General features: G+C 44.0%; 1 protein-coding gene and 1 long non-coding RNA gene across 2 annotated transcripts; one reads left to right on the top strand and one right to left on the bottom strand.

Moving 5' to 3' along the window:
- Nucleotides 1-34460: 34460 nt before the first annotated feature.
- On the bottom strand, nt 34461-52885 carry LOC115577336 (uncharacterized). The gene is made up of 2 exons (XR_003983087.1): nt 52241-52885; nt 34461-39130 (listed from the first exon to the last, which is right to left on the bottom strand). It is a non-coding gene; the product is annotated as an uncharacterized LOC115577336 (long non-coding RNA).
- Nucleotides 52886-55254: 2369 nt separating this feature from the next.
- On the top strand, nt 55255-61448 carry pou3f3b (POU class 3 homeobox 3b). The gene is made up of 2 exons (XM_030410367.1): nt 55255-57336; nt 57782-61448. Exons 1-2 carry the CDS (start codon nt 56125-56127, stop codon nt 57878-57880), a joined length of 1311 nt encoding a protein of 436 aa, XP_030266227.1. The 5' UTR covers nt 55255-56124; the 3' UTR covers nt 57881-61448.
- The last annotated feature ends 10641 nt before the right edge of the window (nt 61449-72089 follow it).

Here is a 72089-nt window from a genome sequence, read left to right as displayed (position 1 = left end):
CAGCATTTTTCAAATTTAGCCAGTTTAGTGTTTATGAAGTAAAAGGTCGTGACTCAAATGAAAGAAAAAGTCTTGACTGTTAGTCAGAGAATATCCACACATACACACACACACTATTTTCGACTCCACTTTTATTTGCAAATGCTGCCTTTGAGGAGAGAAGATGATCTGAAATCCTGACCTGACAGAAACAAATCCACACTTGAAAATACATTAAAACACTCCCAAATGTACAAATAGCATCCACATTTGCCCTTAAGCACTCACACACACACACTGAGTCAGAGAGATGAAGCTCAAACCGCACACACACACACACACCACGAAACGGTCCAACTAAACAGCAGCACTGTGGCAAAGTTGACCTGAAACTGAAACGAGATTAACCCCGATCGCGGGATTCGCGCACAAATCCGCTCAAAGTGCAAAAACATGAGCCAGGCCATGGATAATGATTACACATCCCTTCATTAGCATCATATCAGTGTTATGGATTAGACTCAACAATAGCGGGCATTGTGGAAGCTGCTATCGTGCATCTACCACATGAGGGGCTGAAGACAATCCTCACTTGGAGGACAGTAGCTCTCTTTCACCGAGCAACAAAATGCTGAAAAAGACGTTTACAGTGTGTTTTTATTATCTATTCGTGTCGAGGTCATCGCAGAGTCATTAAACATGTTAATTAGAGTAAGTAGAAAATGATTCTTTACACGTTTACTTTTCTCTTATCAGCCTTTTGTCCCAACTGAACATCAAAACAACCACCACACTTTATTTAAATGGGTTTTTTAAATTTTAATGCACATAAAAAATGAGTGTGAATGTTTATTTTGTAATTCAGAAATAGCGTGCATTAATGTTGGAAAGGAGTTGCTACTTGATATTATTAAATTACTTATGGTGAATTGTTTGAATTATTGCCAGTAGAGGCTCACTTTACAGTTTGTACAATATCGTAATTTGGTGCTCTTGTTGACCATTTTTTTAGGTGCTGTCAGCACAGCTTTAGTCATATAGCACTTTAAACATACAGCAGTTCATTGTAAGTTCTTTTCAGCACAGAGAGGAATAAACAACAAAAGAACAAACAAGAATGAACAAAAGAATTGAGAAACCGAGAGGAAACAAAGGAGAAAATAAAAACATAATGTAAAAAATCAAATGTTCTTACAATCTGATATAGAGACAACAAACGCCTACTGAGGCTTTAGATGAAATAGTAGAGCAGGTTATTTAAGGCACAGTTAAGGTCAGTCAATGGTGCATCAAAAGTGCATTTTAAGTTAAATTTTGAATAACTTCCAATGGCTTCTGTAGTGCAATCTCTCATTTAGCATTTCTTTTATCTGTCTTCTTACAAACGTGTTTTTTGGGTGGATTGCAGTACATGTTTGAAGACAAATCTACATCCACTTTATTACTTGGTATTATAAATAGAAACTTTCATGATTTAGAAAGGAGAAATTTGTGAATTTTTTTGTATTTAGTGGTTTTAAATCTTCTGCAGCATTCTGTCGTAGACTCGCCTCTTCTGTTGGGTCGTGATGTAAAGTCGACAAATGTCTTGAGCTTACGGAAAATACACGAACACACGTAAATTTAAGATAAAACCAATAACAGGGTAATTTTTCCAAATATTTCCGTCCTGATCTATTTTGAATGAAATTACCTGACTAACTTGAACGAAACCTAAACATTTTGGATTCACATTGGCTCTCTATAATTATATTCATAATAATAATAATAAGAAGAAGAAGACATTTTATTTATATAGCACTTTCCAGGTACTGAAAAGACACTTTGCATAACTTTAAAAGGAAACGACACCTTAAAAACATATAGGAACATAGAGCTTTTTAATAGAAAGCTGCTTTATAACTTTAATATTTTTGAATATATATATAATATATTTGACTATAGATACAATAATACCCCCTTTATTACCTTTCAATTTGTTTTTTTATTGAAATGACTCCACTCCTCAGTGAAAAGCTGCACGTTGTCTTGTTATTGAGACAATGTTTGCTGTCTTTCCTTTCGGGTTCATATTCATTCATAATAAACAGACTTTCTTGCATTAGTCAGAACATGCAACATTTACCAAGTTGCTTTTGTGTCATTATGATTGTTGTCTATACGCCATCAGCTTTGTGAAAAATGTAACTGGGCTAGAAACCTCAAGCTGTTTTATTGGTCAGATTCACATACACAACAGGTGGTGGGCTGGAAACTAGCCTCTGCAAGCTGTTTGCCTTCAGTAATTACTGAGAGAGGCCCATAGGCTGCAGACGTTCACTGTTTCACCATAAATGAGGGGCAGACGAATGGAAGAAAAGACAGATAGAAGAAGAAAAGCAGCTGGAGGAGGAAGAGGAGTGGGCCGACGGGTCACAATTGTAAATTGATATTTTACAATTTCACCTTGTGCAGCACTTTACTGAAGTAAAAGTACTAAAACCACACATCCTGCATCCAAAAGGATTTATATGACCAAAATACATCTAATTATAAGAAGCTAAATACACTCACAATGTTTAAAGTAAAAGTAGTAATTCAGATCCTTTCCTGAAAACACTTATTCAAGTTGAATCAACTAAGTGTATATCGAAAAGACTAAAGATGGCCTTGTTTTGAACTTGTTGGTGTTGCATTTTTGGGAAATCGATGAACAAAGCAGGTCAAATTGTGCCAGTTTCCTAAGTTGAAGGTCGACATTTCCCCTTTCTAAAACTGTGAAAGTGACAAAAGTTTGACATACTGTACATGACATCCTTTAGAGTTTGAAAAATCTTTATTTTTTATTGTCTACCACAGTTTAATCAATTGTCCATTTAGGGTTACATGTATATCTCTAATAGTTGTTTAAATATGTTTTAGGGTTTCTCTACTTCTTAAATGTAATGTTCTATATCCTTCACTGTAGCTGCTCAGCTAGAAGCATTAGCACACACCTTGTCTGAAGTGAGTTTTAGATTTTACATCTTTTCAAATCAATTTCAGGGCTTCTGGAGAAGTTGATTAAGCTACACAAGTTGTATGGAGCTTTTTAAATCTTCAGTTGTTTAGGAGAATGCTGCAACACTGTTTTGCTGTGAATCTCCAGAAATGTTTGCTGGACAACAAAATGTCACCGACTTTCCATCAGCACGAGGGTGAGGACATAATGACTGAATTCAGATTTTTGGGTGAACTGTTCCTTTAAGACGTGACCATATGTCAGATGAATATCCACCTTTCACACCTGTGTGTTTCGATGTTTGTCCGTGTGTGAATGCATGTGTGAGGGCCTCTGTAAACATTACCTCATCGCTGTCATGCTGCGGGGGCCCGGGCCCCCCCGTCGGCTCCCAGGTCTGTGGGAACTGAAGCCCACTCTGCTGGCTGGAACAAAGGGCAGCCCTCCCCTGCCCCTCGCCCCCTGCCCCAGCCACCGCTGCCCCAGCCCACCTCGCAACAAAAGGGGCCACGGGGCCTTAATTCCCAGGCAACGATATAAATGGTGGCCCCCGACTCCCGAGGATGAGGCAGGAACGAATGGGCCTGAAAACCGAAAGGGAGGGAGGAGGAAAAAAATGGCAAAGAAGTCATAAAAGAGGTGCCCCCACCACCTCCTCCACCTCCTCCTCCTCACCCAAGAGGTCCTTTTGTTGGTGGCGGTGAGGGGACAGGGGGTGGGGGGGGGCGAGGGGACCAGGGTGAGAAGAGACAAAGGACAGGTCGGAGAGAGTGGCAGGGGTCAAAACTGCAAGCCATCCTTCTCCACACATCCATGAAAACACACCAACCACCTCGGACATTCCATTGGACGCTCAAAGTCGAGAATGTTTTTGAGAGCTTCATGATGAATTCAGTTTGTGACCTGCACACGCTCAATCTTCTCACCAGTGTCCTGACATCATTGTGATGGTATGCCGCGACACACAGTTTAGAAATCAGAAAGATTAATACAGTCTCTCGAAAGAACTGAAAAAGATAAAAAGTAAAATGAAGCAATGTGGTTCATGTCCGATTCAGTCCTCGGACAGCTAGTTTGGATTAAAAGCTTAAGTTAAAATATACGAGAGTTGTGTTCAGCTTTTCTTCTAATGATTAACGTTGAGATTAACTTTGAATGTGGGTTGCTGTGGTTCTGTCGAACCTTAAAACCTCATGCAGACTCTTGCTAAAGTGGTTCTTGAACGCCTCTGTGATGATGTGGTGGAAACAGGTCTCTGTAAAGATGTGGCCACAACAGTTTCTGATATCCTGTTGCTTGGCCAGCCTCAGTCCCAGTTGTCCACGTCCTTCCATATCATGTCACTGGACATTCCCTGGGAGCAGCCTTATACCAAAGTTGGATTCACATGACAGTTTTTCTCAACTCTCTTGCTCCCTGCGGCGGTCCGGTCTGTCGAAACACGCCATGGGCAGTGATCGTAAAAACCGTATCATCTTCTGATCCATACAACTCAACTGAGATCAGTTCCTCCAACAAATGTCTTAAAATATAATGAGTAGAACATTTCTGACATCTTTAAAGTCTACTACATTTAAAAGTGACACTGTATTGTATCTTTGACTGTGGCAGTTTTCATTGATCATATGTGATACCCAGCTGTTTCCTCTCTCAAGCAACGTAAAATCTGCCAAAATGCCTCGTCTTTCTTTAACAAAATCAGTCCTTTGAGCAGACAAACCCTTTTCTGCTGTTCCAGGAGCGTATTTTATTTTTTTTGCAGTGCAGCTGAGGCGGGGTGTCCACCGGGTCGGTGAAGTGGCCGGGAAGAGTGCAGGATAATTGGGGCTATGTTGTATCTAGTGTCTGTGGCACTTCAGCGCTGGGGGTCAGGGACCTGAAAACACTGGCTCAACAGTTACCAATCATTTCAAACCCCCGGCTGAAGAAAAGCATCGTGGGCCAGCTTTCTCTCAGGGCCACGGCCTGTGGAGGTTCAAAGGGACAGTGAGGCTCCCAGGCCTGTGTGTGTGTGTGTGTGTGTGTGTGTGTGTGTGTGTGTGTGTGTGTGTGTGTGTGTGTGCGTTGTGTGTGCGCACCCTTTTGAAGGGAAAGAAGAGCTCAGAGGCTAGAAGCTTGAACAATTAGAGCAATTTTACTCCACTCTCTCTCCCTCCCTCTATCTCTTCCCCTCGCACAATCTTTCCCAAACAAAGATCCGTGCTCTGTCGTCTCCCTCCCCTCCTATTCACTCAACAGACAATATATTTAACTTCTGAGCGGTTGATGACATTCAACATTTTGCGGGGCCGGCTCCATCCTGGAATTAAAAAGGGCTGACGTGATAATGCCCCCTTGAGAATTGTGCGAAATTGAAATTTAATGTTTTGGTTCATCTTTGAGCGAAAAAACATTTTATCACCGCAAACAGCAATAAAGAGAATTTCAAAGCCATTTTTGCCCCGCGCTCGGTTTGTGAGGCATTTTATTTTTGCTCCTGGGCAGGGGTTTACTGAAGACCTATCCCCCGCCCGCCCCCGCCCAAACTTTTCCCTCCTCTTCCTCTGCATAACATTGTGGCCACAGATTGTGTGGAATGCAATTAGAGCGCCTAAATTAAGTAGTAATGGAGAACCAGGTCTCCCCACCAGTGTTGCGATGGCAACCGGCGCTCACAACACCGCCTCTAGTAGTTTTGCTACTTTATCTGCAAAATGCACAATTGAGCTTTAAACCAGCTCTCTGTCTGCAGGAGCCAGGCAGGCAGGGCGGAGGGCTGCGAGGAGGGGAGGATAAAGGATGGGAGGGGAAAAGGGGGGAGCGTAAGGGGGGGATGAACAGCTGCGTGCTAGGAGGTCGCTCTGCGTCTTGTGATACTGCCGGCCGTCAAATATTTATTCCACAAACTGTCTAATGCGGCGTGATGCGCTCCTGCGTGCGGATGAGGGCCAGGTTTTTCAAAGACCCCCCTCAAAGGATGACGTGTGTTCGGCGAGCTTTGATTCGCGCGCTCCCCCTCCAGTTGTAGCGCGACGTGACAGCGAGGAGAGAGAGGCTTCGCTTTGTAAACAGCCTGTAGTCGCGGGGGCCTTGTTGACTAATGTGACAAAAGCTCTGTGAGCTGGAGACACGCGGCAGGGTTTTTCATCATGAGCCGCAGATTTTAGGAAATGGGATTACATTCGAGCGAGGTGAGCGGCGCCATCACACCTGCAGAGGGAAAAAAAAGTTTACTGTGATGATGTTTCGCTTCTGTGGGTTCACGCTGCTAAGTTTACAAGTGAGCCCGGAGTTGTAAAAGTCACATGAACTCAAGTACATGACCCGGTGATCCGCCATCATTTCGCCCCTCTGGTGTTGCAGCTTACCACTTACCACTTACCACAAACCACTTGGTTAGATTTAGGTAAATATCATGTTTTGGCCTAAAATACCCAGTTTTGTCGCTGCAAAGCAAGAAAATGTCCCAAAGTCTCCTTAAAAACATTCACTGCTTTCACGCTTACCAAATTTGAAACTCTTGAACAGCGGTCTCTGGCTTGGCGGCCTTCTCGCCTACATTAAACTCCGGGATCATCCCCTCAATCTCTGTGCATGCAAGGCATCTTATACATATGTAATGCGAATGTAATATAACACGTGTTAACGTAAATATGGATATATATGATTCATGAGTCATAAAAAATGTAATGTGGTTTTGCAGGAAAAAAAAAAATGAAATGCCAACATTCGATTCTGGGGACTGAGCTATGTCCATGAAACAACCGCATGTTTTTATCGTTTTCAGTCAAATCAAAGTAAAAATAAATAAATAGATAAATAAATGTGTAATCATGTCAGTAAGAATATACAATAAAATAAAGCAATAAAAAAGTTTTAAAAAGTAACTTAAAAGAAATTAGAAATCGTAATATCATGTTTCTGTAGATATCCAAGGGTTGTTTGGTTTTTATACACTTCAGTGTAGTTGCATTGTGGGTAATGTAGGCATCTGGTTTTGAAGAGGAAGAAGAACTCATGGGATAAAACAGGCAATATCTCTGGTTGTGCTGTATTCATTTTGATTCATTTTGAGTGTTGTACGCCTGCGTTACCCACAATGCAACGTCTCCACTGAGAGACATTAATGGGGGCACAGATTGCATGCAGCTTCCTCTTGAGCAAAAAAAAGAATTTTTTTATTACATATGCAGTACTGGCCCACTGTAAACACACTTGGAGGAGTGACCCTTTAATTCACACATTATGAAAGGGATTTCCTCCATTATAACTTATATTCAAATGTTGGTAATTAAGAGTTAATTTCAGAAATTTGGTGATGAAACAGTATCCCAAAAAGGTCTTTGTTTTCTGCAACTTGAATTTGAACCCTTTTTGTATATGAATAACCAAAGAATCAACTCGTCGGACCTCCACTGGCTCTCTTGTGTTCGCTTAGCTCGACCGAGGATGCTGAAAGAAAACCTCTGTGATAAACGCTGTAGTCGAAAGAAAGCTGTTGAGATGCTTGAAGGAGAAGAAGTTCCTGTTCCCTGTCAGATTGCAGAAACTATTTTGGGTAACACAAATATCATGAGGGTCGAGCTGATTACTCACCACTGGCGAGGTTCAGCAATCTGATTCCTAGGAGAATATAACTGAGTAGATTTACCCAACTGCTGTACCATTTTAAGGAAATTTGTTTCTGTTTCATGCAACTTTTAATTCTACTTTCCAGCATCTCACAGCTGAATACGGTCCTTTTTTACCTCACTGCGTTTATCTGGCAGCTTCAGTTACCATCAGATCATAATTTTTCATACCCTACCCCATCGAGTGACGACGAAGTTTCTTCCAAATTTGGTGATTATGGACTGAAAAGATCTCTTTCAAAACCCTTTTGGATGAGCTGGATCGATGCATCGTACCAACAGGCCGTTACCGCCACCAAATGCTGCGTCTTGATGTGAACGACACACATTTAAAGCGAGACTCTGACTCTACAGAGCAGGTGTTGTGTTCTGTATTTATGTAGCAGGCAGTCGGCATGCGTGCCGCAAGTCAGGCTTTGTTGCGAAACCGACTTAAGTGAAGATAACAGGGCCACCTTGCCGCCCTCGAGGGGGGGCCTCGGTCCCGCAGATGTCCAAGTGATATAATTTCATATATGCACGTACGCGCTCAGATTTAAACTCGAATGTGTGTGCAAAAACAGTTTGTTTTCCCTCTTATACTTCCACTGGACAGCTGTGTGCGTTTAAAGCTGACCGGGTGCAACGGGCTTTTTAATTTGAATCGACACACACACACAGGAGCAGGACGCACAGGTGCAGCCGCAAAACCCTCCGACTGTAGTCGTGCCAGGAGGATGTCCCGAAACAGAGACAAGAACAAATGTATGGCCCACACATGTTGCGGGAGATTAGGAGTCTTTCTGCGAAACAGCAAAAGTGCGTCTGAATCGCCTCCATGTGTTTCCACCCGCCTGGAAACTATTTGACTCCGGTGGTAGCTCGTTGGAGCGCGAGCAGCCAGCCGTGTTGTGGCAGAGCGTGACTGCTGTGAGGTAACGGCTGCATTCACACTTTATTTACTGCAAACATGTCAAGTTTAACAGATGCAGCAAACAGTAACCAGACTCCGTTTAGAAAGCGCTCAATTTTGTGAGCTGTTGAGTTAACTTTACAAACTTGTTGAAGCACTTTTCACAACAGATTCTTTATCATTTTGACTTTTTTCAAAGTTCAGCAGAAGTCAAACATTTAGTTCTTTCTTTCTTTGTGTTTTGAACAATATGCTTGTTTGTTTGTTTGTGATGCAAAATGTATTTTTGCATATGAAGCAACGAAATTAGATATTTGTTTTTGCGCCTGTGTGTCCAGACTCCCTTTAAAAACCTTTCAAATCTGTCTTTGACAAATTCGAGAGCCGTTGAGCTGCGAGAAACTTCTAAACTTTGTGAGAATCTGTCTTTGACAAATTCTTAATTCTTTGGACCTTGTTGTAAATTCGGCAATTGTTCGAGGCATGTTAACGTCAAGAGGTTTAATTTTCAGCAGTTAAATTGTCTCTTTGTGTTCCACGCTTCAAATATGAGCGACATACGACGATAAGCTAACTCTTTAGATGCAGTTTTGTAAAATTTCCCCAAAGCGTGCTCTAAAATTTTGAATGTTGATGTGTTGCAAAGCACGACTTGTTCCCTTGCAGAGTCTAGCGGAGTACATATGGGTGAATTCGTGCTTTTAAGTTAACAGGTGAGTTGACCGGCGGGACAAACCCGTTGCTGTTTTGCTCTGAGAAATTATCACACCTTATATGAGCGCTGCAGAGGTGTGAACGAACAGACTGCTGTCCACAGTGCGGGCTGCGAGGCTCGAGGCGGCGGTATTAAAGGCGGCGCGCGATGTCTAACACTCAGCATCACCGATGTTGTGACATCTCTGTGATGTTTTTCGACGTACAAATATACACCGCTCGCTATTTCGATGCACGCTCATCTGGCTAGGTGAGAAAGTAAAGTAGAAAACAAGACTGCGGGGAGGAAGGAGGTGAGGAGAGGAGGGAAGAGGAGGCGCGCGCTGTTTTGGTGTTTCGAGGCTCGGCGGGACGCGAGCCAGGAAAGCCGGCCAAGGTGTGTTGTTGTGGTCTACCGGCGCAGCGATCGCGGGGGTCTGCTGGAGAGAACATCACACCGCTTCATCGCCGTGGCAGCAGCCAACCACGGGAGGCCCGTGCCAAGACGCTTGGCCAGGAATCCCACAATCCTTTGGTGCGTGTCACTGATGAAGGAAGAGACCCGCGGTCCATAGCGGGAGCTGTTGGAGCCGTATTAATTCAAGGCGCAGTGTTTTGATAAAACATCACATACATCAGAGGAATCGGCGCACATTTGTTGTGAGATCCGCTGAGATCACTCCATGCTTCTTTTCTTCACCCTGGTTTGAGATTTCAATCAGAACCAACCATGTTTTATTTCATCTCTCTTCCTACTGTCTGACTTTTTTGTGGTATTCACACACACATATATAAATTCTATAAACACCTGGGAACTGTAGTTTTTAGCTAACATTACTCAAATTGACCTAACTGGAGCGTTTGTTAGGGACTATTTTCAAATGCGGATTAGCACAGATGGTTCTACAAAGACTCCAAAGCTAATATCTGTTTAAATCCAGTTCTTATGTCTTCATTTTGAAGTCGCTAGCTAAAAACTGTTTTTCGGTCTCTTGGGTTGCACCAATTCCCTGGAGAAGAAAATCCTGTGATGTGAGATACCGAACTTCAGCCGCCGCATCCACGCAAACACTCTCCTGGCTTCACTAGTTGGACGAGCTCTTTCACTTGTGGGCTCCCAGATTTCAAACCAGACCAAGATGGCGGCTTGTTTGGAAGCTTTCCCTTGTATCACAAAAACGCTTCAAGGAAACATGTTTCCATTAATCGCTCGTCTTCTGGGTGAAAGTCTTTTGGTATTTTCTATCCGTTTTCCAGGGTTGTCATATCACCGGAACGCTAACGTGAAAAGCTAGAGCCTCGTTCTTTAAAGAAACAAATCAGGATATAAGAACGCATGAAGTGATGTGCATGTTCACCAGAGAAACACAATGCTGGGAGTCAAGAAGACTTGGGACCAACCCAACCGATCATCAGTGTGTTTACCGCCCAATGTAATCCATTATAAGTGCTTTAACTAGGCCACCCTCACACCCTTCTACACAGCCGCTGGTCCACAATAGCTTCGACTCCCCTCTCTTTATAGAACGGATCAAAGCGAGACACCCAAAAAAAAAGCTGAATGCTGTTCGGAGACAAACAAAAAAAGAAAAAAAGAAAGAATCAGTCGCATGCTCCACAAACAATTTACAACCGAGAGTCGACGTCTCGTTCTGAGCTCTCACCTCATATGGAGGAGGTGTGAGAAGGCATCAGGAGGTGCAGAGAGGCTAGAAAAACAGCAAGAGGGAGGTGTGTGCAAGATGGACAGAATGTGCCGCTTCTTCTGTCTCCCTCCCCGAGTGTGAATCGCGCACGTTTTTTTTGTTTTTTTTGACGAACAAACAGGCGGACGCACGCTCGCAGGCAGCGGTCAGGGTGTGAAGCGTTTATCACAGGCGGACGTACACGCCGTGAACACGTTATCTGTGCATTGAAGGAGAAGGAAGCCGAGGGAAGAGAGGTTTTCTTTTTTCTTTCAAGACACATCTGTGGAGGTACAGCTAAAAATACCCCGCCAAAATAAAACACCGGCGGCAAAAAACAACCAAAAATTCTGACGTGGAAGTGGCTGGAAACAAAGACTGAAAAACACACCAAACCTCCACTTTTTTTTTTACAACCAGGAGTCAAAACATTTCAAAAACAAACAAAAAAAAACACTCTGCGTTTTCATTTTCACCGACCTCAGTCGTTCTGACGCCGCGACCGGGACGTAATCGACTTTTCAAAGATCGAGTGGAGCGAGAGCAGGAAGCAACAACGAGAAGAGGAAGGGGATTATTTTTTTTTAGTTTATGAAGTTTGTAAAAATGTAATTGCGGGTTGCAGAGGGAGGGAAGTGCAGCCGACTTGAGTAGCACACACACACACACACACACACACACACACACACACCTACACACTCTCTACCTGGGGAGTGTGGATACAGTGCTCTCCTCTTTGGCCAGAGGCTGGTAAATAATGGATGTGTTGGTGGAAGCGCAGGAGGTTTGAAATGTAAATGTGACGGATGGAGAGTAGTGTGTGTCTGTGTGTGTGTGTGTGTGTGTGTGTGTGTGTGTGTGTGTGTGTGATGCTGTCACTCGTGGCTGGGACTGGTTATGTGTCTAGACTGGTGATGGGGTGTCCTCCCCGAAGGGATGAAGAGGAAGGAGGAGGAGGAGGAAGAGGAGGTGGAGGAGAGGTGTGTGCGAGTACTCAAAAACAGCAAAGAGGAGTGGACGCGGGGGAGATGGATAAGGGGGGAGGAGGGGAAGAGGAGGAGAGGGACAGGAAATAAAAGAACAGAAGAAGAAGAAGAAGCAGGAGGTGGAGGAGAGGAAGAGGCTAATTAGCTCCTCTTTGACCCACGAAACCTCCAAGTAGTGTCGAGGTGGAGCGATAGGAATGATGTGGAGGAAGGTGGGACCGCTGCTTTGGAGGATTCTTATCGAGTAACCCGGAGATGCTTGAATTTTAATGGCTTGGAGGTTTAAAAAGCGCTTTGAGACGGCTTGTTACCGCTTTACTTTGATAGAAAAACGCTTCAGATCGGCTCAGCCGGGTTAGACAGGATGCAGTGATGGAATGTAACTAAGTACATCTACTCAAGTACTGTATTTAAGTACAGTTTTGAGGTACTTGTACTAATATTTCCATTTTCTGCTAGTTTATACTGCTACTGCTACATTTCGGAGGCAAATATTGCACTTTTTACTTCAATAATAGATGCGATGACTTTAGTTACTAGTTACTTTGCAGATTACATGCTGCATCAGAGTACATTTTTCCTCATTTCTTCATAATAAAAGCCTTGTAGCTGCGTAAAACAACACACCATTGGCGGCTAGGCAGACAGAAATCAACACTCGCAATCAATCATGATCATTTATAATCAGTTTAAGAATATAATACTTTGTTTACCTCCGTCAGGGAGGTTTCTTTCCACCCGTGTCGGTTTTGTTTGTCGGGTTGTCAGCAGGATTACACAAAAAAACCACTGAACAGACTCTGGAAGAGGCCAGAGACGCCGCTGCCCGAGGACGTACCAGCAAATAACTCGTATTTCCAAATGTGAGATTTGAATCCTTGGAAAACTCAGATCTTTCTGCAGCGCTTGCACGTTTCTTCTATTTAGTTTTGCGGCTGACATGATTATAAAACTGATATCTTTCAGACTCTGCACGTGAAACTGCAATGTCGCTGTAATAAAACAGGGTGGAGGAGGATCTTTAGCTCTTAATCAGACACGCAGTCGTACAGGGATGTGGTCGCCGCCGTAGCCGTGTCAGTGTGAAGTCAGGTTGTCTTCAGTTAATCAGTCACACTGGAATCACGCGGCTCGTCTCGCTGTGAATCAGCTTTTAACCGAACTGCCACATACTGCTTCAAGAGAGTTTAATGGTCCCCGATGAATCGTTGCCTTGTGTTAAAACTACATCCCCGCTCTAATGCAGCGGTGGAGGTCAGCGCCGGCATATGGCTCGGAGAGAGGGAGAGAGTGGCGGAGGAGCCAGCTGGCCCCGGACATGACGGAGGCGGAGGGGAAGAAAGAGGGAAGAAGGAGGAAGGAAAAGGAGGCAGAGGAAAGGATGGACGGATGGATGGAGACGGAGATGGATGGAGGAGAGGTGGGAAGGTGAAAATCATGGAGGGGAAACAAACGCGGAGAAACTGGCATCTGTTGCCCTCCCAACCCCCGCCATCACCACTGTCACCAGCAGCTCCCATTGGTGTGTGTGTGTGTGTGTGTGTGTGTGAGTGTGTGTGTGTGTGTGGAGATAAGACAGAGGAAAAGGCCCAGATGGTCTGAGGGGAGAGTGACAAGTGGCTGTCAGGGGATTCAGACAGGCCTGGCCCTCTGCTGCCCTGCTGGCACACACACACACACACACACACCTCCATCTCTTTGTAGGACCTCCACCTCCTGCGGGGCACCTGTTCGCCCCGCGCTGCATCTGTTTGTGGAGCACTTGGCCGTATCCTTGGTTGTCCTGCCGAAAAACAAGTAGAGAGATTTTTATTTTTATTTTTTTACACCAGTCGCCTTTTTGGAGCCAAAACAAAGAGGAGAAGATGATTTTGGGTTCCATTTTTTCTTTTTTGTGTTGAGGCCATTATAAAGAAGCCGAAGCTTGGAAAGAGTCACACGGGCTCACAAGTGTATTTTGTTGGTGAAACTGGAGTCAGAGCTAAGTGTGATGGATTGTCGCTGCCATAAGACTTCCTACAGAACACATACAGAAACAGCAGATTGGGAATGTTGGTCCAGATTGTCTGAAAGTTGTCAAATATTACCAACAAATCCAAAATATTTTTCTGCCCAATTTTGAAACCCGAAACCAAAAATGTTTTTCCTACCACCACACCAACGTACCATAAAGTTTATTAAGTCACAATGAGATGGTCTTGCTGCAAACCGATCAAATGATATTTGCCAAAAACGATAGAAAACGTCCATTTCTTTGTATTCCTGTGTTAAAGTCCAGTCCTGTTTGCGCGCCCTTACATCAGCTGACATTTCGACTTACAACCAGTCTTCAATTTTTGGCAGTTTTGCTATAGCATCATTGGTTAGCTAGCTAGCAACAGCATGGTACTTGTCTTTGGTTTTTCGTCAACTTTTTAACTTTCAAATCAGATTCTGTCCATCGTTACGTCCCGCCTGTTTCACTCAATACAGCGGCTGGATACTCTTGAAAGGTTGTGTTGCTGTGCTTTGAAATAACACAATCAGTGGCATGTTTTCAAGTTTTCAAATCCAGGTCATGGTAACTCTTCGTGCTGTATCGTTGGCCACTGGACTTGTTTCTGTTTCTTGAAGACGTGTCACATCTCATCCAAGAGGCTTCTTCAGTTACAACTAACTGGAGGGGAGTTGCAGGGTTTTAAACTCTGTGTGAGAGTTTCCTTACAAAGTTGTTAAGGACTTGAGTGAGCTCTGAGTTTCAGGGTCGTTAGCGCCACCTGTGGATCGTTGATCCAACCGGCCATCATGTGGGTTGCTAAGGTGCGCCCAGGTGCGACAGGTTGTTAAGCCACCTGGGGAGATTCAAAGACGGTCGTTCCCCAGCGTTCAAACGTCCGTCCAGCTGCGACCTTTCACGTCATTCTGCCTCCAGAATAAATCTCTCCAACCCGACTCTCTGACGTCTCGACAGCCACCGGAGCACTCGTGTTTGTTTATCAATCCTGAATTAATTCTAAACCCTCTTAAAGCAGGTGGAGCCAGCGACGTTAATGACGACTCCCATCCAGCAATTATTGCAATGCGGCGCCTCCATTAATGCCATCGGGTGCACCTGTGTTTGACAAATCAAAACATACCTGCTGAGAGAAATGTCAGTCTGGAGTCCTCCTGTTGGAATGCATAATTTGAAGTGTACGTCCACGAGTACTTAAGAAGCGGCTGTTGTGTACATGCATGTGCCGTGTTCGCCTCCCACAGGTGTGTAGAATCGGACTACTTATCGTTTTGGGTTCATCACACGTCAAGGAAAGTGAGTAAAAAGAACATTAGTGTCGTTTTTAATCTGCCGAGTTCATTTTTATTAAGGCCAGTATCCATTTTTAACCCCTTTCTTGATTTCCGCTTCGTGGCTAACAAAAAAACATGTCCCATTTATGAGCAGAACCAGCATCCGAAGCCACGACGGGCTCATAAACATCTGAATCCTCGCTTAATTTCCAATATTTGTGTCAGATTCTTTGTCTCTCTTTGTCCCACTTTCCTAAATTTCCCTCTCCAGTGTTTTAACACTACATGTGTGCTGACCGACTGGCCATCGAGGCCGACAGAGGGATCGTCACCGCCGGTCCGAGTGTGTATTATCTGTCATTTGTGTGCCATGGGACTCAGTTTAATGGATAAAGCCTGCGGAAAGCCCACTACACCGGCCTCTTTATATCTTTATGGGTCATACACTCATCTTCCCAAACACCCTTAATACGCTTTATCTCTCACACTCCCTCCTTCTCTTCTTTTTCATTTGCCTCCTTTTTTTCCCGGACACACACACACACACACACACACACACACACACACACACAAATGCTCATGTTAACTCAGTTGCCCTTGATTTTTATTCCCTTTTTTCCCAGGGAATTTCCCGCTCGTCCTCTCTGAAATAAGAGGAAATGAAGGATGGGACTTTGGGCTTCCGAGGCCGTGACCCTCGCAGTCCCACAGCAAGGCTCCCTGGGATATGTAGGCGCCTCCGGACTCGGGGACACCAGGGGGTCTCCCCTCGTCGGGAAGGATGGCATGTGAGTGTGTGTGTGTGGGTGAAAGTAAAAGAGCAAAGAAGAGGAAATTGGGTGTGAGACGACGAGAGGACGAAGGAAATGTGTGTGCAAAAGAGTGTGTGTGAATGACAAAAAGAGAGAGAGAGAGATGAGAGTGTGTTGGTGAGAAAAAGAGCAAGTGTGTGTGCGAGGGACAGCTCGTCCTTCAGGCTCACCTCGGCCCCCCGGGGTCTTTCTTCTCGGCGGCGGCGGCGGCGTTTTACTGGCCCCGGCTGACGGCCATGAAATGGCAAGAAATTTACTGCTGGAGCTTGTGGATGTGAAGGCAGAGTGAGGACATCTCTCTTTCACTCCCTCCCTTCTTCCCGCCTTCCCTTTCAGCTGCCCTTGGCGTCATCCCTTCGTTCCTGTCCGTTCCAATCAATTTTCTCTTCCTTTCTTACGCCTCTCTTTCTTTTATTCCTTCTCTGTCGCTTCCATTTAAAAACACTTTCACCCTATTTCTCATCATCCTTCTCTACCCGCCCTTCCTTTTGTGGGTGTCTTCCGGTGTTTTCCCCGTTGTGGCGAGCTATCCAAAATCACACACCGGGGCGGCGTTACACTGCGAAATAAACAAAGGCCAATTACTGTGACTGGTTGCGTCAGAATCGCTTGATCTCTGGTACATGAAGACGTAGCGGCCGGTAGCTCCTCCAAATTACGCTCCATGTTTTGGGCTTTACTGCTGAAACACGTATCGCTTAAGGCAGGATTACTTTGTGGTATTACACGTGCGTAACGGTGGCACACTATCCAAAATCACAGGGGATTATGGCAATGTGAAAGCAGGTCCTCGTTGCGACAGTGTTGTGCGAGTGGGTGCAGGTAGGACGGGACTAGAGCGCTGCGTTTCACGTTAAACCCTGTCGTGTGATTTTGGATGGTACGCCAGGTCTTCGTGGCGGTACAGCTGCGTGATCTCTGTGTAAAACCGGCTACAGAGAGGATAACTAAATCGCTAAATCATATAAAGTGGAGCATAAGAAGCGAGAACATCATGTCATGTAAAAAAAACGTGGGAACTGTGAATTATTCTATGCAAAAGGAGTCGGATAACTAAATAATTTCAATACCCAGCAGGAGGTCGGGGGAAGGGAAGGCCACTCAATCCATGACAGTTTAGGTCTGTAATGCAGTTTGAACTGTAGTGTGTGTGTGTGTGTGTGTGTGTGTGTGTGTGTGTGTGTGTGTGTGTGTGTGTGTGTGTGTGCGCGCCATCCACAGCCAGAGAGCCCCTTTCAGCGGCGGGGAGTAGGAGGGGAATGTAAAAGGATTAGCAGCTCCAAATTAATACTTGGAGAATTGTTCATGCAGAAATGCATTCACACACACAGAAACACACACACACTCTAACACATTCAGTTAAGCATATTTCTGCACAGCATGCAAATACATACACTATTCATTACGTCTCGATATTTTTTGTTCCAAGCCGGAGTGTAAGCGAGGTGTATCCGGGTGTTTTCTCCGCCGCCGCCGAGCAGACGCGCTGAACTACTGCTCTCCAGACTGCCGCTCATATATTCTGACACGAGGAAAAGGAGAGCAGTGTGTCGGCTTTCCCCCCCGAACGCTGCGGCGGGATTTCAGTGAAAATGTCAGACTCCTGCAGTGTTTGCTTTTCAACAAGCAACACCATACAGTGTGTCACATTTTAAGGGGATGGAGCTCAGAGCAGCTTTTTTTTCGCGAAGGAGCAAACAGTAGCGGAAGCACGGAGGGGAAAAATCCAACGCTGACATCCAGCTCAGGGAGGAGAGAGACAATAGCACTTTTCTGTCTCAGTTTTGTACTTTTTACACATCACTCCTGTTCGGTTTGATGACATTCCTGCTGCTTAATCGCTAAGAAGACGCAAAGAACACAAGTAGACAGATGATACAATCAAATTTCCTATACGTTAAAGCTTTATTAATGATATTTCAGGACGCCATGTGGAGTTTTCTTGTATTTCCTGTATTGATTCCGTCAATGTTCCCGGCTGTCTTCTATTCATGCGTTTCTCTGTGCATTGCTCTGTAGGTATAGTGGTCAAAACCTCCACATGGCACCTTTAAGACTTGATTTAAGGTGACTTGAATCCTTAAAAACTTGAGTGTATGTGAGATTTGGGAGCAAACAACAAGCCAAGTGTCAAAAAAGATCGAAAGAAAGCCGAGAAACGACCCCATCGGCAAATTGGGGATAAAAAGTGTCCATCGCAGGGATTCAGCAGACGTTTTTAGGATTGTTTTGACCTGATGTCATTGCAATGTTTTTTTGCAATGAAACTGGAGAAGCGCGTGGAAATTGCAAAAGTAGTTATTAATTGTATAAACGTACCCACACGCCCTCCAGTTTCGATTTCATTCCACATCTAGCTTGATGTTTTGAACGAAGCTCCAACAGCAAACATTGTATTTGAGACTTTTATTAGCCCAACGTATATTCAATGTAACTCGGCTCCAGGTGTGATCTGCTGCTAAATAGTGTTTGTCAATTAAAGAAATCGCTTGTGCTCGTTTGTTGAACTAGTTCACATCAGCGAATGGTCTTTCATGGTCTTTAGCAGTGAAGACAACCAGAAACAAGGCCGTGAGTTTGCACAAGGCGCGACTATAACTGATGAAACTCACATGAAATTAAGATGTCTGGTCAAATTTGCTGGAAAAGATCCAGCAGAATTCGAGGGATTTGAATGAAACTGCAATTTTGGGGGGCTTTTTAACTGTTTGAAAGACTCTCCTACCCTTATTGTTTTTTAGATTTACAAGAAAGACTGTTAAGGAAAACGTTCACATGCATCGACCTGAGAGTGTCGCGTATTCAGTCGCATATAAATCACAGAAATCACAGACACAAAACTGGATCTTTGTTTACATCCTGTCTGGTCAAAGTGTCGATTTCTGGATCGTCGGACGCAAAAAAAAAAACAAAAAAAACAGCGCCGTCGTTTTGGAAATAAAAAAATGTTGGAAAATGTAAAAGTGTTTGTGTGTGTGTGTGTGTGTGTGTGTGTGTGTGTGTGTGTGTTTGTGTGTGCATGTGTGTGTGTGTGTCGGTACAGTCTCCAGCATGTCAGCCGTGAAAGGCCTCTACACGCCGTTTGAGCTCTCCTGAGTGAGAGAAGTGTGACAAACAGCTCAACAGGCTTTGGCACGCCAGCTGTCCAGAGGGGACACACACACACACACACACATAAAGGGCCACTCACATGTACATCCAGCTATATACACGATTGCACGTGCACGAGCGCGAACACACACACACATAAACACTCCCGTGGGGGAAAAAAAAAGAAAAAACCCACCACCACACAGTCAAACACACACACACACTGCTGCCAAGCGTGGCGCGGTAATCTTTAGTAATGCCATCGGTTCTGGGGGCAGAGCATCTGAACGATGCCAACGGCCACACAACATCAGAGCCTCGGCGCCCTGCCTTTCCCACAATCCCCCTCTCCACGGGGTGGCCAATCCACTGTCGGACAGGAAAAATTCACTTTTCTGGCGGCGGTTTAGCATCCGAGCTCTGAGGAGGTGACGCTGCTGCTGCTGGGGGAGGACGAGGAGTGACAGTGGAAAAAAAAAGCTTGGCTGAATGTCGCGGCGGCCTGCTGCTTCTCCGGTCGCCATGGTGATTCTGATCAACAACCATTAATAATGTGTAAACCTGTTCATTAAGTCCGCGCGTCTCAATTTGGCATGAATTAAGGAAATAACAGAAGCAGACTATGTTATCTTTTTTTTTTTTAAATATGACTCCCATTCTCACCACAATCTTCTCGCTTACCGTCACGTTCACATTGTAGTCGGATCAGCACGAAGCAGCAACACTTTCCGAGATTAAAGGGCAGCAGAAATAGCAGCAGTAAACACATTTTCCCCGAGTTTTCTACCAAGCGGCGCCGTTTAACCTGCTCATTATGACTCATGCTTGTCTGTGAAACGACGGGGTCACGTAGAGTTTAAAGCAAAACAGCAGCTTATGTTACTTTTTGAGGAGGTATCTTATAAACTGTTGGCTGGAAATTTCCCCGAAACTGAAACGCAGAGGCACGTATTTACAGGAAACATGCAGGTATCTGGAGCTTAAACATATCATTAAAGGCTCTAAAGGCTCTATATGTGATGTTTTGAAGAGCAAACACTATATTCTTATGCTAAGATGTGGTTACAGGGCTGACTTTTCCTCTCCTCGATGCATGAGTAACTCTGTTTTTGAAGAAGCGAGTGGGAAGCTTAGCGACTTGCTAACCTCACCAGTAAGATGATTATCAAAACAATCAAAAACACTGAAAACGTTAAAATGCAACTAAATAACTTTTGCTAAACGGTGCAAGAAAGTTAGAGGAGACATGCTGAAGCTGAATGTAGCTAACGTTAGCAACCACGTTTACTTCCTGGTTATGCGAGATTTATTAAACCTCCGTGGATTAAACATTCACAATAGAAAGAGTCACACTTGAGATTGTTTGCTGTTCTTCTCGTCCTGCCGACAGTTTTACAGGCTTTTTGGGCCGCAGGGGAATTTTTACACAATTTTTACACGGGCCGGATCGGAAGCAAAAGCTGAGCAGCACCATTTGAGCCTGAAAACGCCACTGAGTTGAGCAAGAGTGCGTTTTATACCGTATGATTTAAAGGGATATTCCGGTGTAAATTTAATCCATGGTCTAACACACCATGAAACTGTGTTAGACTCCCTCTCGAGAAATAAAGTTTGCAGACCGCTAGCTAACGTAGTTTTAGCATCCCCAGAAACGACGGCATTTGAGGCAACAATAAACTGCAGTAAATGGGTCCAAATATAAAACCGCCATCAAAAAAGCCACAAATAATGGATTAAATTTACACCAGAATATCCTTTAATAAGCTTTTATTTGTGTTGGGAAGATCGAGTTGTTTCGTCTTTTAAAAGTTACATAATCTGGGTTTAAGATACAAAATGCCGCTTTGCTATTTGTCCGTCAAGTTATTTTGGTGTCTTTTTGAAATTGCTACCAAATAGAAATAGAAAGAACCCAATAAGCACCGATATTTCTTAACTTTTCCTACAACGTAAAGGTCCAAGTTCCATTCATGCAGCTTTATTATTTGTCCATCGGGTTATTTTGGTGAATTTTGGAAGTTCCATTCATAAGAAAAGGTGAACTCATCGTATTTTTGTTTGCATGTAATTGCAGGTGGACCTCCGTGGCCCGTTGCCTCGGCCTCAGGCTGAACACCGACTCAAGGTTGACAGCTCATCACGCCGAGTGACGAGCGCCGGGGACGGGAACTCACCCAAACGAGGGGGGAGGACGAAAAAGAGCCCACTAAAAAAAACACCTGAGTGGCTCCGGGGTGAATCTTACCGAGCACCTGAAGATCTGTCAGCTTTTTAATTTTTGGCTGAACAAACTGCGGCGAGGGTTGGTTGGGTTTTTCATGTGAGGACATAGGAGGATTCCCTTTTTTTTCTTTCCCCTGCAAAAAAAAAACAAAAAAAAAACGTGGGTGGTCAGATAGTGAAGCCATCAGTCGTAGGAGGTTACTAGTTATTGTAGTAGTCAGGTGGAGGAGGGGAGGAGGGGGTTGCCCGGGGTCCACGCCGCCGCAATCGCCCACGGGTTGAACCTCAGCTGTTCTTCCTCCCTCCTTTATCCCTCCTGACCTTCCTCCTCCTGCTCGTTTCATCCCTCTCTCCTTTCAACAGTCGGAGAGGAGCTGGTGGTGGTTGGAGGAGCAGGAGGGTGGCGGGTGGAGGAGGAGGAGGAGGAGGGAGGTGGGGGGTGGCTGTCAGGAAAAGGAGTGAAATGTGTGTATATGTGTGTGTTTGTGTGTACAGCTGAGGGAGGGGTCGATATGATGAGGCTTCAGTGTTGTCGAGATGGATTAGCCGAATGACTTTGAGGGGTTTGTTCTCTTGTCTTTGAGCACACAGCCAACTCACTGTACACTCTCCCTCCTCCTCCTCCTCCTCCTCCTCCTCTTCGCCTTTCCCTCCAAATCTTCACGGCTCCCTCTCAATATTTGTCTCCATCCCTTTTTTTTCTTCTTTTTTAGGTTTGCCTCATTAAGGCCCAACACACACACACACCTGCCCCAAAACATCTACTTTGGGGTAGCAAAAAAAAATAATAATAATTTATTTATTTCTGTCACTTTCCCACCAATCTTCCTCTCAAAAATTGTGATATATTTAAGTTTCGGCAGCGTTGCTGTCAATGAGGCGATAAATGAGGGATGGCTTCTTTTTTTTTTCTCTTTCCGGTGTTGTGTTTATTAAAGGTAGCATGTGTAGCATTTTCAAACATCAATAAATCATTGTCTAATTAACTGTTATACCTTGAGATAATTATCCTGAATTGATGAGGCCACAGTCGGGATGATTAGTAGCCTCTGTCTCGCAGCGGTTGTATTGTTGCTGCTCGTCTGTGTTTTCGTTTAAAAACCCATTCCTCACTTATTTTCTCAGTTATCTCGAACTTTCTTTGGGGTTTCTCCAAAAAGTACAGAAGCACTCTGAACTTTTTGGAGTTTGGTTTACAAAAAACATCGCGTAAGATCACAAATAGCTGCACAGACGTCCTCTACAGAGCGGCTATGTCTCCGTAACAAAAGAGGCAAGCCAACATAAAACAACGGGTTTTGGACTTAGAACATATGTTTTATTATATTTTAGGTTCAACCATTCTCTTCAGATTTGTCCCAGGTCATGGCTGATGTATGGGCAGTACTTAATATTTTTTGGGACCAGCTCGAGGAACATCCTTGTCCGTAGAACGACAGCATCATTTGCCCCAAAACGATAAAGTCGGGGTGGATGTTGGGGTCAATAAAATGTCCGTCGTCAACATGGGTGAGTGCTACTGGTTTCAAACTAATGGTGAATGAGTTTCGAAAAGCCTGAACAGGATTGTCCCTGAACCTTAACCATGTAACCCAAACCACGAACCCTGAATACAAGTCTTGAGTTTGGCGTCATGGACGTAGCCACCTTTCTTTTTCTTTTTCTTGAGCCAGAAGTGACCATATTTGTACGAGAGGGTGGATTTTGGGAGGATATACTGATCGGATCTGACTCAAAACCCGAGGAGGCGACAACGATCACAATCACACCCGCTTTATCGTCTGTCTTGCTCTAAACGGGACTTTAATTTACGAACTGAACATTGTGTTGCATTGAAGAACACTTGAAAATAGAGATTGAGACCATAAACTCACCAGGAAACTCTTCACTGATGTAATAAATCAAGCGAGAAGTAGGGTCATTTTCTCATAAGCTTACATACAATCAGACTTCTTTTTGCAACCAGTTGTGCTGGCCATTAGGAAGAAGGGCACGTTTTGTTGTCTGGATGCAGGGCAGATTTTCACCTTTGCAAAAACATGTATTCCACCCCCCTTCTCAAAGATACAACATCCGGATCCAGATCACATCTTAACAACCGGGCGTTACTAAGTGAATCATGGTGAAGGTCACGGCTGATGCGATGGATCCTGTTTGTGTTAAAAACATTTAACCTCTCGCGGAGAATTCCGTCTTTGTTGCCCTTTGCTTCAGTGTTGGTGTCAAAGGTCTCGTCAGTTTTAAGCGCCGAGGCAGTTAAACTCTCAACTCCTCTCGGCCTTTAGCGACGATCTGAGGAGCGAGGAAGTGATGTTTCGTGAGGATTTCCAGCGTCAGACAGCGATCGTCCTCCCTTTGTCTTTCCCTCCAACCTGCCAACCATCCCTTCTCTTCGCACTCCTCTTTCCTGTTCGCCTCTTCCCCTGCTTCCTCCCTGCCTCCCACCTCATCCCCGCCCCTGTCTCAGTGTGTGATTGATGTCGCGAGGTAGCATTAACACTTCTCACGCTGCTAGTACACGGAGGGAAAGAGAGGGAGGGAGGGGGGGATGTACATGAACGATTGATTACCTTAGCGCTACTAGCTGATGACTTCTCCAAAGATGGCTCCCCTGGAATCGATAACCAGTGCTCTTTCTTTCTGTCTTTCTTTCTTTCTTCTTTCTTTCTTTCTTTCTTCCCTGCCTTCCCCCCCACCGCCTCCTCCTCCCTAAACTCTCCTCTCAATTCTCCAAATCAGACACGAGGAGCTCATGCAGCAATTATGAAGGAAAGGCACATTTGCATACGGAAAAATAATTAAAACAAACAAAGTGAGGCTGGGACCCCCTGGAGAGAGGAGCAGGGAGGAGCGGGGAGGAGGAGGAAGTGAATAATGTGGGCACAGAAAGAGGTTTAATTGCTCCACGCCGGGGTTGTGCCATTTATCTCCAACTCTCTCGCTCTGACGCGATTTCATTTGTCACCTCGGCTGCAGATGAGAGTTTACGTGGGTGTTTCTCGGGGTGATCTGTTTCGAGGTTCGCACGCACGCCCACGCACGAATACTACCGTACTTTTTTGTTAAGAGACGGAACCTGGCGCCGTCGGTGTGGAGGGATGACTCAGAGCCCCTCCAAAGTTGACCGCGTCCCTTCTCGCTATCAGTTTTGTGTTGCTTTAGATTACGGCGCTGTTACATAAAAGAGTCCAGAGAGTCTCAGTCATTATGCTCCTGGAGCTTCCATACTCACTACTTAGTTCCCTCTCTCTCTCTCTCTCTCTCTCTCTCTCTCTCTCTCTCTCTCTCTCTCTCTTTCTCTATCTTGTGTGTGTGTGTGTGTGTGTGTGTGTGTGTCTTTCATCGTCTTTGTCTCCTCATGTGTGTGCGCGGTGCTTTTGAGCAGGCACCCCGCTGACGCCGCGGGGTGCGAGTCGTCACGCGCCGAGGGCCGTCCGCTACGTTTTTCGCGCCGGAGTGGCTAAAAACTCCATTTTCAGCAGAGCGTTTGAAGCCAAGAGGATGAAAGTCGTCGCTCTCTCTCCCTCTCTGCACTCGTACTCGCTCGCTCTCTCCTGACTCTGCCTCTGATGGACAACTCGGTGGCCGGCCACTTCTTTAATTAAAGGCACAGGCTGCCGTTTTTTTCCCCCCCCCCTCAGATGAAAGAGTATTGACCTGGAGGGGCTCTGGGCGGATAGGGACGATGTGAGTGTCACTGAACTCAGCGTGGTCTCCGGAGACACAGTAGATCTATATATATATATGTGTGTGTGTGTATGTGTGTGTGCACTTTAAGTACAAATGTGTGTGTTATCGCCACATTCTTTTACTCTATCAAGAATCCAGACTGACTGCAGTTCCAGTTCAAGTGCTGTATGTGAGTTGATCTCAGTTCACCGCAGCGTCTCTGAGAATCATGCTGTTAAACTGAGCTTGCACTTTACGTTTTTGACAAAGGTTCAAGTCCAATTTGTGTTGTAAGCTCGCGATTTATGCGCACCATGTACGGTCCGGTCTTCAGGCCGTGACCCGAGCACTCAGACTGTGAGTGTAAAAGAGAAAATATCATTTTTAAACATGCTAAATTCAGCACCACCGATAGACAAACAAGCTAGCTAGCTGCCAGAACCTAAAATATCACCTGCAGCCGTGATGTAACGAGGAGAAAACCATAAAAGAGGCGCCTTTTCTGTCGTCTTAGCTCGACCTACCTGACCACTTTGGGCAGTCGTGGCAAGGCAAAAGGTCCCGACTGTGGGGTCGTCTCGTGGCTCCACTGGTGACAGGGCAGGATCTGTCCTCAGTCTCCCTGTAGGCTGCACGCCAAAAGAAGACGCCAAATTTCAGTCTGATTTGTGCTCAGATATATTGTATACCCAGCTTTAGGTAGGAGGTTCAGGTGACCAGATGATTCCGTTTGCATCCCGTCTTCTACAGTCAATGTCACTTTATTTTAAAGGTAGGAAAGGCGATTCTGGACGCTTTGGGTCGGTATTTAGCCCCTGAATTCCAACCCAAAGCATCAGTATTTGCTGACATGGGACTCACCAGTCAACTACAGCCAACCGCGATCCTTACCTGTCCAAACCCAGTGGTTTTTAGTTCAGTTTCAATGTATGTTTTAATGCAAGACACTAGCGAAAATGCTGTTGGTGGCTCCGAGGAAAACGTAGCGTGTTAATGCAGCCCTCTCATTCATTTGAATAGAAACCTTTAGGCCTTGTTGTCGTGCGTAACTTTTGCCGCGACGCGAACGCGATCGTTGTGGCGAAAGATCAAATAGTCGCCATCGTGATTACTCATGAAGACCTTTCCAAACATTTGTGCAATGTTGGGTATCTGATAAACCTTTTAGCTTTAAGTAGTAATGTTACTCCAACTAGACTTAAGTTTGTTATTAATTCATTGGTTAATTTGGGTTTGTTTGAGTGATTTTCAACGTGGTTTGATTATTGTCACTTTCTGATGGTCCTTGGGTTCCTTACATGTTGGTTTCGGGGTCCTCAGGTCTGTTACGTATCGGGTTCCTCTAATCTAAATGCCATTTGTGCCTCACGTTGAGCTGTAACCTATTTTCAACCCTAAATTTAGTTGTATTATGGCAACATGATGCCTAAAAATGGTTTTGCATGGAACAACAATGGGTGGTTGGTTGGTGTCAAATCCTTGAAAACACAAAAGCGTGCGTCTTTGTTCGCTCACGCGCGAGAAATATACATCATCAAATTAAAAGCGATGCTCCTTTTCCCCCTCGTTTTCTGAGCACAACAACAACAACCGAAGAAATTAGCTGATTTAACCAAAGCTGGCGTTAAACTCTGCACGCCGACAGTGAGCTTGCATGTTTTTTCCCTTTTTCTCTCCCAGATATTTGTAGTCGACATTAACATGCAGCCGAAGCAGCCTGGTGCAGCCTCTGTAAGGAACTCGACATCATCTGAGCTGGCTGTAGCTGCAGGCGAAAACAACAAGGCTTTAAATGCACCCTGTCGAAGAAGAAACGCTCTCAGTCTCTCTGAGCTCATTCTAATCGTGTGCTTCCTGTTTTTGTTGCTCCGTGTGTGTGTATGTATGTGTGTGTGTGTGTGTGTGTGTGTGTGTGTAAATCCCTTGCTGTTTGCGAGCTGTGCGACACTGCTGGGTGCTCTCTGTGTCTGCTCGCTGGATATCAGGCACCCAGGGATCCTCAGAAGCAGGCATTACCAGTTAATGCACCTCTGAAGAGAGCATCTGCACTTAAGACAATTATACCACAGATGGGTGTGTGTGTATGTGTGTGTGTGTGTGTGTGTGTGTGTGAGAGAGAGAGAGACAAAGAGAAAGAGAGTGAGTGAGGCAGACACTGAGGATGATGGGAAAACAGAGGGAAGAGGAGCTTTCGCGTAAAAAAAAATACGATCCGCGATTCATTCCCCTGTGAACCGAAATCCGTTCTCCTCACCTCTTCTCCTGGGTTCAGAGCGTTTGAGGTTTATTTTCAGGACCTTGCAATCACACCTTTTTTTTGCTGCAACAAAGTCAGCAGCACACACTCATATTTCCTGGCTATCTTTTTAAGGAGGTGCACACTTGTACCTTCAGTCGATGGCAATTCTTTCCAGGAGCTTAGAGTGGGAAAACCTCATCGACACGGCTTAAAGAATGAGTCCAAATGTTCTCCCGGCCTGTTTTGGGGTTGAGTTAGATGATGTCCCCAGAGGAAGAACTGGATATCAACGCTGTACTAATCTACAGGAAAGGAATCTTTGACATTGTCTTCACAACGATCAAGTGTTTGTAATCAGTGCCGCCATCTCTTTAAACTTCCAGGAAGAAGAGAACATGGGGCATCTTCGCTGCTTCGATGGCTGTCGTTGCTTGGTTTTGAGAGTTTTGTCTGCTAGCTTAGCTTAAGTTGAAGGCCGTGTGCAAGATATCATTTGACGTGGTGCAGTTTAGAAATGGTTTATGAAGCTCAACCACGGGCATAAATAGCGGTGGTACAAAAAGCTACCATGGGGCCCAAGGCTGTGAAGCCAGTGACCGCAGTTCAAGTCTGTGTTTCAAGAATGTGTTTTCCGAAATGAAACCAGGTATTTTTACGCCAAACATGTTTTCCGAGCCCTTAGCATTGGTTTTTGGTTTTTGGCTTGTTGTTGGGCTAGACCAACAGTGCTAATTCATCAGCTAGTGGGCAACCAAAGAAGTTAGCTAGATGGTTAGCAAGCTGCTTCGTCTGGTTAACCATCGGGATCTTACAGCCACTATATTTTTCTTTTAGTTCACAGAGCTGTTAATTGACCTCCAATATGGCTGCCATCACAGCGGGGGTTATTTACCTTATATAACAGCACCAGGTATAATATTCAGAACATGCTGGTTTCAAAGTTTGTTCCCCCTCTCAGCTGTCCCATGTGTCAGCTGCACCTTTTGCCCCTTAAGGACGAACGCTAACAGATTGGACCCCCCATATGGCGGTCAGTCCGAACCTGCGATAAACAAACTGCTGGCTGCTCTGACCTCCGCCTGCACCGAGCTCCATCTGAACATGTGCTGCTGCTGGATGGGAAGAGCTCAGCGGGAGGGGTGGTGGTGGTGGGCGTCCCTCCTCCCTCCTCCATCCTCACCCCTCTCTCTCTGTTCCCTCCATTCCTCCCGCTCCCTCGCTTCATCGTCTCCCCTCTCCCCTCCCCTCCTCCGCTGGAGTCAGCGGTCCATCTCGCGCCGCAGATTGCCTATGACAGCCGCGCTATTTCAAGTCCGGGGTTTGAGCTAAATTGGAGTGAGCAATACCACCTGTGCCTGCTGAAGGGCCGCTCTGGTTCGCGCTGTTGCTCCGCTGAGAGGAACCGGGAGGGGGAGGGAGGGGAGGGCGAGAGGGGGGCAAAAAAGCTGCTACCTGCAACCATCAAAGCCTCTGTTTCACATGCAATCTGCCCAGCTGGCTCCCCTGTGAGGAGAGCTGGATGTTTGCTGCTCCCTCGCTCTCTCCTTCCCCACTTACATCCTCTTTCATTCCTCCCGCTCTGCTCCTCACCTTGTGTTCTCTCTCTCTCTCTCTCTCCACAGGTGTGTTTCTTCCTCTCCCGTGCTCTCACTTCTTTCGCTTCCCGGATCTCGCCACCTCGTCTTCCCGACACCTGCCTCTCTCTCTCTCTCTCTTTTTCCTCCTCTCACTTTCCAGAAGCTACTCCACCGTGTCCCAGAGGACGGACTGTGAAAGAAATGCGGTGCTAGGATGCCACAACCCATATCTGCAAACCGACCAATCAGAATGCAGCAGGTAAAGACGCAGACTGATGCAACATTGCTATAGCAAAGTATATAGGGGGATTTAGTTAGCAGCACCTGTATGAGGTGAGAGTCTTAACGGCATAGACTATTATTTTGGACTCTCAACATCCTTGTTGAGGTGTAGGCTGTATCCAAATCTCCACCTTCTGGATTTCAGTCGTACCTATCGTGATGTGTTCAATGTCATCCCGTCAAGTCTGCATGTGCGTTGGACTGCAAGGACTCTCTAGAAAGTCCTCTTCAGAGCCCTTGTGCACTGGATAAAATGTGGGTTTGGACAGCCCTCAAGACTCGCGAACTTCCCAGGAACGTGCCCGGGAAGTCCGCGTGTCTGCAAGCTAGCCTCCCCAAATGTGGCGCTGATAGATAGATGGACTGCTGTTGGTTTTGTAAACCCAGATGTCCAGCCAAGCATGAAAACCTGTCGATTACATTCATTAATTTATTAAATACTACACCAAACCTTCGGGGTTAGCTGAGATCCATCAACAAGTACTTCATAAATCAAGTATAAATAGAAGGAAAGACACATTGTGAGACATGAACAAAAGTCGTCGCTGCTGTTCTTTTCATGAAGCTTGAATGTAGAAAAACAAAAACAGTTATTTGGCAGAATCCATTCAAATGATGTATTGTCTGAACACGAGTTAAATGCGCTTCCGTGGATTGTTGAGGTTTTCTGGCCTTGAAATTTACACCAGCGAGAAAGTTGGCCCGCGCTCGAAGCCATCAGATAATTTAACTCTGCCAAAGCGACGTGGCGTCGAACATCGAGTACATTTTGGTATATTTCTATTGACGTTTTGATTTGTCAGCGTTCCAAAGCCCGGGAGGCGTTTAACTTTAAGTTTTGGAGTCGGATCATTAATCATTGCAAACTCATACAGGAGCACATTATTCAAACCCACACAAGTTTATCTTAAAAAAATCAACATCCCAGTCCCAAGTTTTCAAAAGATGCAAAAACACAATTCAGGCTGAAATTTTGGATGTTTTAATAAAAGACAAGTAGAACAATTTCCATTTAATATGATGTTCAATGATTTCAAATAAGACAACATGTTAGGTTGTAATATTATGGATAAGTATAAACGAGTCCAGGTGTCATCACATCAACTGTTGAGGAGGGGGTGGTGCTGAAATGAAGCTAGGTTAGAGGGTTGCAAAGCCAGAGACCACTGTTCAAGACTGTGTTTCAGCCGTTTCGATACAACTGGATATTGTTATCAAGATGTCGGGACATTAGCCAACCATATTTGTGGCAACAAAACTAGATATTTTTGACCAGACATCAGGACAGTTTCCAGCTGCATTTAAGGCAACATAAACAAGAAGGTCGCCAAGCCAGAGACCACTGTTCAAGACTGTGTTTCAACATTATTAAGCATGGTGACAAAACCAGATATTTTGAACAAGACATTAGACTTTGCCTAGACCTAGCCAGACCTTTTTGCACACAGTTCAACAGTATTGTCACAAATGAACTGTCAAAACATCCCTTGAAGATACAATTATCACAAGACTCTGCTCCTTAAAGCTGCTCCCTCCATAATGGCTGATGGGAGCAAACGGGGAGGGAGGGCTGGGGTAGTTTCAGCTCCATCCCCCCCCCTCCTCCTCCTCCTCCTCCTCCTCCTGGGCAGGATACAGTAGGCATCATTTAGTGGGGAGAGCGTTGGAAACAGTGCGGGGTTAGCCACGAGGTCGCCACACTTACTGCACGGCCGAGCTCATTTCCACTGCTGTCCACCGCTCAGAGAGAGCGAGGGAGACAGAGGAGAGCTGCAGCCAGTGAAATGGCTCATTCGCTTTCTGATCACAACTCTCTCGCTCACACACTCAAACTGACACACACACACACACACACACACACACATCCAAGGCTGCCTTCATCGTATCAGCTATTTTCGTCCCTCACTTCCTCGATGTCGGGGGAACATTTTCTCTGCTTTGACAGTCTGTGATCGCCGTTACTCACCAGACTTCATTCAGAATAAACTTGTTTTTAGCGCCAGTGCATCATTTATCCCCCGATACAAAATATATTAGGAAAAAGTATGGTTTTAAAAAATTTTTTTAGCAGTTTTTAAACCAGCTGAATAAACGCGGTTCTACAGGCAGCCGGTATCACAATCACGTTAATCCCTTTCTCAAACTAATCTGATAAGTACAGCTAATGATATTTCAAAGAGTAGCTTGTGCCAAAAAACGGGCTCGAGCTGTCGCACACAAGCTTGCATCTTTTTCCCTTTCCACACACACACACACACTTACTCTTTTTTCTCCACACACACACACATTCAGATTTATGTGCAAGCACCCCAGAAGGCACGGTAGTGCTGAACCAATCCGCTTTTGTTGACTTGTACCTCTGCCAGCTCTCAGTATGAAGACGTCTGATGAGCCAAATGGTCAAATACCTGAGAAACACAGCATGTAATACATTTACTTACATCCCAGGTGTTTAGCTAATGCTGCATGCTATATGCAGCACGAGCTGGTTCGGTGTGAGAGCAGATTTATAGGATGTCATCAGAAGCGGCGGCACAGACGGGCAGAAAGTGGCCAAGTTTGGTGTCAGTTGTAACAATATGACATCATGGGAGACAGAAATATGGGATAAAGACAGATTGGGTATGAAGATATTGACTACACAGCTCACGGCAGGCAGCAGCTACAGGTTCATCGAATGTCATCAAATAAACACCTGTTCAACCTCAAGAATGCCTGCTGTGACTGTTAGAAGCTGCAGCACTCTGACGGGAGATGTGACAAAATATTAAAGTTACATAGAAGAAAAGAGACGTAGAGGAAAAAAAAAACGTGGAATTGTCGTTTCTGTTGAATGATACGAGATAAACCATCTGCCGCTGCGGAGGGAGGGAGGGATGTTCGCAGGTGAGCCGCGGAGTCGCCTTTTCTTATCAGCAGACGAGATTGGTAATAATGGACAATTCCGCAAAGCCTTCACTTTCTGTGTTTTTAAAATTCACCCCTTCTGCGATATCTTTATGTTGCAACTGCAGTACAGTGAAGGTTAGGGGAAGACTATAGTGAAGGTAAATACACAATGGTGTGAGTATGGTTAGTTTAAGGTAGTTAATGCTTGGTAAAGGTAATGGTGATTAAAGTTCACCCAGGAGTATGTGAGGAGTATGTTTACAGGTCTTTATAACAATGCGCCTTCAACTTTGAACATCTTGCTTATACATCCAATCCAATGTGATTTGGAATATGGCCAATGAGCTGCCATCTGACAGTTGAGGTCGTGTATTTTCCATTGTCCTGCCACCAATCCTGGAACAGCTTGACCCTAAACCATTCCAACCCTAATCCTAACCCCAATCCTGAATCCTGTCACTATAGCCCTGACCCTTTAACACCCTTACCCGTAAACCCAACCCTAAACCTGTTACACCATAAACCTTATTGCAACCCTTTACCACCCTCACCCTCAACCTTTAACACCCTTACCCTGAACCTGTATCAGCTTTACCCTATCTCTGAACCTTTAACACCACAACCTCAACCCTAAACCTGTTACACCATAACCTTTATCGTGACCCTTTACCACCCTTAGCCTAAACCTTTAAAACCCTAACCCTGACCCTTTAACACCCTTACCCTTAACCGTTACCATGTACCCTTAACACCCTAACCATTACCCTGACGGGGTACAGTATAACACCCTGGTATTTTTGGCATACTACATTTAAAATACTCTGAATCAGTACGTCCAATGTTCTTCAAATATGTGTTAACGGAAGCACCAAAACTTCACCAATTATAGCTTAAAGTAACATCTGTTCTCTGTAGTAACCCCGTCACGTGAAGGCTTTCGTTCAGTTACTCACACCTCCATTACTCCAATGTGAAAACCTCCAGCTACTGCAGGACGTTTTCTCAGACACGTAATTATGTTAATTACAGTGTTTGATTTTCATAAATCTCTCCAGTTGTTCCATGTTTCTTGATCTAGCCGTGCGAGAAGAATTTTGGCTGGATGTGTCTCGTCCACGCTCGTTCCATTTGGTCACAAATATCACAACAGTTGCTGCAGCATATTTCAGGGGAAGTGTTTTATTTCTTTAAGTCTTTGCAGATTCCAAACAAATGGCGCCAGAGTATTGGCGTGGTGTGAAACAAAGTGTAAAATATACACTGGTGGACCGAAGACGCTTGTTTCAGTCTATCCCTTTTTGGATTTTCTTGCGGCGCGCTCCACTCTTGGAGCTAAAAATCTCTCTTGCTCTGATTGTAAACTTGTCTCCGATACTGGGATCAATAGCACCACACACCGCAGCCCTTTACTCACACTCCAGTCTGGCAGTAAGGGATTGCAGGGAGCCGGCGGGTCAATGGCCGAGGTCCCGCTCGGCTGATGGCCGTTCGTTAAAGAGCGGTCGACACGGCAGCGCTCGGTGTTAACGGTGTCAGCGCCGATACTCCCGCTGGGCCGCTCTCTCCTAATGACCGGCCAATCGATAGCCGTCTGGCCTCAGTACTGACCAATCAAACTGACATCTCTTGTTGACACATCGAACCGGAGAGGAAGCTGTGCGCAGTGCATGATGGTGGCGGGTTTATGATGCATTTACTGACACTAATAAAAGATTATTGATAAATTTGAGGGACATTACAGGAAGAATTATGTCCAAAACGGAGGCAAATATTCAGTTGTTTTTAAAGAATTTGAAGGAAAAGAGTTTTTCTTGCAATAATTTCATGCAGAAACAACTAAACAATGCCACTCCGCATCAGTTTTTGGCACTATTCTCTTCCTCTGACAAATTCACCTGTGTCTTTGCTGGTGAACTTGTTTTTTTTTTCCTCCCTCTTTTCTCTTTCGGGGTGAGATATTTTTATCAGCTCCGTGGGGTTTCTTTCTCTCAGCCGCACACGGATTTGTCTTCCTGCCTCCCCGTCGCTGTGCTCTTGTCAGCTTTTTTGGCATTTGTGTGTTGCAAATAAACCAAACTGAAAATATTTGTGCATAAATAAATGAGGCCGTGGAGCTGTTTGAAAAAGAAGGGAAACGGACCAGTCTTGTGACACCTCAAGACGCCAATACTTCCGTCTATCTATCTGTTTATCTATTTATCTATCCGCCACCCCCCCTGTGCTGCATCATGGTCCGTTCGTGTGACAGGAAATGGACGAGTTGTGCAGATGAAAGGGGATTCAGGCCACGTGGCGGCGGCCACACTGGAGCCTCAGTCCTCTGTGTCTGTCGCTGACTCGCCCCGTCCGTCCATCTGTCCTCGCGCCCTCAAAGGGACGTTTGTCCCGCCACAAGGGTCGTTCAGAACACACGCACACACATACAGATGAAGACAGAAAGAAGCGCACCCTCTTCTAACCGGACAAATGGACACTCGGTGACTCTGAGAGAGGCACTTCAGGATCACTCTCATCGCCTTGCACAATGGAGGCGGGGGACTTTGTTGTTAAGACTGAGACAGAGGACAAAACAGACGAAGAGCAAAGCTTCTGTTTTTTTATGATTTTATTTAGATTAATGACACAGTCATGAACATACAGCGTCTGGTGTGTTGCAGTCAGATTAGTGACATTTCTCTCAACAGTCTGTTATTATTCTGACAATGTCAAGACAATGTTCTCATGTGAAAACCACATATCTCCAGACAGTCAATTTTTCATGAGCTGCTTTTAGATTTTTGTCCCTGTTGACCAAATAAAATGTTATTTAATTTGCTGCTGTTTGCAATTGTATTACTGAACATTTTGCAGATAATCCAATCCATTTTTTTTAAATAATCATTCATCCAATTTGGAGATGCATGGTTTTCACTGGACACAGACAATATGTAATACATCAGATTGTTTTGCTGTGAAGGAGACCACAGTTCAGGATTTGGTGTTCCACCGTCCTAGCATGCTTTTACAGACAGGCAGAACAAAACTGCAATAAAAACGATGCTTTTTTCAATGGAGTCTGGCATTAAAAACCTCTATAAACATTTTATCGTTGTTCTCCATGTTTCTCCAGATAGTTATATTCTCATGAGATGTTTTTAGCTTAGTGGCAAAGCATTTTTCATTTAGTCCAATGAGATTTTGAATACTTTCATTGGCTGAAACATTTCTGAATTTTCCCAAAATCCATTCAAACACTTTATGAACACTAATCTAAATCTGAAAAATTCAAACTCACCAACTTTGGAGGTATGTAGTTTAAATTGGACAGAAGCAACATGTAATACATTATATTATTCATGCTGCTTGTTAAAACGCTTTACAGACAGGATGAAAAAAATACAGCAATAAAAATGATGCTTTTCTCAATGTAGTCTGGCCTTAAGAAAAACGAAAACCTATAAACGTTTCATTGTTGCTCTCCCATGAAAACAATATATCTCTAAAGTTTTAAACTTTAAGGGATGAAGCATTGTTGCATGTAATCCAATCATTTTTTAAATACTTTCTTTTGAGAAATTCAAAATCATTATCAAAATCTGGAGATGTGTGGTTTTAACTACATCTAATGCATCAAATTGTGTTTGCCGCAAAAGATTTATTTCATTTATTTTTTATTAGTTTTGTGTTTTACAGTCCTACAAACGCTCGACCAGACCCTACAGGCACATCAAAACAGCACTAAAAACAATGCTTTTCTCTATGGAGTCTGGAACTAAAGACTTCTAAACATTTCACTGTTTCTCTACTATGAATACAACATATTTCTGGACATGTAATAGGTCATGTGATTCATGAAATGCATTACAGAACAAAGCAGCGATAAAAACAATGCTTTTCTCAATGGAGTTTGGCATTAAAAACCTCAACACAGCTCAGGCACAAGAAATTCCTCCAAATACAGCACGAGTGTGTTATCTGACATCATGACACAGTGCAAACATAATAGATATATATACATTCATGCTATAAACAACATTCTTCTACTTGAATCCATTCATACAACCTCTAAAATGAGCATTTTATGTCCTTTTTATGAGCACAGAACATCTTATTTAGCAAGAAAAAAAAGGTGTACATGATGTGAAAAATGTCCTGTTACATAAACTCCTAAGTCCCACCTCAGCTCTGCCAAAATACCTTATGAAACAGTATATCTGAGAGGAAGCCGGCGATGGAGTATTTTCAGTAGGAGACGTGACAATGTGACATCATGCTGAGGGGAAATGAGCACGAGGCGAGATATATTCATAAAAAAAAATAAAAAATTCTACCGGCTCTATCCCTGAGCTTCACTGACAAAAATGTCTTTAGGTGGTGCGGATTATGGATTAATCTATAATAACTAGTGAAGGAAAAGAGAAAGGGAGGAGGAAGAAAAAAAAAAAGAAAAAAAGAAAAACAGTCTCCGGAGCCTCGAGTCTACCAAACCCCAGCAACGAGAAATACTGCCTCATCACCTGATGTTCCCCGCTAATATTCCCAAATTATATCGTTTAGACCTGTATCAGCGCCGGAGAATTCATCATCGTTTCTCTCTGACACTGCCCGTCCCCGGAGTTCATGAAATAAACTACATCGCCATGCTCGTCTCTACAACTTGTGGAGATTTTCGGTTTCTTTTTGCGGTCCCTTCGCCCCGGCCCCACCCCTCCGTTTCCTTGATAATCTGTTTATCCGTAAGTGTCACATTACATTTGCAAAGCAGCTGGGGGGACCACTGCCATCTTGTATGGAGGGGCTCGAGTGTGATTACCCGGGCCTCGTATTTTGGCGCGCACTCAGACTTGTCAAATCCTTTTGATCTGAACTGTCTTCATAATCACTTCAAAAAGTCTTCCTGAGAGCGTGAGGGCTTTACAGATGGGCTCCCCGCCACCACCACAGGCCTGCGCTCTCATTCTCTAAAAGCCTTTTTTTAGTTTCTGCTCTTACATACGTGTGTGTGAGATTGTCTTAAAATACACACCTACACGCTAAAAAAAGTAACGGGCTAGAATTTGATCCAATGCGGGGTCAATGTAGCACGATGCTAGGCTAATTTTAGGTAGAAAACCAGCTAGCAAAGGGTTTGTTATGATGGGAGCGTGCCTATGTTCCCACATTTCTAAGATTTCTTTTCCAAAATACGGCCCTATGTTCCCACAGTTCCTTTTTCATAAATGTATCATGATTTTATCTCCCCTGTCTCCCAACTTGGTAGCCAATCACACCCCAAACCCTAACCCCAAAAATCTTGTTGAGGGGAAATGTAAGAATGCAAGATCTAAATTTGAAAATGTCCTAGAAATGTGGGAACTAGGACTGTGGGAGCACAGGGATGACCCCGTTTTGATCCAGTAACCCAACAGTAATGTCAGAATAAGCACTGGTACTGAATCATGTTAACCCAGTATGGTGTCGGGTTCATATTGACCCCACACGGATCAATTGTATAACCCATTGTTACTGTTTTCAGAGTGTAAGGACAATGGAAGTAGTTCCATTTTCTGTTACTTCCTACGTTCACTTGACTACATTTCAGAGAACTGTAGTTATTAGTTACTTTAGGGGGGAAAGTAACTATATAGATTACATTATTATAGATTAAATTGTTTAAATACTAGTTACAAAAACCCTGCTAACATATTAAGGCAATAGTGATCTGCGAGATGGTATTATACCTCAAGACTACGTTTTACTTTTAATACCTTTAATACCAATCATACAGCACTTTCCTGAAAATGATCCCATAGTATGAAGTGAGATTTTGTAGACAGAATTTCTACTTTAACCACAATATCATGACTTTCACTTAAAAGGACTAGATCACCAAAAACTGACAATTCAGTCATCATCTCCTCACCGACACGCTGATTGAAAGTCTGGTGTAGCAGCGTTCTCCTAAACAACTGAAGTAGAAGTGGGACTTGATTTAAAAAGAAAAATAATAAAGTGTCTCCGTACAGCTCATAATCCAAGCGTCTAGCTTCACAGATATCCCAAATTGATTGATTAAATGGTTCCATACAGCTCGTCCGGGGTGATCCAAGTCTCCAAAAGCCCAGAGATCGGAAATTGATTTGAAAGGATGTTATTTACACCCTTTTTTAAGATTAAATCTTTGTTGTTGCTGGTAAGCTAAAACCGTTAGCGTGCACTCCGTCTGAATCTAATTACTTTGAGATCTCAGGGCTTATGGAGACATTTTACGCTGCAACATAGAGGTGAGTAGATAATAACTGAATTTGAATGTTTTGGTCGGACTGTTCCTTTATGTAAATTACCTGAATTTTGACTCTTTATAGTGGGAATTACTTCGTCAGTATGTACGATACAAGGACCCTGAGACTGACCCTTAATTTAGGCTTTTTTTACATGGAGTCTGGTGCCGCAGGGCCTTTAATTGGGACTCAGCTTTTAAAGTTTCTCCTTTCTTCCTCTCGTCTCTATCGGCTCTATTCAAGCAACATGCATTAATCAGACTGATGGTGTTGACTCAGTCGTATGCATACACTGTGTACAGTGTGCAGAACATCATACTCGCTCTCTCTCCGTCTCTTTGGGACAGTTGCAGGTCCGGCCTTGTGGTCGGTGTGATGGATTTCATTATGTGAATAGCTGCATGTCTCTCCCTCTCTCTCTCTATTTGTGTGTGTGTGTGTGTGTGTGTCCAGAAAAAAAAGGCCTGAACTGAAACAGACAATAGCGGCCTTTCAGCATATTTTTAATATCCTGCCCTCTGTTGTCTCTCCCTCTCTCTCCCTCCATGTAGACTAGGATGGATGGATGGATGGATGGATGGATGGATGGAGGCAGCAGCGGCAGTGCAGTGCCCCACCAACACCGCCGCACCTCCACACCTCCACCCCTCTTCGTTTCTGCGCTTCAACAATAGCATTTGCATATTTTTATAGTCCGTCTCTCCCTCCCTCTCTCCCTCTCTCTCTCTCTCTCTCTCAAAGAAAACAGCCTGAAGCGTGAATACTCCAGCAGCGGGCGTGCAGAGGAAAAACGGAAGCTGGGGAGACGGCGTGTCCGCTTTTGCTGGGGGAGAGAAGAGACCGTGCACGCACACACACACACACACACACAAGACAGGGCCCTTACCTCTAGAGGTTGTGCATCAGGGGGAGGATGGATGGGGGACAAGGAGGGGAGTCATAGGAGGACCAAACTTTGGTGTGTGTGTGTGTGTCTGTGCGTGTGTGTCTGTGTGATGCCAGGGGACTGTGGAATATCCTGAAAGAGGAAGAGACAAAGAAAAACAGACATCAGAATCAGATGGGTGCACCCTTAAAAACAAAAGTGTGTTTGAATGTCACGCGACAAAACACCCAAAACCAGCAGAGGAAAGTACAATTTCGAGGTACTTGTACTCACACTTGAGTATTTCTGTTCGAGGCAATCGTATATATGTACTCCACATGGTGGTTACATTTATTTGGTCAGCTAAGTTCCGTTAAAAGTCAAGTTATTACACACACGACATGCAGTAATCCTGTAAAATACGACGCATTGGTGTTTAAACCAAACTCCAGTCAAAAAAAGGCTAAAATAAGCTCCACCTCATCCAAACTACAATGGTTGTTAAATTGTACTTTGTACTTCTACTCCACTACATTTTAAATACAAATATTGTTCTTTTCACTCCAATATGTGTATTTGCTTACTTTAGTTACTAGTTACTTTGAAGATTACAGATTACTGCGTCAGAGCCAAAGTTTCAGATCAGCTGACCAAAAGTATTTCAGGAGCATATTAACCTTTTACTTGTAGTTTTAATACTTGATTACACTGAATAACACATGCTTGAAGACTTTTAATCAAGTACAGTTTGAATGGGTGACTTTCACATTTACCAAAGTAATATTTCAGAACAACATATTTACTTTAATGAAGTACGACCCATGACTTTTAACAACGTTGATTACTTTGCAGGTGAAAGAAAACATAAAAACACACATTGGTAAAGTCTAACTGCATGGTAAGTCCTTTCTATTGGATTATTTATGTGACTCAGCATACATTTTATGCATTTCTGTCATAATGAAGTACATTCAACATGTTTTCTTTTACAGCCTTTTATCAAAGCTTACATTGACCTAAAGAGAGTCTCAGCTCGGCTCTGATTGCCGCGTTCAGAGAGCAGACGCATTCTTAATCAAGCCGACTGCAAACACCTGAGTGTGTTTGTGCCGGCTCTGATGAAGGGCTTTTGTCGGACAAGGAAATGATGCTCTATTGAAATTAATTTCCCGGCAGGTTTCAGTACAGTACGCAGCTCTTTTTGGCTATTTTTACACTCAACTGCATGACAGTTTGTACGAGTAAAATCAGCTCCACGACCGTTGTGACTGCAAGAATATCCACATCCACACTTCCGTCCTGAGTGTATTTACTCTTAAAACTTTGTATTTTGTGCATTATAGAAGTAAAAACTATAGTCTAAAAGTTAGATAAGATCAGCAAACACAACTCTTCCACATTGTTGTTGTGACACTTGCATATGGTTTGCATGAGGCTCAACAGATTTGTGCAAACATTTGTCGATTTGTCCGCTGCCTATAGTGGGTTCATGAAAGCTTTTCCACTCGCCGGTCCAAACTCTCCGAGTCTGGCAAGTCTTGACTGGGAACAGGATGTGTTTTCAGTTTGTTTGGAGAAAGCAGCAGAAGAAGAAGAAGAAGACGAATATGAAGATGACGAGGAGGCTATTTAGCATAAGCAGTGCTAGTTGAGGGACAAAATACACAGAGGAAACTTGAATGTCAACGAGAGAGAGGATGTATGAAAAAAGAAAACAGTGCTGCCCACGCTGTCTGATTGGCAGGTGGTTTCTGGAAGGTGCAGCGTGCAGTGGCGAGCCACGAGAGACGGTGACACGCGTTTAAAACAAGTGTTGTCACCACAGTCGCTCCGTGGATTTTCATTTCCCTGATTTATTTTTTTTTTGTTTGTTTCTGGAAACTTCCTGAGACGTGAAACTGATCAGAACTACTGAGATAAACTTCCTGTCGTCGTAAGATAGAGGATAACCAAACATCACACTAATTGGCTTAAAGGGACAGTTCACCCCAATATGAAAAATACATATTTTAACCAACAACTCATCTCGAAGAGGATGCTAATAATGTTTGCATTCCGGAAAAACGCTCGAGACTCGGGTTTGTGACATTGACTTTCACGGCGTCTGCCTTGGCTTAGCTCTGACGTTAGCTAGCATAGTTAGCTTAGTTAGCGAGCCCCTTATGAGCATATTTTCTTTTGCTTGTTGTTACGATAGAAAGTAAAAATAGTTACTGCATGAAATGCTTTAAGGTAGGAGCTATTTTACTTCTGTAGTATCACCATGCAAAAGGAAACTCTTACACTACTCAAGGAGGAAAATTTAGCTTACAGGCTAACAATGCTAGCTCATGAGCTCAGCTGAGGAGGATGGCATTAATGTTGACATTGAAAAAGACAATATTTTACATTTTACACAGAGAAACAGCTGTTGAGTCTTTAAAATGTACTTTTTTGGTGCTTTCCAAAACTTGGCAACTCACACCAAAACAATCTAGATGGATAAAAAGCAAGAAAGGTGAGTGGAAACATATGTATTTATGATTATGGAGGTAAAGTGAACCAAACTATAACAGATCTGTTGTCCTTTTCACCTTCTTTTAATACATTTTTTGTGCCGAGGTGGCGGCCATGTTGTTGTTGGTGTCATATATTGTGCTCTGTGTATCTTTACAACAAACTGAGACTTTCCTGACTTGCGAAATTATCTTTTAAACTGACGAACAGGATTTAAAGGTTGTTTTATCTTTCGCCTTCAACGACGTTGGAAACCACGAAGGGGAGGGACTCTGTACACTTTATCTATATTCAGAAGCTGATTTACAACCCTACAACCATACCTTTAAAGTAAAACTTCACCCCAAAATCAAAAATACACACATTCTCTCTCATCTATATTGCTTTTTATCCATCTCGATTGTTTTTTAGTGATCCCAACAGAGTTAAAACACAAATCTGCCTTCAGCAGGAGCGTCAACGGCTGCTGCCTAACCTTGAGATCAGCTGTTCCCTCAAACATTTTGCATTCAGGCATCAGAATATGGATCACAGCTCTGACACAGACTCCTGTGGGTGCAGCTTTTTCCTCTGGAAGACGACTCAAAGACACGCAGTCGGATTACGTAACGCGGTGTCACTCAGAGTTCCAGCCAGGAAAAAAAAATGTAGGCTAAACAGAGTTTCTGTGACACCGACGACGTATTGAGACGTGCGTGAGTCATTGTTGGGGGGGGGGGGGGGATTTGTGTTTGTGGACTGCTAATCCGAAAGGTCTACGACAAACACAGCGGCGCACACCGGGGAGGACTGAATTTAAAACACCCCTCGCTCGCCAACCACAGGCGTAACCGCTGAGAATTGGCCATGCTTTGCTAAGCTTTCGTCTCACACCTACAATATGAAGGTTATACAGTCTGAGAACAAGACGGCGGCGAGGAGAGAGAGCGGCGCTCTGCATGTAATTTCATTTTACATGACACCCCGCATTATCTCAAGTTCAGTCATACAAAGGAGGCGTCCCCGCGGAAGACCTTGATTTGGAGGTTGGAGGAACATAATACGAGCTTTTCAGTCTTTCTGACAATGCAGACGTGAGCGCTGATGCTGTTTGAGGCGATATATATTAATACCAGCATGTGTTGCCGCCATATGCCGCGTTGGAAAAAAAAAAAAAAAAAAAGTAGCGAGGAAAAAAAAACGTGTTTTGTCCCAAATTGACGACACATGACGCCCGAAATGTGACACTACCTTTTTCAGGCGGCGTGAAAAAAAAAAAAAAATCTCCCCAAAAAAATAATGTGAAAACTATTTATATCAAATCCCCGAGAAGGACGGATTTAATGTGATCCTGCTCGGCTGAAAACAAATCCTGGTGTTGCTTTCCTTTTTTTCCCTTCTTCTTCTTCTTCTTCTTCTTTTTTTGCTCGCCAAAACACGCACGGACGCGAGCGCACATGTTCGCACGCGCTCGAGCATCACTTCCTGGAATGACGAACTTGACAGTGCCACGACCAAGAAAACCCCCCCACCCACCCAAAAAAATAAAAAAGCCAGAGAGGGATATTTGACTTGACAGTCCATGCTGAGGCAATTTTCCAACAAGGTTCAACAACAAAGTTTCTATTGTGCTCCGGTCTGTGCTGCATTGTTTAACTCTCCTCCGTCTAATCCTCATTTATACAAGCTAAAGACCCTCCTTCAAAGAGTAAGCAAAAAAAAAAACCAAAGACAGAGCGGAGAGGTATGGAGTCCTGTGACGTACGCCGTTTCCCACTATAAGGCCTGCTGGTGACTAATGTGTGCAGGGTGTGAGCTCAGAGGGCTCGGTGGCCAGCGTGCGATCCCCTCAAAGCCGCTTTTGTGATGCTGGCTGGCTTGAACGCTCACGCCAGGGCCCGGGCAGAAGAAAGAGGGAAGGAGGGAGGAGATGTGTTGGAGGGTGGAGGGGGAAGCTAGCAGCAGCAGCAGCTCTGTGAAGCAGGGAAGAGAGAGCGTGCCTGTAAGTGTGGCCAATCAAACTAGTATAGAGGCTTTCGCAGCTGTCACGCGTCCAGGAATCACGTCCGCCGCCCTCGACGCGAGGACTGTAAAGTCTGAGGAGCGAGAAGGTCAGGGAGGAATAAGTTCTGCGCGAGCGGAGGAAAGCTGCAATTTTTAAGTTTTAAAAGAAGTAATAAATTCACAGACTAATGAGAAGGGCGGTGGATTCGCAGATCAAAAACACGAGCGCAGTTGAGTCTTTGACACTCGTCGACAAAAAACGTAATGGTTTCAAAGCTCGCCGGGCTAATTTGGCAAAGAAATGTTAGCAGGTGTTTCTAAGGAAATTAAAGGACAAGTTCACCCCGACGTGAACGTTCAGTCATTATCTCCTCCTTCGGCCCGATGCTGATTGAAAGTCAGGTGAAGTTTCATAAGTCCACCAAACATTTCTGGAGCTTCACAGCAAAACAGCGTAGAAACAACCAAATAAAGAAGCTCGTCTAGCCAAATCCGAGTCTCCAGAAGCCCCGATGTCCCAAATTAAGACGTCATTTCCCACCTTAGACTCACGGTCGAGCTGGTTCACCAACTTCAGACGGAGTGCGTGCTAAGGCTCACTTGAAAATGATGTGTTTTGGAACCTAAAGGCTTTCATAGACTTGTATTACGCTGGATTAGCTGTTAAAAAAGACGTAAATAATGTGAAAAGACGTTATTTACATCATCACTGCAGCAGCTCCATTAAAAACGCTAGCAAGCACCGCCAAGGGTGGAATTATCGTCTTATCGTCAAAAGAAATGTTTTGTTGACAACAAAATGTCACCTGACTTTCCCTCAGCATGAGACCGAGTTAAGAAAAGACTGAATTTTCATTATTTGGACCAACTGTTCCTTTAATAATTCTACTATCAGCCGCCTCTTATTTGTACAGCATTTTTCAGAACTAAATTACAAATTGCTCAACAGAAGAGCCGACAAAACACACATGCCAAAACACTGAAACACAGAGAGAAACGATGACCCACATAACTACAAAAGAGTTCAAAAGCGACGGGGCTACAAAAGAGACCACGTTAAAAAAGCGAGACATGGAAGTTCAGAAAAGAAAAGTTGTTTTTAACAGATATTTAAAAAAGTCACTGGGGCAGCAGTTGGAGTTCTCCGCCAAGTCTATTAAAGGAAAAAAAACTTTCTTGCAGAGTTGAGTTGAGTTGAGTACATGAGAGGGTGTGGACACAAAAGCTCAGAAATATATGTGAAAGTCAGAACATAAAAGTGAACCTCAAAGCCCCTGAAAATATCTCTTAAGTGTTATTAAAAGTCATGTATGCATGTTTAGATGCCTCTTTATGACCGTCAGCGAGAGGGTGAGTGATTTAGTTGTATTCGATGTCCGTCACCGGGTCAGATTCTGACTTTTCTTGGTTGTAAAAGTCATAAAGAAAGAGTTTTCCCAGCCTGAGGAAAGAAGCTGCCCTGTAGGTGTCTATACAGCACTACAACAAAGTAGTGTTGCAGCAATTGATCTTACGAAGTTGCAGGTATCCAAAAAAAGAAGTATTACAAATGGGTTCCTTCAAAACAAATGTATACGCTAGCCAGGACGTGGTAGCCACCATACCGATTTTGTCCACAGGGGTTGCCAGAATCACGCATAGCTGCTTTAAATACTTGGAGTCAAAGTCCGAATAAGAAAACCTTCTCAGGAAGTGTCATTTATTAAGAATTCAACACTCATCTGGATTACTGTCATCAGATCTTCCTTAAAAAAATACTCCTGAAGCCTGATTGGGCCGCAGAAGTGTGTGACATCATCGAGCCCTGCCCACTTCAAACCAGTCAAAAGAGCACCAAAAAGCTAAAAAACAGAAATCTCTGCGTGTAAACAACAATGAAATGTCAAGTTTAGCTAATATTTGTGTGTCCATGTGAGATGGGATCGCTAAACAATAAGAAGGCGATTGAGAAACAGGTTTTCGGGGCCTTTAGCTCGAGACCAGAGGACGACGAGGGCTTGATTATCGGTAGACGTGGGCACAAATCTCTTAGTGCTTCAGCCTACAATCAACCGGAAGCCGATGCAAAGGGGCTAAAAGCAAAGAGTGATGTGTCATTGCATTGGTCACATTTACATATTATCATCTGGTTATATTCCTCGATCACTGAATCCTACTGAAGGAGCTAAAGTTCAGCGTATAGAAGCATAATGGGCTCTTACAACCATGGCTGCCCATGCTAAATACCTTCCAACATGGCCGACAGAGGGTGAATTGCATCACCTCGACGCCCTCTGTTGCAGTTGCATGTTTGTAGCTTCTAGTTTAGCCAGTGTGTGTGTGTGTGTGTGTGTGTGTGTGTGTGTGTGTGTGTGGAGGAGTGTGTGTCAGGAGCTGTAAGCCGAGGGAGGGGAAGAGGCAGAGTCATTTGGAGGAAGATGTATGTAAACCCATTTCCAAACAAATGGGCCTGACTGCACGGCAACAGGGAGAGGTGCCATAAGCGTCCGGCGTGCATAATGCCCGCATGAATCAAGACTTCCCCGGCTGCCGAACGTGACCACACAGGCATTGCGTATGAATAGCACATGTCACCCGCGGCCGCATATCATCAACAAACAGTGGGGCGACCCCAACAGCAAAGGGCCCCCGTTCGGAAGTTAGAGCCACTGATCATTATTATAGACGCCTCGGAGCGGCTGCTAGCTAGCCATGCTCAGCCAGTCGTACATGTTTATTCAGCGTGTGTGATGGAGAAGCTGTATAATACATGCAAAACCTACACAACACAGCACAGGGGTCTTAAAGTGTGGCCTGGGGCCAAACAGGGGCCCCGTGGAAGCTTTTAAAGGACCGTACAACTACGCTTGAGAGTTTTAACCCCTTTACAATTTCAGTATACTTGAGTTTTTTACTTGTATTTTCTAAAAGTGGCAAGCAGCCATTGATTTCCATTCATTTTATTTAATCTGAAAGTCACATTTGTTTCAAAGCACACTTTTGAAACACAAATATAGCAAGTCATGCAAGTTCTCAATGCCTTTGCCCTACTTTTTAACGCAGCCATTGATTTCCATTCATTTCTTTGCTCTCCGAAGATCAATTAGTAAAACTCAGCCAGTAATCTGTCACGGTGATCATTTTCTTTACTTCGCACAGGCCAAAACCAGCAAAATGATCCTAAAATGTTCATTAAACATAATGACCTATTCAGGATATGTCAATGTTTTTTCAAACTCTTGCAAGCAGCCGTTGACTTCCCTTTATTTCTATGCAACATGAAAGTCAATCAGCTTTACAGACTTCTCAAACAAACACTGCTGCAAATCATGGCGCCGTGTTTCCCCTGTTATATGAGGCGGCCATTCACTTCCATTCATTCGTGTGCTGTATGAAAATCGATTCCTAGATTAGTAGTAAGACTTGCCGAAGTTTTTAATGCATGCAAAAAACTAAAAATGTCATAAAACAATCATCTGTTTTTAGGATAACGACAATGTTTCTCCATCAATTGCAGGCAGCCATTGATTTCCATTCATTTCTGTGTGGCCTTAAAGACGATTGGCAGAACACTGCGTTATTACAGCTGATTCTGGAGTTTATGTCTCTTTACGTTGACATCCTTTACGTCCTCCTCCGTCCTGCTTGCACTGGTCCCCTCAGAGCTGTAGATTTTCTGCTCATTTGCTAAGCATCACGCATCATCAGACGGAAGAACAGTTTGTGCATCACACCTGCACCTCGACACACGTATGTACTGTACACACACACACACACACACATGGCTGGATAAACTTGGCAGCTTTGCATACAGAGCTACTGTGTACACACTCACAGAGATGCTATAGAAGCCAGAATGTGGAAATATTCCTACACATGTCGGGAGCACCAGGCAGGGCAGGCTGCCTTTTACCCCGAGAGGCCTGGCTCGGAGTCAGGGCCCCGCCAGCCACCCTCGTACCCCCCGAGCATACATGGCAGCCAGAGATGCATGTTTGTGGTGTGTTTAGGATCCTGTGTGTGTTCTCCAACGAGAGGCCATCATTTATCCCTGATTGGGACGCAGGCAGCAGCAGCTCGGTGGAGGTGGAGGTGGAGGTGGTGGTTGAATTTGCGCTACAATGCGGCGTCCATAAAGACGGAGGGACGACATTTCCTCCCCGTTTCCCTCATGAATATCAAAGACGGAGGCGGCAGCGCCACAACACATAAGGAAAAATTACAGCCCTATTATTTTATTTGCATTACCTGTAATGGGAAGCATATTGGGGCGGCGTATTTATGGCCTTATCAGGAGCGGCTCGGCTGTAAACATTCGCTGATTTATTAGCCGTGCAGGCTTTTTTTGCCCAAACGTCGCAACGTAATTACTGAGCAAACAGTGCAAAGACGGTATCGGGCCTTTTTTTTTCTGGTGTTGTTTTTAGTCTTTGCGATGGATTGACCGGACTTAGCAGAGAGAGAGAAAGCAAAAGGGCCCGGGCGCCTGTTCCAAATGCTGCTGGCTCGGACCCAGACATGCCTATACCGCCTCGCCGGGGAATCAGAGAGCGGCTGTTATTTGTACAGCTCTATATCCAGAGTCGCTCCTATCGGGGATGTGGTTAGTGTTGTTTTTTTCCCTCTACCTGAGCGCCCCGCTTCCATCCAATTATGTTGTTTGTCTTTCTCAAAAGGCCTCAATACCACTAGCTTTGCCTCCCCCTCTCTCCACACACACACACACACCTCTCTCCGCAAAGTTAGATAGAACTAGATCCATTAAGTTGGCGAAATGAGCAACAAAAAAAAAAAAAGGGTTACCCTAGATGCGCCCCGTTCTTCTGTTATCCAATTTTACTGGGATTTGGAGTGATTTGCGCCCGGCTCCCCGAGGGAAATAAATACTTTGATTAATGTAATCCTGGGCAGGGAGGTGCCACGCAAACACCCCCCCCCTACCACCACCACTACGCCCTCCCTCCTGTATCCTGAGGGAACGCCACTGTTTAACAAACAACAACAACCAAAAAAAAAGAAAGAAAACGCAGGAGAGACACGCACCGTGGCTACAAACCAGCCGGCGCACTTTCTATAGATTTTTTCCCGCGGATTTAGTTGATTTATTAATTACTCTGCTTAATAACACAATATCAGTCTTGATTAGCATGTGTAATACAGCCTAATAGAATAGAAAAATACCAGCGTGGCTGTCGACTGATTTGCATACACAATAACGCGGCTGTTTTTTTTGTTTTGATGCTTCTGGAGGAGGAGGAGGTGGAGGTGGAGGAGGGTGTTTGGTTTAGGCGTGTGTGTCCATGCTGATGTGTTGAACATCTGTATGTATTGGTGTGTGTGAGTTACAGAGAGAGAGAGAGTGTGTGAGAGAGAGAGGGGGAGAGAGAGGAGAGGAGGGGGGGAGGCTGAGTGACAGACAAAGCACCCAAACACACACGTGAAAACACACACACACACACACACACACACACACCTCTCCTCTGACTCAGAAAGCTGCACTTCATCTTATCTTCACCGATCTGCCCCCCACACCACCTCCACCCTCCCCCTCCTCCTCCTCCTCCTCACCAGCCGACACCGATGGCCTTAAACATTATTATCATTATTTACTATTATTTATTATTATTATTATCATCGAGGTGTGTGTGTGTTGGTGCAACTTTTGACCTTATTATTCTCAAATAAAAAAAAAAACACAGTCCACAAAATTCCCAATCAGCTCCTCCTGAATAAAAACTCAATTAATCCCCCGACTAATTGAAACACTCGCTGAAATGTTGTTTTAAAAAAAAAGAAATAATCTAATTTAATCATTTAATTCAACCGCGAAACACGAAAGAAATTACTGATAAAAATTCAAAACCAAACAACACATTGTCTTCATTTTTTTTTTTTTTTTTTATTTAGGCCCTCCCTATTGATCCACAATCCATAAAATCAACCTAAACCCTTAAACATACCTCCACACTGGCCTTTTATTAATAGAATATTAATAAAGAGCCTCTGTCTCGTTTGAATGGGTTAAGAGAGAGAAGAGAGAGAAAAAAAAAAAACCCCATTCATGTCCTGGAAATTGAAGGCATGTTTAATGCTCACTCTGATACCCAGTGTGGCCCATTTAATTAACGGTATAGCAGCTACATCATCATTAAGTGCTGCAAGTTGGATTCGGGCTTTAAATCAACGTTTAGGCCTCCTGACGTGAGACGCACTCAACGTATGTCGTCTCGGATTAGTGACTGGACCAAAAAATAAAAAAGGGAGAAGGAGGAAGAAGAAGAAAGAGGAGGAGGAGGAGGAGGAGGAAATAAATTATGTCGCCCATAGGCAACTTAAGTAGGCCGTAATTAAAAAACGGCAGGAATTGCGTCAATTTAATCTGAATATTGCCACCGAGGAAGGAAGAAGGTGGAAAGGTGGAGGCTGCAGTGAACGCACCTTCTTCTTTGAGGGGGTGACATAAATCTGTTCGTCAGGTGTCGTAAATTAATGAGGGATGGAGAGAGAGGAGAGGAGAGGAGACGGGCTGATTTCTGTTTCCACCAGACGCTTTAATTCCACCTTAAACGCGATCATACTCATATTTTAGCATGTTTTTTTAATATTTAAAGCAGAAGAAAATAGACACTCCCTCCCCACAAATATATATATATATTCTTGATTGACAGCCTCCTCCTGCCTGTAAAGAGTTATATCGATGCTTTGGTGGCGTCAGACTAATTCCTGGATCCTCATAATTCCCGAAGTCGCTAGTCAGGTGTACGTTTTCGGGACCCGTCTAATCCCTGGTGTATTTGCATACTCCACCGGGGGGCTGTCAGCGCAGATCGATACAAGCTGGTGTAGAAATAATAAATCTATGTGGAATAAAATCCGGTGTGGTGTGTTGAGAGAATTAGATAATTAAATTAAAGTTGGTTTTTAATTGCCTTTGGGATTGAGAGGGGGATGATCTAAATAGACGGAGCCCGGATTTTAGTTGTTTTACAGAAAAAGAAAGGAAGGGGGGGATTATTATTATTATTTATGAAACACGTGCTGCCTCAAGTGTGTGTGTGTGTGTGTGTGTGTGTGTGTGTGTGTGACCTCGGTGATATCTTAATTGCCAATCATGTCGAAAAGCATAAAAACACCGCAAAAATACAGATACATGTGCAAAAATCAATGACTTCCGGAATCAGATCACCAAAATAAAATGTGTTGAATAAAAACGCAGATTAAATTTAAATAATTAATGTGAAAGAAATTAGTCAGTTTGTGACATAAGATTGGCAGATTTCGGGGAGGCGGGGGGGTTAAACCGGACGTGGTTGCATCATGAGTGAGCGCGACACCTGGCGGCAGTTAGCGCGTGATTTCCTTTCATAATATTGTAATTATTTTATTGATGATCAATCACTCAAAGATCTGATTCACCTCACGCGACAACTGTGGTCAGAAATGGCGGGTTACTTGGAGGAAGCTAGTTTAAAGATCATGATCATTAGAAGTGGATTAAGGGGTTATTTTTAAACATCGCGATAACTTGCCAGGTCATGAAAAAGTCATGATTTGCCTCATTAAACCAAAAATAGCTGAATTTATTAAATATCCAGGTTGTTCTCAGGAGTATTGTATGAACGCGGCACCCTCAGCTGATACAAATGATCATATTTTGAGCAAAAATGCGTAAAAACGCACCAGAACGAGATTACCGTCGTTACTGTAATGCGTTACCCGCCGGTCCCGGTGCTCTCCAGCCCCGCTGTTGCTTCGCTGGCCCCGGGGACAGCGAGCCCTCTTTTCATCTCGACTCCAGTGCACAAACATACAGCTTAATGCGACTAGTGTTCCCCCCTTTCATGGGGCTCACCATGGCTACGGAGTGCGGGGCTCAGCAATGCGCGCTCCCACCCCCCCCCCCCCCCCCCCCTTCCCTCCCTCCCTCCCTCCCGCAAACCCCCGCACACCCCCACCCTCCATCAATGAAGGAGACCGAGTTAACCCGTGAGAACAGAAACGTATCACCGAATTTGAAAAAAAAAAAAAAAAAAAGATTTCCGCGCGATGAAAAGTTGTGACAGTGATAAAGAACAGATCTCGTTGGGTGTTTTTGCGTCTTTTTTTGGTGACTTTCGGTGACGCGTCCGCCCCCAGAACAGCAAAAAAAAACCCATCAAGAACAAAAAAAAAAAAACTGCACCAGCATCTTACATCGTGTCCGTGTTGACGCTTAAACTTTAAACAAACTTCTCCGGATCGATTCCTATTAAACGATTTTTCATATTGCCTACGCGTTCCCTCTGGAGGATTCAAACCGAGGGGTCTCTCTCTCTCTCCCTCTCCCTCTCTCACACTCACTCACACTCTCTTTCTCACTCCCTCTCTCTCACTCGCCCTCTCCCTGCTTAAAATGTGATTGATTGCACTTTTCTCCGGTGGACATTCACTAACAAAACACCACAGCTTATCCATCTGCCTGCTATTTATGTACCAAAAAAAAAAAAGGCAGCAAAGGAGGCGAGAGGGAAAGAGAAGCGACCAGCGCCGCGCGTATTGATTTTTACGCATTCGTGCGTAAAAAACGAAAGGCGAAAAAAGAAACGCGTTGGTTTTTCTGTTTTACTCTGATCTTGAATTTTGAAGTCAAGAGAGTGATCGACACAGATCCGGGTTGAAATTTTATTTTTTTTTTTTAAAAGCGAGCAGATAACGAGGCAGAGAGAGGGAAAATGAGGGATTTTGAGGATTGGAACTCCAAACATTCCTCGAGAAAAAGGGAAGAAAAAAAAAATCCGCACATAGGCTACATGATTGTTGACTTACCTTGTGTCCGAGAGGGAAAGGAGAGGAAGAAGGAAAAACGTAGGGGGTGAGAAAAAAAAAAGAAACAGCTTCACATTGTTCACATCGGAGCCTGTAAACGGTGATATCTCCGCTTCCTTCCCTATACGACTCGCTGCTCCCTAAGATTTTCTTTCCTCTGCCTCAACTGAGCAGGAGCACTCCTCGGCTCCCGCTATTATTTTCACTAAAATATATGAAAATTTATGCAAATGAAAATCAGCACTAACTGTTCGTCTCTTGTTATACTTGGGGATGATTTTTTTTTTTTCCTCCTCCTCTCCCCCCTTTCTTTCCTTCTTTCTTTCTTTCCTTCTTTCTTTTTTTTTCCTTCTTCTTCTTCTTCTTCTTCTTCTTGCATACAGAATAAATGAACTCCCCCAGCAGGGAACTTGGGGACCTTCTTTTTTATTGTTATTATTATTATTATAATAAGCAAATAAATAATAAACACATCATATATCAGAGAGGAGTTTTTTCTTTTTCTCTGCTGGAGGATTTCTGCTGCCTGTCTTTGACTCTTCTTTATATTATGTTCTGTGCATTATTTTTTTTCCTAGTTTTCAGGGGGTTATCGTGCGCCCTCCGCTCGGGTGTCCGCCCCAGACGCCCTTTCAGAGGCGCGCACTGGCGGATTGAACAGCGGTAATTTAGAGCGAAATCCTCACTGTATATTAATGAATAGAGGGGAGAGGGGAGGCAAAGGCGGGGAGGGAGGGAATGGGTAAGGGTAAGGAAGCGGAGGGAGGTGGGTGCACATGGTTCTGGCCCCTAGCCTGCCTATTCAATGTAAACAAATCCACGAGGCTCCCTCAGTTTTGAGCCCGGTCCAAATTAAATCTACTGGGATGAGAAGAAGAAGAAGAAGGAGGGAGGGAGGAGGAGGAGGAGGAGGAGGTGTACACAGATACTCCACTGCCTTATATTTGACTTCAAATCCCAAATCTTTTTTTTTTTATTTGAGGAGCTTGACACGACATGGAGGTCCGACCTCAACACAAGATATCCAGTTTAATCCAGTGATAGTCCGAGTCAGGGTGGAGGGGGAAGCCTCCACGTGTTATCTGTAGAGAAGAACGTGCGTATTTGCACGAATTGTCACGTGTTTCTCGAGACTTTGTGCAGGAAATCCTAAAGGTTAGAGACTCAGAGTGCAGACTTTCACCAAGGAATCAGGGCAGTTCTTTTTGGGGGGGGGGGGGGCTCTAAATGCTCACCTCAACACATGACTGCAGTGGGATCTATATCTGGACCCATTAAAGGTGCATTATGTAGATTTGCTGAAGACGAGAAAGATCTTCGTTAACTGATTTTTTAATGTCCCGATAAACAAACGCTCTTCGTTTTCGTGACCGAATAAGCTGAATTAACAAACCGACCATGAAGCACAACACAGTTTCGTCTTGTTTTTGCTTTGTTTCTTCGCGGCGGACCCCGCCACCTTTTCTTCTGACAGTGTTTCTCTCTGAGAACAGCTTGTGGATGGAAAAAAAAATAAATATGGCTTCTCTAAAACTGCGTAATGCTCCTTTAATCAAGTCCGAAAATCCAACCCAGGATCAAGTCGGTTCTTAGAAGACTGTATCGTGTGTATGCGCACGAATTGTCAAGTTTTTTTTCTTGAGTTTAAGAAGAAAAATAAAAAAAGGAAATTCATGACTTTGTGCAAGTTTAAACTCCGACCCCATGCACACCTGCGCGGGCCGCAGCACCCTCACTTGGAGATCCGGGCGCAGAGGGATCTGAATCTGGCCTTCACCCTGCAGCTCTGCTCGGTCTGCTCTCTCTTCCCACCGCAACCTGTGTGGCTGCAGTGTGTGTGTGTCTTCTTCTGCGCGCCAAAATCACGTCATGAACACCTTTACGCGCGCATAAACAATTAACCTCGAGCTGCTGGGACGCTAATGTGACCACAGGACGTCAGGTTAATATCATATGATAAAACAGTGAGGATCTTTATTATTATTATTATTATCATTATTATTTTTATTATTATTATTATTCATTGAGTGAGTCTTTCCTGCATTTGCCCCCCCTGTGGGATTTGAACCCTGGTCGATCTCCTTCTATGACACACTCAGGTCAGGTGAGGAGATAATTATAACGGTTAACAATAGACGTGATGATGACAGAAACGTGGATTTGAGGAGCTGGAGGTCGAACCTTTTTACATAAAACACGCTTAATCCAGTCAGAACCTCCGACCCGACCCGGGCTGGAGGCAGCTCGTTTTTTTTTTTTTTTTAATAAAGCCACGAATTGTAATGTGTGGAAAAACGTAAACAGTAGAGTTTAGTGACTTTGCGCACCAAATCCTTAAACGTCACATGACTGAGGGGAGAGGACAGAGTTTCTGCAAAGAATCAGAGGCAGGTTTTGAAATGTTGTCAGGGAATTTGCGCACTTTTGGGACGAATTGTGGAGTTTTTTTCATGACTTTGAAATAGGAAAAAATCGTGCAAATGTACACGAATCCTAACCTTTACATTAATGAACGTCAATTTGAGTAGATATTACGCATATATGTTCACATATCTGCTTTAAAACAGGAGTTTTATATATAAATACAAGGAGGGTGGTGTATATTTAAGCTTTTCTGGGTGAGAGGGAGAGTTTATGAACCATAACCCTGAGTGTTCGCTGTTTATTTACTCTGTTTGTGTACTTATACCTCAGTACTATTTACTACCAAGTTGTGTTGCCCCCTTTTTTTATTTATTTTTTTTGTTTGGACTGCAATTAAAAACCAGCCAATCGGAACAGCCCGGAAGGAGGGTTCTCGCGCAGCCGCCCCGGAGCGAGAGCTCGGCGGAGCCCTGCCACTCACACCTCGGAGTGGCCAATCAGCGCGGACGCACGGGGGTAAACATCCGCGCGTCGTCGTCAGGCGGAGGGCGCGGGGAGGGGGAGAGGGGAGGGATGGGGGGGGGGGGGACGAGGTGGGCGGGACTACGAGGGCCTGTCAGGGAGAGAGAGAGAGAGGGAGAGAGAGACAGAGAGATATAGAGAGAGAGGTGGAGAGAGAGAACAAGCGAATGAGAGGAGAGGCTCGCAGGCAGCAGCAGCCGCGCAGTTACGCTGGGATTCTACTTCAACGGGAGTTTGTGGTTTGGCAGGTTTATATACATCAAAACAGAACAAAGAGAGGCTCTACAGTGCTATAAAAGAAGAGAGAGAAAAGAATAAAGCGAGGGAGAAATCTCTGCGACTGAATTACAAAAGAGCCGAGGACACTCCGCTAATGTTGTTTCTCATCCAGAGGGGACATAAACCGGGACTTTGTGGAGAATCTTTCTGCGAGGCTTTTTCTTTTTTTTTTTTTCCTCCTTTTTTTTCTTCCTCTTATTGTTTTTTTTTTTTTTTTCCGCGAGAGCCAAAAGTTTGTTTTGGGACGACGCGTCTTTCTTCATCCTCCTCTTTTTTTTTTTTTTTTTTTTTTTGGTTTTGTTACCTTCCGTCTTTGACATGTTTTAATTTCATCCCGGCGTAAAAGTTTGCGAGCGGGACTTGCACATGGTTTCAAAGGGCTTCTGAGGAGAACCGTTGGATTCTTTTTTTTTTTTTTCCTTGTAATTTTATTTCATGTTGTGCTCCTGCTGCTCGGCGCGGTGCATCACTCTGAAGGTAGACATGGTGTGAACGCACGCGGATTTTACTCCGTTTTTTCGTCGATGGTGTTCACCCCCAACAACAACAACAACAGAAAAAAAGAAGCTCCCCATACTTTTTAAAGTTTGAATAATTCATGAGATACAATTTGCCTGCTCGAAAGAAGTGACTGTAAGAAGAAGAAGGAGACGAAGAAGGAGAAGGAGAGGAAGAAGGGAGGGGGGTTATCCACAAACATATTCATAAGGGTTGACGGAATGGCCACCGCGGCTTCCAATCCTTATCTGGCCAGCAATAGCATCTTATCGTCCGGCTCCATCGTGCACTCTGACTCCGGAGGTGGTAGCATGCAGCCGGGCAGTGCTGCGGTGACTTCGGGGTCTGGGGGCTACAGGGGGGACCCCTCGGTCAAGATGGTACAGAGTGACTTTATGCAGGGCGCGATGGCAGCGAGCAACGGGGGACACATGCTGAGCCATGCCCACCAGTGGGTGACGTCTCTCCCGCACGCCGCGGCGGCCGCAGCAGCAGCCGCGGTGGCTGCAGCTGAAGCCGGATCGCCGTGGTCGTCGAGCCCCGTCGGGATGACGGGCAGCCCGCAGCAGCAGGACGTGAAAAACTCCGGCAGAGACGATCTGCACACGGGCACCGCGCTGCACCACAGGCCGCCTCATTTAGCCCCACATCAGACTCACGCCGGGGCTTGGGGGAGCACGACGGCGGCGCACATCAACTCCATTTCCGGGGGACAGCAGCAGCAGCAGTCGCTCATCTACTCGCAGCCCGGTGGCTTCACTGTGAACGGGATGCTGAGTCCCGGCAGCCAGAGCCTGGTGCACCCGGGCTTGGTGAGGGGGGACACCCCGGATCTGGACCACGGCAGCCACCATCACCACCATCACCACCAGCATCCGCATCACCAGCACCACGGCGGCGTCAACAGCCACGACCCGCACTCGGACGACGACACGCCGACCTCGGACGACCTGGAGCAGTTCGCCAAGCAGTTCAAGCAGCGGAGGATCAAACTGGGCTTTACGCAGGCGGACGTCGGCTTGGCGCTGGGCACCCTGTACGGGAACGTTTTCTCGCAGACGACCATCTGCAGATTCGAGGCTCTGCAGCTGAGCTTCAAGAACATGTGCAAGCTGAAGCCTTTGTTAAACAAGTGGCTGGAGGAGGCCGACTCGTCCACCGGCAGCCCCACCAGCATCGACAAGATCGCGGCGCAGGGGAGGAAGCGAAAGAAGCGCACGTCCATCGAGGTGAGCGTCAAGGGGGCTCTGGAGAGCCACTTCCTAAAATGCCCCAAACCCTCGGCGCAGGAGATCACCTCCCTGGCGGACAACTTGCAGCTGGAGAAAGAGGTGGTTAGAGTGTGGTTTTGCAATAGGAGACAGAAGGAAAAGCGGATGACGCCCCCAGGAGTGGCACAGACGCCGGAGGATGTGTACTCTCAGGTCGGCAATGTGAGTGCAGAAACACCGCCCCCCTCCATGGACTGCAAACGAATGTTCAGTGAAACATAGACAAAAAAAAAAAAAAAAAAAAGAAAGAAAAGAAACAGCACAGCAGAAATATTTTATATGAAATTACAACTGATTAAAACGCAAAAAAAACACACAGACTATCTCCAGGATAGACATTTTTTTGATACTGTGATTGTGAGGGAATATGAATGAGACTGCAAAAAAAAAAAAAAAAAAAAATGTGTTATCTATTTTTCACCCACAAACAGAGAAAGAGAGAGAAACCTTTTCCCCCCTCCATCACCTTTTTCCTCCCCCCCTTCAGAAACAACACAGAAAAACAAAAGCAAAAAAAAAAAACTTCTTCTTCTTCTTCTTCTTCTTCTTCCATCCAGGGCCCTAACAAGAAAATGTCTAAAAGGTTCCTTCTGCTTTTTTCTTTCAGGGGCATTTTTTAGTAGATTACTTAAAAGATGCAAGTGAGGCGAGCGACCAGAGGGTGACAACCACAAGTTCATTCCACCAGGTAATTTTGGCGCATTAAAAACACACCAAGAAGGGGGGGAAAAAACAACAACAGAAAAAACAAAACCCAAGTATTGTTTTGAATTTTGTATTTTTTGAAAACATTTTTCCTCCTCCCCCCCTAACCCTCCCTTTCCACATGACAAAAAAATTCTCTCCCCCCTCCAACACCAACACCACCCTTTTTTTTTTTGCATTATCCTGTGTTTTTGAATGGAGGAAAACAAAGGAGCAAAGGCATTTTGTATATTAAGACATGGGGACTGAACCGCCTTTTTCTCCCCCCCCTTTCAAAATAAGAGAGGAGGAAGGGGGGGGGAATAAAACTGCAACAAATAAGAGTGACATCCACGACGCTTCCATCATGATTTCCACCGCTATTTTTTATTTTTCTCCCCTGGAAGATGGACTGCATGGTTTTTATTCACACACACACGCACACACACACACACACACACACACACTGAGAGAAAGAAAGAAAGAAAGAAAGAAAAGAAAGAAAGAAAGAAAGAAAACGGAGGATTTACGTTGAGGCCCCTCACAACAACAACAACAACCAGGACTTGATCTCAAAGATCTCCCCTTTTTTGTATTCCTATTATTTAAAGGACTTCGACGCCGCGAGTGGATTTTTCTCCTCCCCCCCTTCTCCTCTTTTTTTCCAAGCATAAAAAAAAAGACATTTGAGAAGAAAGAAAGGAGAAAAAAAAGACTTTCAACTGCACTTATTTGGGGAGGGGGGTGAAAAAAATCAAGAAATTGTTGCCAAGTGTGACTGAGTGGGTGCTGTGGATATACTATTAATGCTGCCCTTTCTAAGCAGTGTTCTTTGGTAGGTTTTAATAAACAAAAACTCTGTAAAGCCGGCAATATAGATCACTAGATCAGATACTGATCTGAGTTTATTTACTTTATATTTTTCATCAGAATTACTTGTTTTAATATTTTATTCGGAATACGTATGAATTATTCCAAACGGTAATTTATTTTCCTCCCTCCTCCCCCCCTTTTTATTTCCTCTCCCAGGAACTTGTGTAAGATGCTTTTCCTCCTTCCCTTCCTCCCCCCTATTTTTTTTATTTCAACAATTTCTTTTTTTTTTTTTTTTGTATTATCGTTTTATTTCGAAAAAGGAGCACAAAATCATCATAAGCTGACCGTTGTTAGGTAATAAGGGTATATTTTGATGTGATAATTTGATTGTAATTTAATTTCCAGTAGTGGTTCCGTACGAGCTGATTGAGACACAATAAATTTGTTAGAATGAAACGCAGTCATGTTGTCTTCTGAGGTTTTATATTCTATGCTTTGGGGCTGGTGTTGGGGGGGGGATTCGACCCCTTGTGTGCTGTTTTCTGCCTGCACAGCAGCAGCTAATGAAGAAAATGGTGGACTGTTTTCGTCCCAGATGCAGCTAATAATAACCTGCATTTGAATAATAACAGAACAAAGACTCTTTGTGGGGCCGGGACGTGAACACACTGCTTTAAAACTTAAAGAAATGTGGCGTTTTATGTGCTTAAAGGTACGAAGAAGACGATGAGTTAGCTTGCTACTAAGTTAAAAGGAGGCTGTGCTAGCATCCCGTGACGCTGTCATTAGCATATAGGTTTAAATAAATCATGGCGGCCTCCACGGTTATATCTGTTTGTTTACATCTGCTCTGGGCCCCCCAAAAAATATTAAAAAGTAGGTGACCCAAACTCTGCCTTAATAAAATAAAAATACAAATAGGGAGTGTGACAAACAGACGCGTCCATTTTGTGTCCCACCTCACGTCCTGACTCGCACTTATGTAATATTTACGTTGCAACGCATTAACGGCGTCGAACTGGCCGTTATCAGGGCTGTTTGACGAGCGCCTGATTAAAAATAAATAAATAGATTTTAAAAAAAAAAGAAGTTGATTTTCGCCAAAAAGTGGATGTTTTGGGGGAAAGTGTGCTCAAAAAAGGTGAAGTGTGGCGTGTTGTCCAGGTGTGTTCGAGCTCCTGAGAGCCTGACATGTTTGTTTTTTTATTATTTTAGGATGCGGGGCAGTGGGTCAGAGAGAGTTTATTGATTGTGTCTTGAGCTGTGAAGTGCTGGGTGACATGTCGGAGGAGCTGCAGATTCATATCAGGACTTCACAACAAAAATAATAATCCTGAAGAGAAGTGGCCTGTTTTTGTTTTTTTCCGTACTAAATGATTCAAAATGTTAAAGCTGTTATTTATGTATTTAAGATATATTTTTTGGTATTTGTCCCCCTGGCTGGAAGAGGCAAACATCTTCCACCAGCTCCAAACTTTTTCTTTTCTTTTCTTTTTTCTTTTCTCTTTTGGAGTTTTCTCGTTTGCCTATTCAGCAAAACTCAACAAAACGTGTCCTCGCGCTGCAGGATTTGAATTTCGCGGATGATTTCCCATACTAGTTGCTTAGCAACTGAATTCAATGATATAGAGAAGTGGGCATCATTTTTCTTTGTCTCCATTAGTAAAAGTGGCAGCAGAGGCTCGCTGTACGTGCGAGCACACCCCCTGCAAACTTTATATGTATTTTCATTTTTTTGTGGTTTTTATTTACGTGAGTGGTGCGAGCACGTGAGCTGTTTTTCCAATGTAATCATGAGGACATGGCTGTTCTGTTGGTTTAATTGAATTTGGGTAAAAATGTTATTATTTAAAGCATATAAAGCACCTCCAGCTTTGGCCCTGATGTAAGCCTACCTATGCATGGGCTCATTACGCATGTGCTCCTCTGGAATAATATTGATAGATATATTTTTTAAAAATCCAATGCAATGTCAAATGACGTGCCGCCGAAACGTTGCAGCTCGTGCGCTCGGTGCGGGAATAATCTCCAAAAATCCGGGGCGAGATTTTGCGAGAAGACGCACATTTAAAAACAAAAAAAAATCAAATCTCATAATGGGCTTTGGTGCGCCTATTCTGCACCAGATTTGCCTTTTTTCTTCATGGGTGTACGTGTTGGCAGGAGCACACATGGGTGTGCGTTCATGAGCGTGTGTGTGTGTATATGTGTATATATGTGTGTGTGTGTGTGTGTGTGTGTGAGGCCTTAGGAGCACTTTGCTTTCCCTCTGCTGTATTGATTTAGGACGCCAGTGGCCCAACAGGCTCGTCGCGCTAATTAAAGCGGCTCGTCGTCACACCACTCTGCTCTTTAAAACACGACTTTCAGCGGGAGTGGAGGAAACCGAACTTTTAAATGCTTAATTATTATTATTATTTATTTATTTTTTGAAAAGCGCACGTGGATGCCAGCAAGCAGTCACTGACGCCTTATTTATAAAAAAATCTATAAAACATTTTCTCTAATGACGCAGATTTGTAGTTTAACTTAAACATCTGTTTGCGCAAATGTCTTTAAACACACAGGATAGCGCTTTGTAATATCATGTGATGTGTATTTTAATATAAAGCCACTCTCTTATAGCACAAAGCTCCAGTTTGATTGACGTGACACGCTTTTAATTACACTAAATATGTGTTTGTGTTTTTTTTATGGGGTCTGATCTTAAACACAGGCTGTTTACACTGTCAATAAGATGTGATATAAAGTTAAACTGTGTGTCACTCACGCTACTAAATGTCTGGTGTCAGGCTCATTTCTAACCTGGTGGAACTGTGCATGTACACACAATGGTTCCCCCCCTCCTCCTTCACTCACTCACTCACTCTCTCTCGCTCTCATACTGTATTTACTCCACGTGTCGAGCGCATGAATATGGATCATTCTGAGCTGCTCTCCGCGGGGAGCCTTCCTCTCGCACGTCCACATGGATTTATCTCCGCAGCAGCAAAAAAAAAAAAAAGAAAGAAAGAAAAAAAATAGAAAAAAGAAGCTCAGAAAATATCCTCCTGTCTGCTTGTGACTGCTGACTTTTTGATCATTATTATTGCTGGTGTTTTACAGTAAGTAATGTGGCGTGTTTTCTGTGATTCAGCCTCTTTATTTTGGAGGTTGTGGTGGTTTCACACACACACACGCCCGTGCAGAACTCCATAAGAAAAAAACACAATTTAAGCCAAAAAAAAAAAAACGTCAATCCGGGCGCGTTTTCAAGCATTTGTTTCACATTATTGGCATTTATATTTATAGGTCATATATATTATTTAATTCTGCTGATTTTAAACACTCGAGGGAATATTTAGTTTAAAGGTTTCACTTTGGTTTTTGATTTAATTTATAAGAAATGTGAAAATATAAAAAAAATCAGGTGTTACTTTGTATTTTTCACGAGTGTATAATATGTAAAAAAAAAAAAAAAAGAAGAAGAAGAAGTACCAGATCATTATTATTATTATTATTATTATTATTATTATTATTATTATTATCATTATTATTATTATCATTATTATCATTATTATTAATATTATTATTATTATTATTATTATTACTATGTAGGTGTGTTTATATACATATATATTTGTGCACGGTATTTACAGGGCCGTTTTCCTCTACAAATAACAATAAAAAAATAAAAATAAAATCCAGGACAACGTCTTAACAAAAGACAATAATAGGCCTCCATATAAATCGAGCTTATCAGGTCGTTTGCGTGGCAGCAGCAGCGGAAGAAGAGCAGAGAAAGAAGAGGAGGACGTTTTTTAAAAAATATGACGTGACTCTCGGGGGTTTCCTCTCTATAAATTGTGAAGGTCATGGTTTTGTGAGCAGGCAGGATGGATAGGTAGAGAGGAGGAGGAGGAGGAGTGGAGGAGGAGGAGGAGGGGAGGAGGAGGGGAGGAGGTGAATGGAGTCTGAAGGCAGCTCAGCCGTACAGAGGTAATGTACTTCAGCATCTCATCTGCCTGTCTGCATTTCAAAAGCACATAAAGCCTCGCACGGTGGAGTCTAATGTTTTTTTTCTTCTTCTCCTACTCCTTCTTCTTCCTCCCCCCCCTCTCTCTCTCTCTCTCCCTCCTCTTCCTCTCTGCTTCCCCCCAAAAAACGCGGATTTAACGCCTCTAATTCAACAACACGAGTGATTCTGTCGGATTTAATTCACACGTTTATACCTGACAGGCGAATATCGATCATTTTAATGTGTAGATTTTCAAAATAAAACTCCAAAAATGGGCCCAAAATACTTATTTTTATACACGTGTGTGTGTGTGTGTGTGTATGTGTGTGTAATGTTCTTCAGGCCCATATTTTAGGTTTTTCTCCAAAATGGTAAGTTTTATTTTGGTTTTAAGATTGTGGCGTTTAAATAAAGGCTATAGAAAATAATCGTCCTATTACATTTAAATAAGTGTGTTGTAAGATTTTAGTGACGCGGTTAATATGTGACATTAACGCCTTTTTTTCATAGTTCTATAAAGTATCATCTTTTACTTCTGCCACTAGAATAACTTTATTCGCACTTTATTGCATTTCCAGTGTTGTAAATTCTCTCTAGGGAAGTTTTCAGGCCGGGCAGATAATCCCCGGTCGGGTCAAGCCCCGCACAAACACGCACCGAGCACCGAACCCGGTCCAAATAAAGCAAATCTGTAATTATTTCTGTTTTGACATCGTGTGTCCGTTAATCTCTGTCGCTCTTTAATCTCAGTCGTGTTTCAAAACATCAGATTTGAGGAGAGATTTTGTCTCTTTATGGAGGGAAAAGTTTCATCAGAGACAAATAAATAAATGTAAAAAAGGTTTCAAACTCAAACACTCATATTATAATTCTATGATAATATAACGCTGATATTTGTGTTTTGAAGTTGATCTACAGGAAATATATTTTAATTAATTATTGCAGACAAAAACGGCTTTAAATACAAGAATGAATAAAAACACACTTAATCACGTTTAATCACGTTTATTCTCGCGTTTTTATTTTCAACACATCAAAATGATTAAAACAATAATTCCCTCCAAATATTATTTCCACAGTAAAGCACTCCATCCTGACACTGAAATAATCCATATTCATAATAAAAGCCTCCTCTCCTCCTGATGAGACGCAGCAGGACCGGCTCCCTCCTCTCTCCTGGCCCTACAGCGCCACCCTGTGGCCGGCTGGAGGCTCCAAGAAAGCATGCTGCCGTCATTATCTCCACTGGAATCAAACGCCTTTAATCAAAGGTAATTAATCAAGGTGGCATTTTGGGATTATGAACATTTAGATTTTTCGCAGGAGTTTGTAGACATTTGACGTGTTTTTTTTGGAGACACTTATAGGAAGTCTGTTTCACAAACATCTGGTTGAATTTAAGCTGATTTCAAACTGCATTTCACACAATTAATGTTAAACAATGAAGATAATATGAAGCCACAACTGGATGAATAAGCATGACTTATAACACTTTATAATAACCAGTATTAATAAAATGGTGACCTTATAGTTAATTAAGCTTTAGTTAAAAGTTATTTCACTGTTAACTTCACAATAAAATGCTTTATAAAACATTCAGTAAACTACTCTAAAGGTTCTACATATGTAGATATTAACAGGAAGTCTGTTTCACAAACATTTACTCTTGGATTTATTCTTGTTTAAAATTTAGACGTTACACCATAATGTTGAACAATGTCGACAATAATAAATGTTAGAGTGGATAAATAGCGTGACTTGTGTATTCAGAAATAACACTTCATAATAACCATCATTAACACATAATTGATTAATTGTTACTTTAACTTTAGTTTGCAGTTATTTCACTGATTATAAAGGTTTAAAAACATCAGTTGCAGCTTTTTAAGACCATCTGACTAAAGTTCATAGATGGACTATACAGTAGCCTATTTATTAACATTTACTCAGTTGTTGATTAACTGTACATTCACCATTTCTTAACGATGCTTATTTTAAAGTGTCAAACAGTTTAACATTAAAAAACTGATCTCCAGCTTCATTTCTACATAAATCCACATGAATTAATTGTACATTCGGATGTATCAAGGTTATTTTCATGTATTTTATACAATACATTTATTACATTTTGGTTGATTTACAGTGTGCGGATTACATACATACATGTAGATATATGTATCATTTACTTTAACATCTACGTAAGCACAATTTAGATCTGAGATTTTAGGACTTTTAATCAAGTGCTTTTTGTAGGGGTGACCTTCAGGTTTTACCAAAGTAATATTTTAGCATTATAAGTAACTTTTGGGGACTTTAAACACCACTGTACGCTTGTATTCTGATTTTCAGATGCACTGAAGGGTGCTGAGTAACATCTAGTCACTTGGCTCACACTTCTTATACACGCCATTTATGAAAATCACGTCATTACCAACTTAATTGCTTTCCTGCAACTTTTTCATTTGTTTGGTTTTTTTTTTATCTAAAATTCACTCCGAGCGTGTTTTTCATTCAGTCTCGTCTCATTTCAGCTCGGGAGGTTAAACACATGATGATCCCCCACCACCACCACCTCGCAAAAAAAAAGAGACGGCCTGGCCCCTGCTTCATCGGTTGCCGTGGAAACCAGGAAGCTAGTTAGTGATCTTTCACATCTTCCCCTTGTTGTTTACGCTCGTGACACGAGAGAGCAGCCTTTCAGTCGGCGCACATGTGTTCAGAGAGCATTGTGCAAAAGAAGCCCATAATACTGTTTTTGAGGATTATTGCGAGCGAGGCTACTTTTGTTGATGCTGATGGCGTCCATAATCACTCCCGCGGGAGTAATTGGTGTGAGGCGGCGTCTCATTGAGTCTTACGTGCTTTTATTTCAGTTGTAGAAGAAGAAATTAAATCATTTAGTTTGGTGAAAGTAGAAAAAAATGTGACACCAATCAAATGTTAAGTGAAAGTATTTGCAACCATGACATAAGGTGGTCCAGGTTTAAAAGAAACTGGATCAACACCAGTATTGGCCTGTTGTACTAAAAGACACCGGGTCAGGTCTATTTTTTCCCAATCTGGCCCAGAACTTATGGAGTCTCTGGCTCTGAGCCAGTATGGAACTGATCCACATTTGGCCCTCTTTGGCCCAGATGTCAACAAAATAATCCTCAACTGTTCCAGAACTGGCTTAAGGCTGATCCGCATGAGAAAACCAAATCTGGGCCAAAAGAGCACACAGACCTGGGTCCGTTGTACAGCGCTGGCCCAAGTTTTATGAAGGATCTTGATCAGAACCAGCATAAAATGAGAAAGATAATTTTCAGATCAAGCCAAGAAATCATGGAGTCTTGGGCCAGGAACAAGAACGGAACTGATCCAGATCTGACCCACCTTTGACCCAAAAGACTACAAAGATATTCCTTATCTAGTCCAGAGCTGGCCTCGGGTCGGTCCAGATCTAAAAAGAGATCTATACCAGTATTGGTCTGTTGTTCCAAAGGGCACCAGGCCATGTCCAGTTTACAGATCTGGCCCAGAACTGAGGTCTCAGGCTAAGAACCAGAATGGAACTGATCCATATCTGGCCCACCATTGGCCCAGATGACTACAAAATACTCCATATCTGTTGTAGTGGTGACAAAGCCTGAGCCGGAACTTATGGAGTCTCTGGCCAAGAACCAGTTTGTAACTGATCCAATTCTGGTCCTCTATCTATTCCAGAGTCAGCCCAAGACTGGTCCTGATGTAAAAACCAGATCGGATTTGTCTGTTGTGCCAAAGGACGTCAAGCCAGGCCTGTTTGACAGATCTGGGCCAGAACCCGTGGCTGTTCTGGGACAGATCTGGGCCATTTTTGCTATGAACTTGTATTATGGTACATTTCTAGATATATTATCTCATCAAAGCAGCATTTTTTCGGTGTCCAACAGAAAGAAAATAGACATTAAATGAAAACACTCCTCAGAACAGAACTTCCCACTGGACCTCGTGTCCACACAGTTACCTTTGAACAAATTGCCAGGTGAGGGTATAAGTGCAACCTGCGATGTCAAACGTATTGCTCCCTACTCACAATCCCTCACAACCGAGAATTGAACCCAGTTCCACCTCACATCCAGCCGGGCCCACATCTCGCAGCGTGAGCTCGGCCGCTTCCAAAAGCCGCGTGTCAGAAAGCTGGTCAGCATTTCAAAGGGCTCTGAACATTCATGGAGACTGACGCCCACAGCCGCCAACGGGCCGCTGCCAACAACCACTGTTTATGTTGGCTCCGGGAACCAATCGTACAGAGATGCCGAACTTGCCAAGTAATGACTTGGTAACCTCGAAAAAAGTAGAAGAGAAGAATCTCCGAAGACGTGCCAGGACTTTCTTCTTATGAGCACAAACATCACACGGAGAAGGACTTCTTGCTAAAACAGAGACTCTGAGGCAGATGTTTTTCTAGTTTTGAGCTCTTGAGGACATTTTTGGCTTTTGGCACTTTGCTGTTGAGTTTGATGTCAAGACAGTCATATTTTTAAATCGTCGTACTGAGAACAATAAGATCCGGATCTGTTAACAAATCCTTCCTGACTCACATTAAAGCATGTATGTGTGTTTTCTGTGTGTGTGTTTTAACGGCAGCGAGCGTCCCGGGTGGTGACGGATCTCAGCAGCAGACGGATCGATGGTCGGGGACAGAGACAGGGGTCGGCCGGTCCTCAGGGGTCCGGCCGGTGACATCTCCTGCTGCAGCTCGCCGGCCGACCGCCAGCTCGGGTCAGCTATCCCAGCAGGCCATTCGCTCTGGCAGCAGTTACCAAGGTGACAGCATGTCAGCACGGCCCCGCAGCACCGCTGAGGGCGGGAGGGGGAGCAGGCAGGGAGCCCGATGCATCACCAGCTCTGATGGGTTTGTCAATACTGCTTAGATCCAGGGGGAGCCGGGCCCGCCGTGACACACACTGGGCCCCTCCAGAGAGCAAGCACTCACACACAGGCACACACAAAACATACATATAAACAAGCACACGCATATACACTCAGGAAGGATGCACCCACTAATTTTTTAATTGTGGCCTGAATTAATCCGAACCCAGAACCAGCATGAGCGTGATTCGGCCCAAACATACAAGAAAGGGATGAAAAATGAGATGCATCACGAAGAGACACATACACAGATTTGTTTTTGACATCAAGGATGAAGTTGTAAAGACTTGAATTCATTCAATTTAGACTAAACCCAACTTTAATCGCTACCATTACATGTTTAACCCCAAAGCCTAACCATCAAAACAAGACCCAGCACTTAAATGTAAGCGTTCGCCTTGTGGGGACCTGCTTTTGTCTCGAAATGGGTGATGAGTTGACATTTTGTACCCCAACACAATATACATGCACGTGAATGAAGTGCAGCATATTCTCTAGTTTATATTGGCTAAGAAAACATGCACCCGCACATATCCATGGTCCAGGCTACACCCAAATACTCAACAAGCATCGAAATATTCAACATTTTGCACAAAAATACAAGAAAAACATGAAAGAAAACTGCATTTTTTTCACATTCAGGATTATCTTTTTGAAGCCAGCTTGTTTTTATCATTTAAGAGGACATTGCGTGGATGTAAATTGGTTCCCTAGAGACGTAATTGTGCGTTCATGTGGTGTCGGAGTAATTAGAAAAATGTTTTTTTCTGACTGGGATAATTCGTGCAAAGGCCCACTCAAGTCGGAACAACGAGTTGGGAAGTCCATCTATGGTACAACGAGTTGCAGAGTTGACGTCACGTGACGCTGAAACAGGGCGGATGAAAGTAAATATTGGGTTGATGGGGATAAACTTTTACCAAAGTACCACAAAGGAAAACAAAGAGACTTCCCGACTTGGGAGGTGGGACCATGCGAGGGGCACGTGAATGCAGCATAATCTTGAGTAAGCTCTGTGGAACCTATGTTGTGCTGGAAGCCGGTCCGTAGTTTACGTAAGCAGCCTCTGTTTCCAAGCTAAAGTTAGCTACTGTTGAGCCGTGTTAGCAGAAAGGCGAGAGTCACTGAGACGAGGCACTCAAGGACATGTGGAAGTGGTCGTATTGGTTATATTTAGCCTCATCAGGGCTGCACTTCAGCGAAAAAATACAAGAAAGACATGAAACACATCACATGCATTGGACAGACAGATACAAGCACTTCACATTCACTCCATAGAGACTCACTCTAAACCTTAACAAAAAACCACTACATGCCTAACCCCACCCAAACCCTGAAATCAGTCTCACCAGAATCTCAACCAAAAACCAAAGATGTGTCCCAATTCCCCTCTACGTTCTAATTCCAAGCATGTTTGGATCGCGCAGTATGTTAACACACAAATTATGGATCTCTACTCCAAGAAAAGTGCACTGTTGATTTAAACCATTGTCCCTCAAAGCGAGGAACAAAAAGGAAGTCGAGGTTTCACCCACAGCTGCAACAGATTTAAATGAATTGCAAAAGCTGGTGAGACAGAGTAAGACCTCAGAAGACTAAACACAACACATTTAATATTTGTAAAAAGCATTTTGCTTTAGTGTCACCCTAAAGTCACAATTCTATTGCTGCCAGATGGTGCACACATAGCATCTTTTCCTGTTTGTAAACATTCATGTATCTGGATTTCTTGTCCAACGACTGAAGAGGACGTTCTGGTTATGCTATTCTGTTTTGTCCTGTGTCATCGTTTTAAGCCCGCGGTGTCTGCAAGAGGCCAAGAGTCTTTATCCAAGCTGTTTTCACACGGCACATGGGAGAAGACTGACTTCTGGGCTTTCTGCCAGAAGCTCAGGTTATGTAGTTTAAAGAGCGACAAAGTCCGCACATTAGGGAGGTGGTGATGGACGAAGAGGTTCAGCACAGGGCTGTCACACGGGAGACAGGAGGTCATGTCTCATACGAGTCAATATTTACTTTTTATTTTTAGATTTAGGTGACCCATTAACGTAACATTTGAATGTAGCTTGAACTCCCAGGAAGGATGGCCAGCTGATGGACACGTAACTTAATTTGCATCATAACATTGCGTCTCGATCGGACCTTCGAACTACAGTGTGGCTCGGGGCATTTCTACATCCAAACCAGACTCAAGCATAGGTTTTTCTGCATTGCCAATAACATCGAAATGTCTCCATACCATGGTTTTGGGGAATTTACAAACTTATCTGATTACAAGTTTTGCTTTACATTCTCCATCTTTAGCTAGTGAAAACTACATGAATGTTTGCCACCTGGAACGTAACAAACAGCCTCTGTGTTGCGTGACAGAACCAGGACATCATTTCTAAGTTTTCATCCAATCCCGATCCTGTTCCGGTCAGGTTTTCCATGCTGCTTTGAAAGTACGTCTTGTGAAATTGGGATACAGCTCTTGATCCCTAACTTTAAACGTTGACCGGGATATAGTCCCCACAAGCAAAAAGGGTCCTCACAGTGTGAGTGTGCTGACAGGTTTCCATCCCCACAATGCGCTTAATAGAGTTACACGTGCAAACAGGCATTGGAATGCATGTAAACATTACCATAGGCGTACTGCCTGTGCATGCACACTTGCGCGCACACCTTGCATCGCGAGATACGCAAGAATATTTTATTTACACATCGACACATGAAAACATTCCCCTCATTAGCATGAACACACACACAAACACACACACACATACAGAGCCATACACTCCTGACAGACTGATTGTTTGAGGATGCATGGATGCGTGGATTAAGCTGTTGGTGCAGGAGTCGAAAGCGAGCCGGCTGATAAAAAAAAAAAAACCGACCGTGTGCTGCAGGACCGGAGAGAAAGAGAGCGAGGTGAAGGAAGAGAAAGCACGCTCGGGCCGTCTGATTCTGTATCTCATTAACCAAAGCAGGAGGGAGGGAGGGTTGGAAAAGCAGCATCAGCCACGTTGGGCTCAGAGGGGGCTTGCAGTGTAACCATTTCTAGGTCGTGGATTTAATAGATTACTAATGATCGGCCACAGGTATTTCAAAGTTAGACATTAGAGGCGGACGCACCAATACGAGATCATTTGCTAATCCGTATATTTCCACCTCTGCGATTCCCGAACCCCCACTTTGATATGTGAATTGGAGCATGTTTGGATTCAAAGCAGTTACTTTTAAAGGTTTACAGAAAATCTGGCGCTGCTATCTCGACGGTGGTGAGGTGTTGTGAGCGCGAGAAGGTGTGAGGATATACGGCGCGCTCGTGATTCCTCGTAGGCTCTATATCCAATCTGACCAATCCTCTTAGCAAGAGAGAGTTGAGCTCTGCCCTCCCTGGAGAAGTCTCTTTTTCATTCAACCTATTATGTCAATGTTTAATGCCTAAGGAGGGAGAGGAGAGAGGTGAAAGCTTTGCGACTGGAGCCTCGGCAGAGCTTGTTTGCAATTCCGGAATGCTGCTGTCAATTTCTCACGGTTGTTTTTGAAGCTGCTGCATCTGCTGCAGAGGCTTTATGGCGAAGAGAAAACGCCCGATTCCGACTTAAACAATTTCATGTGCGGCGCCTAAATGCTCATCAGAACACGACTTACACATTAGCAAACACAGAGGTTGCTTGCACTCAAACACGGGCGCCGTTCGAATGGCTTCCGCTGCCATTTAAAAGCTTTGCTCGCTGAAATAAAAGTAATTAATTGGTGTTATACACCAAGGACATAATTATCTTTTCCAGTAACTGGCACATATTTAATTACCAGTAATTGTTCCCCGAGCCTTGTTCAAAAGTGTTGCGCGCCAGACAGTTCTGATATATTATACACTAATCCTGCACTTGATACTCAGTCAATTAGGAAATGTGTGTCAAAGAGCAATCATGTAAACAACATTGTGGAACACACACAATCTTCTGAGACGTGACGCCTATGTGGGCCTTCGTCAGTGTCCTCACACACACACACACACACACACACATCTGCACTTCCTCCTCAGGGCCTACCTATCCTTCCCGAGGTGTTAATGCCTGCCAGATTGGAGGAAAAGTAATTTGAGATCATTTCGCAACAAAAGGCCGCAGATACTGATTAACACGGGGGCTACTTTCTTCGCCAAGTGGCTTGGTCCCATTTAAAAAGCGTCAGGAGCTAAATTTACTCCCCTGTGCCTCGGGGGTGTGTGGGGCCAGAGGCTGCAGTGGGGCCCTTGAACATGAGAACAGGGTTTAATAAGTAAACAGGAGAGGCAGGGAACAGTGCTTCTGATCAGGGCTTATTTGCCCAGCCGAGCCCCCGGTACGCGCTACTAGCTGATTAGCCCTGCCGATTGTACCTTGTAATTGCAGTGCCTTGACCCCCTCTAGGCAAATATTAGATTTTAGTGGTTTAACCTTTCCAGTCGTCAGAGCGGGGTAAATTGCCCAACCAGATGTTAAGGAGCCCAGCGGTAGTCTTCTCATCAGCAGGGGGAAAAAAAGCTCACAGA

Source organism: Sparus aurata, chromosome 24 (assembly GCF_900880675.1).
Source record: "Sparus aurata chromosome 24, fSpaAur1.1, whole genome shotgun sequence".
Taxonomy (NCBI): Eukaryota; Metazoa; Chordata; class Actinopteri; order Spariformes; family Sparidae; genus Sparus; species Sparus aurata.
Note: the sequence above shows the minus strand (reverse complement) of the source record. Positions and strands in the feature narration are given on the sequence as shown.

Bases quoted from the DNA above. Each gene is read 5' to 3' on its own strand.
- pou3f3b (XM_030410367.1), top strand. From the start codon at position 56,125: ATGGCCACCGCGGCTTCCAATCCTTATCTGGCCAGCAATAGCATCTTA. The intron at 57,337-57,781 runs GTGAGTGCAGAA...TTTTTCTTTCAG, and splicing joins TGTACTCTCAGGTCGGCAAT to GGGCATTTTTTAGTAGATTA.